Raw genomic sequence first — 72,089 nt, 5'->3', positions numbered from 1 at the left:
AATATAGATTAATGTATTCGCAAAGAAGAAATTAGTTCAAATGAAGACCAGACGAGTGTAAAGTTACCGAGCTCGATAACTGCAGTCGCTTAAGTGCGGCCAGTATCCAATATTCGGGAGATAGTGGATTCGAACCCCACTGTCGGCAGCCGTGAAGATGATTGCCATGCTTCCCATTTTCACATAAGGTAAATGCTGGGGCTGTACCTTAATTAAGGCCATGGCCGTTTCCTTTCCACTTCTAGTCTTCCCAGTCCCATCGTCGCCATAAGACCTATCTGCGACGTAAAGCAACTTGTAACGACGAGTGTAAAGTTGATTAATACATGTGTTCATATTACAATTAATTCCATTTTTGCTATGTTTAATTATATTTTATGTTCTTACTATTTTAAACACAAGGTGAGCTCAGCGAGCGAGAAAAGATAAGACAGTTTTGTTGCCTTGGACAAAAACCGCAAGATCACATGAGCGTATAAAGAGAGCTGGCAACACGGTAGGTGACATGGAACTGACACTAATAACAAGGATAGAGCGCCTCTTAGCCATCGTTCAGCAAAGCGATTGTAGCTCGAGTACGTCCTATGCGGCCATTAAGCCTACTTCTGCACATATGACGGCATGTACTCTTGCTATCACTTCTTCCGCAGTGACACAGACCTAAGTCTCGGAAATGCATACGAAATAATTTTCTTCTCAAAATATAAATTCCGGAAACTTACTTTCGGAATTAGCTTCGTATTTTTCCTTCTTTGACGTTGTGTTCTTGAGTAACCATAGTTCCATTTTTTTTTCTTTTTACAGTTTTCTTTACATCGCACCGACACAGATGGCTTTTAAGGCGCGATGGAATAGGAAAGGCTTAGGAGTGCGAAAATTGCAGCCGTGCCTTAATTAAGGTACATCCCCAACATTTGCCTGGTGTGAAATTGGGAAAAACCGAGCTCGATAGTTGCAGTCGCTTAAGTGCGGCCAGTATCCAGTATTCGGGAGATAGTAGGTTCGAACCCCACTGTCGGCAGCCCTGAAGATGGTATTCCGTGGTCTCCCATTTTCACACCAGGCAAATGCTGGGGCTGTACCTTAATTAAGGCCACGGCCGCTTCCTTCCCACTCCTAGCCCTTCCCTGTCCCATCGTCGCCATAAGACCTATCTGTGTCGGTGCGACGTAAAGCAACTAGCAAAAAAATTGGAAAAACGTAAAACCATTCTCAGGGCTGCCGGCAGTAGGGTTCGAACCCTGTATCTCCTGGATGCAAGCTCACAGCTGCAGGGCGAACTCGCCCGGTGCAGATAGGTCTTATGGCAACGATGGGATAGGAAAGGCCTAGGAGTGGGAAGGAAGCAGCCGTGGATTTAATTAAAGTACAGCCCCAACATTTCCCTGGTGTAAAAAGGGGAAACCGCAGAAAATCATCTTCAGAGCTGCCGACAGTGGAGTTCGAACCCACTATCTCCCGGTCGCAGCTTCGCGCCCCTAACCGCACTGCTAACTCGCCCGGTATAATCATAGTTTAAAGTCAGTTTAAATTTCCTTTCACCTTATGCCTTACCCAGCTACAATAATAGCCCGTAAGAAGTTATTTTCAACTGCGCCAAGTAATCCTCCAGTCTAATTACCGCCCTCACATTGGTTTCATTTTCGGTGCACGAGTTAGCAAATACTGTACTTCGCAGTGGTAATGCTGGGAGGAGAGTTCTATGATCAAATAGAATAAATGCATGACTTTCAACTCGTCATTTTTAATCCAGCCATACTTTAATTCCAAATTACCACATTTTATGGATGTGTACATCAAATATTTCCACGCTGTGGTTTAAATCGCTCCATTTGAAGTTAAAATATAGCATTCTACTGTAAATGCTCTTCGCAAAATATCTATCTCCGCAGTAATAACCTCAGGGCATGGATTAATAAGTCAGACATTCCAAAGGAAGTTCTAGTCGTACTCGCGAACAAAGTGGAAACAGAGAGAAAACACACGGGGATACAACATGATATCCTACAGGTGTATAGAAAGTAGAAGTACCGGGTGATTCACAAGTGAAACTTCCACAAATTGTGGAGGAAGGCATGGCTCCTTGAATCGTTCCTGGAAAGGACAAGAAAAGTAAAACGACTAGAAGGGCGTATTTAATACAATATGGACAATATGTATAGTAGTCAGTAGGTTCGAACTCCGCTGTCGGCAGCTCTGAAGATGGTTTTCCGTGATTTCCCATTTTCTTGCTATTTGCTTTACGCCGCACCGACACAGATAGGTCTTATGGCGACGATGGGACAGGAAAGGCCTAAGAATGGGAAGGAAGCGGCCGTGGCCTTAATTAAGGTTCAGCCCCAGCATTTGCCTGGTGTGGATTTCCCATTTTCATACCAGGTAAATGCTGGGTCTGTACCTTAATTAGCCGGCCCCGTGGTGTAGGGGTAGCGTGCCTGCCTCTTACCTGGAGGCCCCGGGTTCGATTCCCGGCCAGGTGAGGGATTTTTACCTGGACCTGAGGGCTGGTTCGAGGTCCACTCAGCGTACGTGATTAGAATTGAAGAGCTATCTGACGGTGAGAAAGCGGCCCCGATCTAGAAAGCCAAGAATAACGGCCGAGAGGATTCGTCGTGCTGATGACACAATACCTCGTAATCTGCAGGCCTTCGGGCTGAGCAGCGGTCGCTTGGCATGCCAAGACCCTTCAAAGGCTGTAGTGCCATGGGGTTTGGGGGTTTTGTACCTTAATTGAGGCCACGGCCGCTTCCTTTCCACTCCTACCCTTTCCTATCCCATCGTCGCCATAAGACCTATCTGTGTCGGTCCGATGTATAGCACATTGTAATATATATATATATATATATATATATATATACAGGATGGTCGGAAACAATGTGAACCGACTAAATGAGCGTTAGAGCGTTGGTCATACTAACAACTAATTTGAAAAATTACGTCGATATCTCGCGCCGTTGCCATTTTATACGTTACTGAAGTCAGCCAATCAGAACGCTTCGCTGCCGAATTCAAACCGGCCTTACAAGGCAGTGTTGCTAAATCCGCACGTGCCTTTGTCGGGCTTGAGACCCATGCCAAGAAATGAGCATCAAACACTAACACACCGTGGGTTTCAGCCAGTGCCACATTAGCGTGCTTGCGATAAGGCGAGCCTAGCGTGAGGCAGGTCCTTGTTCAAGGGCCTCCCCTGGAGAAGTTTATTTCTTCTATTATCGCTCTCAAGCCGGTCATAAACTACGTGCAAATTCATCAAAACCGGTTCGCATAGCCCATCTGAAGTCCCCCCGTGAAGCGATTTGATTGGCTAACTTTAGTAGCTGTTACGGCGTGAGATATCGACGTTTTTTTTTGTTTTTTTTTTCAAATTACCTTTCAGAATGACCGCCCTGTATATAGTAGTTACGTCAGGTGGCGGTATATTTACATTTCACTGCGTGGAAGGTGATTGAGACATCCTTGTCTGCAGATACATAGTATGGCTGTGTTAAGTCCTGCCTAATTGCCTGTATTGATACTTTTTTTGACACAAAAGATAATGGAGGTTTATCTACACTTTGCCAATAAAGGATGTACTTGTATGTTTTAGATTTTTTTTTTTTTTTTTTGCTGTTTGCTTTACGTCGCACCTACAAAGATAGGTCTTATGGCGACGATGGGATATGAAAGGCCTAGGAGTAGAAAGTAAGCGGCCGTGGCCTTAATTAAGGTACAGCCCCAGCATTTGCCTGGTGTGAAAATGAGAAACCACGGAAAACCATCTTCAGGGCTGCCGAGAGTGGGGCTCGAACCCACTATCCCCCGATTAATGGATACTGGCCGCACTTAAGAAACTGCATAGAATGAGTTTAAACTAGGACATTCACTACAAATTGCCCTAAACGATACTTTTCTAACATAATAGAACTAAGCATGTTTATTGACAAAGTGCGCAGTAGACAATTGTGCATTGAAATGTAACAGTTATTTCATGAGTAGAAGTCATACCGAGCTAGGCGGCTATGCGGTTCGGGGCATGTGGCTGTGAGATTGCATTCCGGGAAAAGTGGGTTAGAATTACAACGTGGACAACCCTGGAAATGATTTTCCATGGTTTCCCACTTTCACACCAGGCAAATTTTGGGGCTGTAACTTAATTGGGGCCACGGACGCTTCCTTCGCAGTCCTAGCCCTGCCCTATCCCGATCCTTGCCATAAGACCTGTCCGAGTCGGTGTGACGTAAAACAAATAGCAATAGAAAATATCATAGCTCTGTACAAGATATACAAAGTTTGATACTGATTCGTCCGTGCAAGAGTGCGCTTACATTTTGTGCCAAGAAGTTGCTCTAAAACAGAATGAGTACACTTTTCTCAGTTGCGGGTGTAAGGTGATTGAGGCATCCTTGTTGCAGATACATGGTATGGCTATGTGTTAAGTCCTGTCTAATTGCCTGTATTGATACCTTTTTGACACAAAAGATGATCGACTAGAAAGTGGTGAATTCACATGGGAGGTGAATTACTGTGTATTTTTATAATAATTAAAGTTGAAATGAAATACGTATGGCTTTTAGTGCCGAGAGTGTCCGAGGACATGTTCGACTCGCCATATGCAGGCCTTTTGATTTGACTCCAATAGGCGACCTGCGCGTCGTGATGAGAATGAAATGATGAACACGACACGTACACCCAGACCCCGTGCCAGCGAAATTAACTAATTATGGTTAAAATTCAGTACCCTGTCGGGAATGGAATCCTGGACCACTGTAAGCAAAGGCTAGCGCGCTGACTATTTCGCTATGGAGCTGGACATAATTAAAATTAAGTCTGATGAAATATTAAACGCGAGGAACATGCAATACCGTGCACCCAATTCTCTTTTGAGTTACTACACATAGTGCTAACCGAGGCCAAGACTGAGAAGAAAATGGCCGTAGCCTGTATTCGATTCTATTCATATGCATCCAAATTGTCGTAGAGCCAGAAATCGGTCTCAATCCAACTGCGTGGAAAACTACAGGTACAACAGAGAATGGGCGGAATGCGAGTTTATGGGACTACTAAGCCCCCAAAACTGAACATGAACAACAGCAACAATGTAAATACTGTTTCATTCTATATGGTGCACATTCATAAAATCTAAGGAAGACGTCTACAACTCTTGTTTATTCATTTGAAGATTGATTCTTTGCACCAGCTACGTCTGGCTCTACATATTTTCTACAACCAAGGATCCTCCTTGATTGAAGACTAAAATCATGCATTATTCTCCTTATTTTCCATAGCTCTCATTTCTTTACACCATCCATACCTTGCCTTCCGTATCATTAAAGACAGACTAAACTAGACGAATATTACGCAATATTTGTATCGTATTTGCTGCAAATATTATGTTATCAGGAAATAAACAAACTGTACTTACTGTACTTCATAATAATTGCTACTGTGAGTAATATTGAGGAAAATGCAGATATGTCAAGACTAGGATCGAGAGTTTTCTCAAAGAAAGTTAGTATACGATCATTCAAAAAAAGAACAGCAAATAAAGTACAACAAACGAAATATAAAACACAGTATTCACGTTATTATTAGAAGACATGTTGTTCTGAGTGGAGATAATCTAAAAATAATAGTACTAAGACCTATCTGTGTCGATTAAACAACGTGTGAAATAAAGAAGTAAAAATGTTAAAACTAATACGTAAGAAGAAAGAAAGAAAGAAAATGAAACAATTATATCATTACATTTCAAGAAAATCTTCAGCATGACTGACAAGAAATAAAAATTGTAGATTTGAAAATTAATTACTTCAAAGGGCAAGAGGTAATATCAAAATAAAACAATTAACAAATAGGCCTAAATTATAAAATTGTGTCTATACTAACTCCACAGGACAATCTCCCATAGATCGACACCAAATGGAGTAAGCGGATAAAAATGGCGTATACCCAAGGGAAAACTATTCGACTGAAATACACATTACCTGAATAGAAAACTCGTAAGATCCATAACTTCCCTAGAACCACTAAACAGCGGCCACTCCACGTCCAACAATCCACTGGATTCGAGAAGAGAGAGATTGGAAGAGTACTGGGTCCAAAGATAAGCGGAAGATGCAAAATAAACAAAACATAAATATATAAATAAATAAATAAAGAATATAAATATAGGGTACATAAACAAGTATAAAATATCTGCATTTCAATATTTTGTCCTTCAGGTATTTCTGTATTGTAACTGAGCATAGGTGTGCATTCCATATTTCGATATGCAAGCTGGAAAATTGATAGCCTTGAGCTAAGGATCAAAGAATGGTGTAGTCAAAGAGCCAAAATACTGAAACGCTGAATAGCGAATAGGTTTCCAGTATCGATCCCTTTTGTTCCAGGGTTTAGTACGAACTATTCTTGGAACTACAATACATGGTCACGTTTGAGGCCAATTCCGATAACGACGTCTGCACAATAGTAACTAGCCTCCTGCACGTGCAACAGTGACGGTGAGGCGTTTCATTTCACATTTACTGTGATCAGTGTAAAGCTTTACATTGCCTCCGCTGCAGCCTCATATATGTTAATGGTAGTTATTGCCTACTTGTGCATGCTAACACACATGTCAGAGAATGTAAGTTGCCTTATGGTACGCATTAGTTTAAAAGGAAGAGGACACGGTTTGAGAGTCCGACTCGTTGGCTGAATGGTCGGCGTACTGGCCTTCGGTTCAGAGGGTCCCGGGTTCGATTTCCGGTCAGATCGGGGATTTTAACCTTAATTGGTTAATTCCAACGGCTCGAAGGCTGGGTGTTTGTGTGGCGTATTCAACATTAGAAATCATCCTAGGTAGGGCCCTCCTCTTCAGAGACATGCAGGTCGCCTCATAGGCCGTCTACTGGAAAAAGACCTGCATCAGGCCTCTCCGGAGGCCATAAGCCAGTATTATTACTACGGTTTGAGAGTATGTACATATGTCTGAGCGTACACTCTCGTACAGTCCAATTAACCCTATTGAGTAAGGGCGTAGAATACACCCACGGTAACCCCTGCCTTTCGTACACCGTGAGCTGGCACTCATGGAACGCACAACATTATTTCCACATAGTTGTGCCAGCCTCTTCGTCTTCACCTTTCCTATCCGACCACCTTTGGTAAATTTGTGCTGTCTGCCGACCTCGACGGTGTTAAGTTTGTTAGATCCATAGATTCTTACATTTTCACACCCTTCCTCGGCCTTTCCTTACTTTCAGAGGATTATACCTTGTATTTTGCTTATGATTAGGGTTGAAGAGAAGATGGTTGTAGTTTACTAGTACTCCCTAATAAAGCAGTGATCATCACGACCCCCAACGCTACACTAAGGAACAATCAATCAATCAATCAATCAATCAATCAATCAATCAATCAATCAATCAATCAATCAATCAAACAATCAATCAATCACCACTGACCTGCATTTATGGCAGTACTTTCTTTTCTTTTCTTAAATAATTGCAAAGAATTTGGAAATTTAAGTTATTAAAAATCTCCCTTGGTAAAGTAATGTAAACTCGTGTCATCCTGAGGTGGTGCAGCTCTTTTCAGGCACACCCCAATGGAGGTGAGGTGGATGTGACTTTTCAATCACATGCCATCCCTCCTGCCATTCTTAAATTTCTGGCAGTACCGGGAATCGAACCCGGGACCCCGAGAGCGGCAGCTAATAGTGCTTTGGTAAATTATTCCTTTCCCTATAAACGAATAGCAAGAGCAACACTGGCAGTTAATTCAAACATGTAGCAGTAACTCTGTGTTATATGGAACAGAATCTCAGTGCAGAAAGAACACGTCTTCGTCTTTTCATTATATTTTCTAAATGTTTTGTAATGTTGGTCAAGTAAATTAATTTTTCCCTATCACAATTTATTATAATAGCCAAACAGATGTTGACTGAAGTCAAATTTTTAAAGTAAACTGCTCGCTAAGCGAGCGTTAAGCGTCTTTTTATTTGTGCCGTCTTTTAGCCGGTTCGTTAACTCGCCAATGAGGTCATATAGCATGAAGTTCTCTCATGGAATATAAACAAGATTACACCTTCTCCATTACATCTAGATTTTGTCACCGGCTTGAGGAACAACATAACTCAGGCTCTTGAAATTCTCTTGTGCTAACAGTGAAATATGCCTGCTCACTGCTCTCTTAAATATATCGAATTATATAGCGCTGGCATGCGGTTAGAATGCTCCCCACCTCTGCAGCGTAACACCACCAACTGGAGGAGTTCTTAGTTTGGTTTGTTAGGTTCAGTTAAAACACAGGGACTTCACGTTTAAATACCCTATGCGTGCAGCGTTACAATTGTATTCTTCGTGTGCATCACGCCTTTCAAGTGTCTGAGTGCTTACTTCAGTTTGTAACCTCACTGAGCCTCGTCAAAGACAAGCTCACTATCGTAATATGAACAATCCCCGTCGATGTGCGGTACTCAGTCTTGCGACTAGTGAGTGATGCATCTTTTAAATGCACAGAACACAAGTATATTGAATAGTGAATAATTGTCATTTGCTAATATTGCTCTCTGTACTGCGAAAACATCAAAAGCAGGCAGCGAGACTTGGTTCAGTCTTAGGACATTAGATGATGTTAATGTTGCTACTCGCTCCAAAATTACAGCCTCACTGCACTGAATGAGAAGCTTCAACGATTTTTTTCTATTAACGCATACAATATGTGAGAATTTCAAAGCGGGGAGTAGAACTTCGTTCACCCTTAAGCCAATAGATGGCATTAATGCGATGTGCAACAAAATGACAATATCACCTCGTTGCTTGAGATGCATTTTTCGAGAAAGCACCAATCATATGAAATTCCATCCCAGCTGAATCGTCTCTTTACCATAGAAATACCTACAATGAAGCAACCAAGATCACAATTTGTTAATATGTTATTCCTCAAACTCAGCGGAATGCGTTCTATCTCGTCGTGAAAAAACGCTATGAAGATTCATCTCACTTCATACCCAACCCTTGTCCCGCTAATCTACGGGATTGGGTATGAAGTGAGATAAATCTTCATAGCGACTTTTTACGACCGGATGCCCTTCTGATGTGAACCCCATCAGGAGAGCTAATGAGATGAAATTAATGGCATGATATACAACCTGTGACAATAAAGTTCGGTGAATAGTCCTTTACTATCAAGATAGATGAACAATGCACGACAGTGACCGTACTGTCTTTCGAAGTAGTCCACTCCCATAACTATGCACTGCTAATAACGGCGATACATGTCCTGGAAACTTTGCAAGAAGGCTTCCTTTGGGATGGTGTTCAAAAGCCTCGTCACGTTTCGTTGGATGTCAGGAATATCGTTAATGTGCAGTTCATCCGCTATCATGCGCACAGTTAATCGCCAATTAATCGTGATTAATGTGCTCACCTTCTCAATGTTTTCGTCACTGACGGCGGTGACCGGTCTTCCGCTTCGGTGTCTTGCCAAGCTTAAAACAAAACTGTACATTGATCTTTTGGTCGTTCATGTTCCTGTTCGCAGTTCAGAACCAACACACTAAACACGCACTGTGTCAAACAGGTCTTACACGGCACACACACGATGCTCAACTGAACATCGTTGGGAGCAGGTGGTCAAAACCTGCTGCTACGCAGGTGGAGGGTTGCGTATCGCCATTGTTGCCGGATCTACCGTTCTGACTTCATTCACAGAACTTTATTGTCACAGGTTGTATAATAGTAGGAAGGGAGAGGGTGAAGACCAGTGCCGGCACATAGCAGCCCCTCTCAGCTCCTCTGGAACAACACAAAGGAGTCTTTTCAATGCTTTATTTTCGCATCCGACAGACGAATCACGATCAACAGCGTCATATGCCCTCACTCCATAGAAGCACGTTTGGAGTTTTGGAATTTAATCCAGGCTTTTGGCACTCATTCTAGTGATTAGAAATGGTATACCACCACCTCCCTACCATGCTGGCCAACATTCTGTATTTTCAATGAATGGGACTCGAACCGACTAACCACGGTGTCAGACCATATAGACTTCACGTGTTAATGACCGTGGCAACCAGGTGGACTATTGTACCTTGTACTTATTGAGAGAGACAAAGTATTTTCATACAAAAGAATGCAACAAATAATTCATTAAATTCACTGAAAATAGTATTTTTTTTTTTCACTGAACAGTATAAGTATGAAGGTCATTGTTCTTGAAGCCTATATCTGGTACACGTTTTAGTCTCTCAAACGTTCCCGTTTTCTCAAAATATCTATGGAAGGCAATGGAAGTTATGATGTACGTATTTCGACCTCATGCCGATAAATATAGCTGTGTATCTACGTAATCATGTCGAATATCAGACAATATCTTCACTGATATAAACGGAGTTTTCCTTTTAAAAAAGTACACAAATCGTCGTCGTGAGATGAACATTGTATTCTTCTTGTAAAGGGGAAATAACAAACTATAACCGTTACCACTTTCAGCTGTTGAAATATTCTCGTGTTTTTCAACATCGCTGTGAATGACAGACAGAATGGGGATTTTGTATACAGACTGGTCGGAAACAACGTGAGCCGGGTATATGAGCCCTAGAGTGTTGGTCATACTGATAAAGAATTTGGAAACAATTCGATATCTCCTGCCGTTATAATTTTATCAGCTGCTGAAGTTAGCCAATCAGAACACTTCGCGGGCGAATTCAAATGGGCTTTGGGGGGCGGTGTTGCCAAATCTGCACGTGGCCTAAGACCGGCTTGAGAGCACCAATCGTAGAAGCATGGCAGGGATCTGAGTACGGACCTCCGAGCTGACAGCACCGCGCCTCAGCCGGTACGCTGTGGTGACAGCGGCTGGAACCCATGGCGTGTCTGTGTTCGGTACTGATTTCCCGGCATGGCTCTCAAGCCCATCTAAGCTGCCTAATTATTTACCAGTATGACCAACTCTGTAACGCTCATGTAAACGGTTCACGTTGCTCCCACCACCCTGTATATAAATTCTACTCTCACAATAATGTGATCGGAAGAGAACAGTGTTTCATTTGTATCAGAGTTTCTTATGCCAGCATTAAAGGTGCATTTATTGGTGAATAGGCTACATTTCATAGGCTTGAATAATCATTTGAGGAAGAGATTTTCTTTCATCACAATCACCTTGGGTGACATGACATTCTATACACCATACTGTTAACATTACTCGTCATAAAAGTAGGCTTAGGAAAAGCAGCAACATCTTTTAATGGGCAAAATGACATAAACGTCGTCTCTTGTAACCTAAAAGAAATGTGTACTGATGTTTTTATCCATCATTCAGTCGTCCGAAAAGCTGGCTTTGGTCCCGTAGATGTGAGCTGCCTGGTATGAAAATGGTAAACCACGCAAAACCATCTTCAGGACTGCCGACAATAGGGTTCGAACCCACTATCTCCCGGATGGAAGCACACAGCTGCGCGCGGCCCTAACCGCACGGTCAACTCGCCCAGTCGCGTGGAATTATTAACAACATCGTTTTTCAGTTTAACTACAGGTTTCATTCATTCATTTAATGGAAAGTGCTCTTGTTTCTAACGGGAGCAAATCAGTATTCCAAACAATACACTTTCGAACTTGTTAAGTATGTTTGAATGTTACGCAGAGCGGAAGCACATAGTGGGTCGGTATGAGGTGGTGATGGTAGCAGTGATAATTGTTTTAAAAGGAAGTGCAAATGAGCAGTCATCCTCTAGGGTCGTTATAAGTCACAACCTCTTGATACACATTATAGAGGAACTAGGATCGGAAAGGTGCTTAATCGATCTCGTCTGGCTTCCAGAGAGGCCTGATGAAAGTTTTTGTAGATGATTCCCATGGGCGACCTGCGCGTCAGAGAGAAAGAGAGAGGGTGGGGAATGAGATAGGGAGATGGGCGAAAATCCAGTGTCGGCACCTAGCTTACTCCTGTCCATTAACACTAAGAGCCTCCTCAAGACGGAATCACTATCAACAGCATCATATGGCCTCAATTAATACAAACTTTAGAACTGAACCCAGCTTCCTGGCACGCAATCTAGTGATTAGAATTTGTTTACCACCACTTCTCATATACTGCTGGCCAACATTTTGATGCTGATAATTGTTTTCATCAACGGGACTCGAACCTGCTATCTATGGTGTCAAATCATAAAAATTTGACTCCTTAGTGATCATGGCCACAAGGTGGACAGGAAAAGGGTGATCATGACATTAGTTAGGAAGTATCTTCCCTACGTTTCGACCTTGCAGGATTTCTCTCTTTCATTCACTTGTACTATTATATAACTAGTCTTTCTAACTAAATCACATTGTAACATTACTGTATATTCTGCGCTGCTCCGCTTCCGTGTAGGTTCTCACATCACCTTTGATTGCAGTCTACCCCGCGAGAGCTCGAATGAAGAACGGTTTAGTTGTAATTACACCCCGAAGGGTCGTTGTAAATGTTCACGTAATTTCATTTAAGATAATATTAGTAACTATAATATTATCGGTGCTAAATTGTGTTATCAATGATACCGTTTAAGTACGGCAATGGGAATGTTTCACATTGGTGTAATTGACTCTGTCCTAAGGGACTGCGACTGTTTTACTGGATATCTATTTTCATTTTATGTTACGGGTGTGGGAAATGTCACCTTTTCAGCAAATGTGTTGAATAGAAACCTAATAATAATAATAATAATAATAATAATAACGGCTGTTGGGTTTGGGTCACGTAGCCATCAGCTTGCATTCGAGAGATAAATGGGTTCGACTCCACTGTCGGCAGCCCTGAAGATGGTTAACTTAATTAAGGCCACGGCCGTTTCCTTCCCAATCCTACCTCTTTCCTGCCCCATCATCGCCATAAGACCTATCTGTGTCGCTCCAAAGTAAAGCAAATAGCAAAAGAATTATAAAAAATACAATCGCATTACCTCCCACTTACAACACTTACGGTTTTCCGAGAAGCCGAAATTTTGTCCCGCCGGGAAATCTACCGACACGGGGCTGGTGATGGGGAAGGTACCTTTCGATGGATCAGTTCCATGTAAGTACCACCGTAGTATCTGCCACAATACTGTATGCGCAGGCGCATTCTTAACTGTAGTCCCTTCCTTTCTTTCCTGTCAGCTGCCATAAGGGAGCTGACGAAGATACGAGTCGAAGTGGATGTTTTCCGAGCTGGGCCGACATGAATGTGTTCTTTCATAGCTCAGTAGCTTTTACGCATTTTCTGTTAAAATCTTAAACGTAGCATATCTCTCACCAGTTTTACTTGTTATTACAGTTACGAAGCTTACTCTTCTTAAATACACAACATGATATTTAGTGGTATATTGTGAGTGATTTAATCTGCATGTCGCAGAGAATCAAAGGCAGAGAAATTGCCATGATTGGACTACTTCATGTTTACATGAATAGGTTGGTTTGTTTCGTGGTCCATTCATGGAATTCCTGTATAATTCATTTTATTGAAGTAGCATATATTAATATTTTATTTAAAACTAACATTTAAATTAATTACATATTACGGTCTCATTGCACAACAAAAGTGCTGAAAGGCGTTAAGTATGATTAGTAGAAGACTGAGAAAATAGAACGCGCTATACAAAATATATATCCTACCTAAATAATATATATATATAAATTAACTTAAATAAGACATTCTTCTAAACTTATTTACAGGGAATGCGTACGGACTACGTGGTTCTATTTCGTTATAAAGCAGATGATGCTACGAGTTTCGTGATGGTACAAACATTTAAATATTACCAGCTAAGTGGCATGTGACTCTTCTCCACTTGACCTCTTAATAATAACTGTAAGTAATTTTAACGACAGGAAAAATTTCTAACGGAGGTGTATAGTAGCCACGGCTGCACGTTTTGACGTAAAATACGTGCCGCATTTTAGATATGGTCGAAACGAAGAACCTAGTCAGTAAGAGTTAGAAATTTTATTTCGTAATATAATTTATATGTTTTTCAGTGTGTCAAAACACGAAATATCACTACAGGTCCCTGATTGATTGATTGATTGATTGATTGATTGATTGATTGATTGATTGATTGATTGATTGATTGATTGATTGATTGATTGATTGATTGATTGATTGATTGATTGATTGATTGATTGATTGATTGATTGATTGATTGATTGATTGATTGATTGATTGATTGATTGATTGATTGATTGATTGATTGATTGATTGATTGATTGATTGATTGATTGATTGATTGATTGATTGATTGATTGATTTATTTATTTATTTATTTATTTATTTATTTATTTCAAATGCCCCGTGTTCATATTCGATCATTATATTTCATGTTGCCATTTCGAAGTTAATCATAGCCGTTACTAAAACACTATTGCATCATCTGCAACAACAAAATTCTAAATTGATTTTATTTCTTAATTCTAAACAAATTTACGCATCTTCATGTCCATGAGTTCCACCACTACGGCATAATGTGTTCGGCTGGGGTTCCAACAGCGCGGGAACTCACCTCAGAATGCTCGGCCGCCTTGACTTCGAACACTAGCGATAATCTTTTTAACGCTCAACTTTCTTAATTTTGGAATTCTGATAAGCCACTCTGTACCCTAGATTTTGTTTTCTATAAATCTGACGTCATTTATTGTCCCTACGTGGTACCACATTTGTCTCCAATGTTCACTAATTGACACTGTTTTTGCAGTAGAGTTGTATAACCTACTGAGACAAATCAAATGACACCTCACACGAAATGCTACCACACTGGAGTCCAGAGCTACACTAACTGTTAGCCAAGTGGCACGGCCTCTTTAGTACCACAAAATGGAAGCCTATTGAATCGTTCGATGACGTACCGCGGTCAGAATTTTGTTGCTAGCTACAAAGGTCATTCTTCTTTAAAATGAAGTATTGAGCACTGGCTTTGCAGTGCTGTCTGGAAATTATTTCGATTTTAATAATTTCATATTTTAGTTACATCACAGGTTCTAGTTTTGTCTCAAAACTATAAAGACGTATTCTGTGCCAAAATACTGTATTCTGTAGGAAGTAATTTTAGAAAAGAACTCTTTTACAACACAATCTAATTAGTCCAGGCAATACGGGATTAAGACAGATAAAATGAACATTACCAGTTCGTGTTCCATTGCTGTTCCATGCAGATAACATTAGAAATACAAAAGCAATATTCCAGCTATCGATAAGTATGCTTGGAAATAAATATTGATTTGACTTGTTTTAATAACCACTCAAATAATGGAGTGCTAGTCCATCATGTAAACAGCAATGGCAGCTAGTCTCTGTAAAACTGATTGCTCGTTATTTCAACTGGAATATGCGGATTCATTTTCAGTTTGATTTATGATGGACTGGTTGAACAAGTGGCCTATTGAGGTCTACATCAGGTATTTTTATGTTTAATGCCATTTATCCGTTAGCTTTCAAAACAGTCCATTGGAAACCCAATTGTTTCCCCGACTGCGACAAAGGAAAATTAGCCCTCAGTATTGTTTGAACATCAATTTGAATGATAAAGATTGATGATGATGATGATGATGATGATGATGATGATGATGATGATGATGATGATGATGATGATGGTATGACCTCGTGAATAGTGTACGAAGGATTTTTGAAATGAAACTTTGCATGAAACCTTGTATGATATCATTGCATTGAAGCCGCTTCAAATTATTTTATTCCGTAATTCCTGCATATGGTCATTCACAGGTAACGATTCTTTTATTATTATTATTATTATTATTATTATTATTATTATTATTATTATTATTATTATTATTCTCTGAGCTGATAACGAGCGGGAGAACTCGCAGATTTAATGCATGAGAACACTGCCTCAAGCGTTTGGCTCAGTTTGCTCTACAGTTTAATTATTGTAAGTAGCTTTCTCGATCTAATTCATTTCAGTTAATTATTGCCGCTGCCTTCGGCGGCTTAGGTACGTACATTAGCCAAATAACTAAGAGTAGCTTTCCCAGTCTTGTGTTTACTCTTTGTCATGATGGTGTTATTGACCACCTAATTGCCGGGTCTGTGCCAGTGAATAATCTTCGTAAAATGACGGATATCCATCAAAACCTTCACTATGCGTAGGGTCCTTTGTTCGTCCTGAGACTTCAAGTGATGTTCTTTGATTAAACGCAAGTGCTCCTTTGTGAACATTAATCTACCACTGATTGTCCAGTAAAACTGCGATATCCTTTAGTGCAAGCCAAATGGTTTTGACAGGTAATTGAATCTAAGTCCAATGTGTCATTCCAGTGTTTCTCAGCAGACAGACTACAGTTGATACCACGGCTTGTCAGTTTACCGAGTGTCAACATATTCCAGAATTTCCGTCATTAATTATTATATTCTTCCTAAGCTGGTAATCTAAAAATTGTTATTCACATATGCAAGAAACGACAGCGGACGATAGCTTTTTAAGGCGGTAAAATGTTTATATCGATGTCTTGTTCGTGACGATAAAAACGGAAATTAATATGAAAAGCACCTATTTTTGACAAATCAAAATATTTAAATTTCTGCCACGGAGGCCTAATGATATTTATTAATTTAGATTTGTTTCCGTCAACAATGGGCTGCGATTACACAACTCCCTTCACACCTTTCTGATTATTTTCCCTTCTCTCTGTATTCTTTTCACTCTCTGGTTCACTGTTGTTAATTTATACTCCGAGGATGGGTATTTGTTCTCCCTAGTTTCACTTCGGACTGATCTTTTGCCTTGTCAATTATCATTCTAAGCATTTCGCTGTTTTCTATGTCTTCTGTCTTGATCCTATTGTATATAGGAAGTCATTCTTCTTCATCGTGGTGGAGATCTTCTCTAAATTTTGATACAATTATTTATTAGGTCCCAAGTGAAAAATGAAATATTGTTTACTAGGCCTATTGCATTTTTGGAACCAAGTACCTTACATAGACAATTTTATTTCCTTTTAATTTTATTTTCACGTCTACCTTTTCGAGTCCGTTCTTGGCTACTATCTCTGCCGTGTTCAGTCATTCTGGTTTTACTACTGTGCTGCACTGTGAGAATTTTGTCTCACAACTGAGTTACCGTATGTGGATTTGAATGCCACATTCATATTTCACACCCTTTCTTCGATTCCTGCCCTTTCGTTAATGTTCGGTATCAGAATCTTATATAGACACTTACATTTCTGTGTTGCAGTGACATCATCGTGTTTGGTATTCATTTCTCAAGCTGAATCTTTCACGTATGTTCTTTCTCAACATTTATTTGTGAAACCTCCTTCTTAGCTATTTGTTTCACGATTTCAACCCGTTTAGTTGCAGTCTACATATAATTTTCAAAGAACACTACATAGTCTGCAAAGGCGTCACATTCAGATATAAGTCCTGCCTTCTGGTTGCCTAATGTGACTCCGTTCAGATTGTTGCACTGGCTCTTTCTTTTCCGCCATCTGCTTGTCACAGCGGTGTTTTAATTTTAAATTGTTCTTTTTATGTTTCTTGTCTTATCGTCTATACCATTCAGCACGTTGATGAGCACGTCACAGTTTATGGAGTCGTATGCCTTCTTAAGGACCACGACTATTATGATCACCTTCCTATATGCTCCTAGGACCTTCAATTTTTCAAGGTATTCAGGATAAGGATCTTTCACTCAAGATCATATTTGCCTAAATCCTGCTTGATGCTCTCTTAGTTGCTTATCTAATAAATTTCTTGTAGATTAATAGATAGATAGACATGATTTATGATGTACATATGATTTTTCATAACTTAAAATTCCTCACTGTAGCGCATCAATTTCAACTCGAATTTTGTTTTCAAGTTTCTCAATGGTTGCCCTTTTGTGATGTTGAAGGTTTCTTTGAGACATATACTCTCCTACCATACCCTCCCCGAATGAGAAATCCAGTACTGTCAAAATAAGTGATAAGTCAGGATAATGGACAGATGATTTCCAAAGTGAAGTTTAATATATTTCGTCCGATGTTCGTTCGTTGTTCAAGTTATCCACATTTGCTTTCCCGTGTGACCTTTAGAAAACAGCGAAAGAAAATGTAAAGTGCCCGTATATGTGAAGAATCGGATGGTGGTCACTGCTTGAAGTAAGCCCAAGTGTGCCCACATTTCACGTGTATGTAATGCTCGTATCAGACACATCGAAATGAAAATAAATAATCCAAATCCATGCGCCATCCTATATATTATAACCCCGTAAAAATCGGAAGTCTTACGATCAGTAGGACGTTACTCCACTGCAACTGTTAAACCAAGGAAATGATTGAACGGTTCACACTTCTCGATGAAAAAATCTTACAAGCGCAGTGAGCTCGCAGAGTATTTGGAACATACTGGGATCAAACCCCAACGTCAGCAGCACTGAAGATAATTTTCTGTGGTTAACCATTTTCACAAATGCCAGGGGTTGTAGCTTAATTAAGATCCCAGATGCTTTCTTCCTAATCCTACCTCTTCCCATCCTATTGTCACCAAAAGTCAGCATGCCTCAGCGGGATGTTAAACCTCTAGGTGGAGAGGGGACGTGATAGGTACACTGTCACTGACGTCTCACTAATGCGGCTCAGGTTTAATTCTTGGTCAATGCATGTGAAATTTTTCAATATGTCGTGTCCCTGTGGCTCGGATTCCACATACAATTGCAGGCCTCATACCTGTGGTCACGATATCAGTCGCGCAAAACTAGAAACTTTCCTTCCAAACCAATAGCAAGAGGAAAAAGGAACGAATCTGAATTTGCTTATACACACAAGCAACAACAACAACAATTTGCTTAACGTCACACCAACACAGATAGATATTATGGCAACGATGGGATGGAGAGGGCTGCGTGAAGGAAGCAGACATGGCCTTAATTAAGGTAGGCCCTACAGGCCAAGTATTTGCCTAGTGTGAAAATGGGAAACAAGGAAAAAACATATTCTGGCCTGCCGACAGTGGTGATCGAACCCACTATCTCCCGAACGCAAATTGATAACTACGTGGCCCAAACCGCAAAGTCACTTGCTCGGTGCACACGGAGAATCATGTTTGACGCTCAACATGCCATCATGAACACGCCGCAAAATGTCAAGCGGTTTTAAACCAGATTAAATAAGAAGTGGGAAGAGGAACTTAGGAAAGAAAATGTTTCTCTAAGTACCATTTGTTTGATTTATACCTTAAATACACAATTCTTCGCCGCTTCCGCTTTAAGCGGGAGTCAACGTTCCGTACTATAACTTTCTTTAGAGATGCTAACAAACTTGTGAGAGTCGCGAGGTAAATCTTACGAAGAACAAGACTAAGTGAATGCGGCATTGCTCGGGTGAGAGATTCTACCGCAGAGGAATAGGTTTTACTGAGGTGAGCCACAGAAACTTATCGAAAATGTTGGTAGTAATAGTAGCATGAAACTAACTCATGCTTCAAAAACTTGTTACACTGAAAACCTATACAATAAGCATAAATATCAAGATCACCAAAATTATGACAAAGAGCAAGGGAAAGAATATAGCAAGCAATATCGAAACTGAAAACACACTAGTTCTTTATCTCACCCCCTCTGGGTGGGGGGGACGCAGACGAAGAGTACACCCACGGTATCTCCTGCCTGTCATAAGAGGCGACTAAAAGGAGAGACCAAGGGACGATTAGAACAATAAGACTACTTGTAATTAGTACACAATAGGTTGCCTTTACTTGCGAGTAGTACCACAATGTTAGGTACACCATAGGTTAGTGAATAGCGGCAACAGAGGGTGGATCAGTCCCCATGACTAGTATTACTATATGCGGAACACCACGGGCTTACGTTGTCTGTGATACGTACCATTGTAAGAAACACTACAGGTCTGGGCATTGCCTGTATGAGCGACACCGTGGGTTAGTACCAGCTATGTGAGGAACACCACGGGATAGTACGAGTACCTGAGATCAGTACACCTAGGTGAGGAACAGCATGGGTTTATGTTGCCAGTGAGTGGCGCCGTAATGTGAGAAACACCATAGGTCTACGTTACCTGTGCGTGTTACATTGCCTCTGAGTAGTACCGCACTGTGTGTCTACGTTACTTATGATTAGTACCACTGCATGAAAAATACCATGGCTCTTACTATCCTAGCGATAAGTACCCTTATGAGGGGCCGTTGGCCTGGATTTTTGACCCGTTTAGACAACACATCATCGATTCTGGGTTGTGCTTTGGAAGCGGCCCCTTGGTCAGTATATACTGTTGTTTTAAGGTAGTTTCTGGGAAGGTGGGGCATTGCTGGTCGGATCCACTGACTGTTGTAAGTTCATAATCATGGTTCATCCTCGTCTTCTGGAATCCTAGTCAGTGGATTTTTTAAAATTATTCTTAACTTTCAATATTGTGAGTAGGATCCGGTGATTATTTTAAATTCATATTCATCCATTTATTCTTCGGCATCACGTTTTGAATTCCGGTCAGTGGACGAATTTGGTACTTTTAAATTCTCATCACATTTCGTACCATTAGGTGCCGATGACCTAGATGTTAGGCCCGTTGAAACAACAAACATCATCATCATCATTTCTCTATCTAGCCTGCACAACCATCAGTGACAAATGAAGTAGGCCTGAAATAAAAACACTTGCACTGGATTAGAAATAAAAAATGTTAAAAGCTTCACAAAATATTCTAGTAAAACAATAATCTAAACCTAGATGCTACAAAAACGTTTATAAGACTTGTGTTTGAAACATAGTTTTCTTCTTCTTCTTTATCTGTGTACCCTCCAGGGTCGGTTTCTCTTTCGGACTCAGCAAGGGATCCCACCTCTACCGCTTCAAGGGCAGTATCCTGGAGCTTCAGAATCTGGGTCGGGGGATACAACTGGGGAGAATGACCAGTAACTCGCCCAGGCGGCGTCACTTGCTATGCTGAACAGAGGCCTTGCCGGGGGATGGAAAGATTGGAAGGGATAGACAAGGAAGAGGGAAGGAGTGGCCGTGGCCTTAGGTTAGGTACCATCCCGGCATTTACCTGGAGGAGAAGTGGGAACCACGGAAAACCACTTCGAGGATGGCTGAGGTGGGAATCGAACCCACCTCCACTCAGTAGACCTCCTGAGGCTGAGCAGACCACTTTTCAAATTTCGTGGCAGAGCCGGGAATCGAACCCGGACTTCCAGGAGTGGCAGCTAATCACACTAACCACTACACCACAGAGGCGGATGAAGCACAGTTTTATATGGCTGTGAAAGTTGAACGACTTTAAGCAGGCTGAATATCATATTCGCTTACACATCCTACCTAAGATAGTTTAATTTGAAACCTCAATACATCCAAATATTCGTAGAAGAATACCAATGATCAAATCCTCCTCCACTTCACATCAGTTCCATAGTAAAGTGCTTGTAACGGCATCTCAATACTCTTTTGACGTGCAGGTTAAGATACTCAGAACTCTGTCAATCCAGCTCCTTATTTGTAGGGCTGAATTCCCGTTTTTAAGCGTACAACCCAGCTATGATACAGGGAGCACTTTTCAAAAAACTGTCCGAATGACCATTATCCTTACTGTTAGATTAGTGCTTGCTTTTCACTTATGGGCGTGATTTGTTTCCCTCATTGTTCTTCATTTAAAAAAGAGGTAAGGGTTATTCTGCCCGAAGGCAGGTCCGAACCTCCGCAGAGGTGTTCCTGAGCCGGAGTTTACGTACGGTAGGGTGGCCAGTTCCTTTCCGCTCCTCCATTCCCTTACCCCCACCAACAGCGCGTGGCAACCCATCCAACTCCTGACCATGCCCAATGTTGCTTAACTTCGGAGATCTCACGGGATCCGGTGTTTCAACACGGCTACGGCCGTTGGCATTTTAAAACATAAAGTTGTCTATAATACGTAGAATATGTTGAAATACTAAGTACTAACGCCACCACCGGAGGCCCGGGTTCGATTCCCAGCTCTGCCACGAAATTTGAAAAGTGGTACGAGGGTTGGAACGGGGTCTACTCAGCCTCGGGAAATCAAATGAGTAGAAGTGGGTTCGATTCCCACCTCAGCCATCCTGGAAGTAGTTTTCCGTGGTTTCCCACTTCTCCTCCAGGCAAATGCCAGGATGGTACCTAACTCAAGGCCACGGCCGCTTCCTTCCCTCTTCCTTGCCAAGACACTTCCCTTGAGGCGGTAGAGGTTGGATCCCTCGCTGATTCCTAGGGAAAAACCAACCCTGAAGGGTAAACAGATTAAGAAGAAGTAAGTCCTAGATTATTTCTATAGAAATATAACACTGTTATATGGAGGCTGTCAATCAGTCATTAGGCATAGGACTATATAAAACAAGAGAACTGAACCTTAATTAAAGACACATTGAAAACCAGGAACACATACTTCAGTTGTCCTGTCCTTGACGCAGAACAGCGTATCTCTACGTACAGATGAATTATCAAAACTGGTCGCATCTCTGGAGACGTGAAATATAAGCAAGTCCAGTTCGGCAATGTTCGGCTTTGTACAGTCAGCTGGATGCGTTTCGCAACACGGCCCGTAGTTCTCACTCGTTGTGTCAGTCGTTCTGACTCTATCCTCTTCTCTGTCTCTTTCACCTCCTTGTGACATGCACTTACATACAGCACTATGGAATTATAAGCACAATGCACGCTTCCACGTAGCGCAGTGGGTCAATGTAGGCTACAAAATTCGTGCCTACAGTAACACCTAAGGCTCGAATCCCGGCGTGAAATAATTTTTTCCTGAATGAATACACCGTGATAACGTCAGGCAAGTTCATCGAGTTAACTTCGATGCTAAATTCTACACTTCATTCTGACGTGGCACATTATTCATAAGCGTCAAGGGAGCAAGTGCTGGCTCTCGTCCGACATGGCAATTTTATATTTTATTAGGCAGTGATTCGATGTGTTGTTTCACCTAGGGTTGCTCGCGGCGGGCGTCAGGAAACATTGGATGTCTACCGGCCACTTGGTTTAAAGCGAGATTCTTCTTGGGAATAAGGCAACAGATTAGTTGAAACTTCAGAGGAGAACCCCTTTTTAAACTCGGGGGAGTTCATGCAGGCGACCACTTTTCCCCGATAGCCATTCACGATCCGTTAACGATTACGATTAAAGAAAAGCTACCGCCTAAGAGTCTCTCTCCGATGAACAGATGGTCGATCGGTGTGCCCTTGCCGAGATGGAATTAAATCGTAATTGGGATTATGCGATCTTTCCTGAGGAGACTTCCTTTAGTTCACGTTTACAGACCACGGGGAACATGAAAATATCCACAGCCTATTTCCAGTCATTCGACCGGGTCAGGAATGGAATGAATGAAGCCACCGTCTAATGGCAAGAATAGGAATTGTGCCGGTTGCCGAACTTGTCGCACTCTTCTGGGGCAATGATTAATGAATGACAGATGAAATGAAATGATATTGGAAGAGTATTGCTGGAATGAAATACGACAGGAAAAACCTGAGTACCCGGAGAAAAACCTGTCCCTCCTCCGCTTTATCCAGCACAAATCTCACACGGAGTGACCGGGATTTGAACCACGGAACCCAAGCGGTGAGAGGCCGACGCGCTGCCGCCTGAGCCACGGAGGCTCTACGGGGAACATAATGTGACAAAAATGTACAGCTAAGTGTTTACGCAGTAGCTGCATATCTGTGTCGTTCTGGGGTTGGATATCATCTGATGGAACTGGAGTGCCTCATCGAATAGATAACCGTCTAACATCAGACCAATATTTGAACATTCTGCAGAATATTAGGGCCACTTCACACTAGGCGACAGGAATCGGTGACCAGAATCGGCTACAGAGTAGCTCAGGTGAATTCCGTGTCGCCGTGCGGTAGCCGGCCGCGCTACTCAGCCGCCTTCCCCGGCCTAGTGCCAGGTTTTATAACGAGTTCTCGGGCAGAGTAGTGTCTTGCTGCTACTCTTATTATTGTCGAAAAGAAAGAATGAAAGCTTCGCAAGTTTCATTCACATATCTATGATGAAAGATCGTTTGGAAAAAGGACTTTTCTATAAACTGAAAGAAAAAAAAAACCTACAACCTGTTATCCAGTCTTTGGCCGGATCAGGGATGTAATTTATTTACTTATTTATTTATTTATTTATTTATTTATTTATTTATTTATTTATTTATTTATTTATTTATTTATTTATTTATTTATTTATTTATTTATTGCACACTACAGGACTTAGTATCCCAATTACAGGGGCAACTACGACAGATAAGCTACAGTTAACACGGTAAAACTTATATCTAAACTATATTCTACAATTTTATCCAATCTCCTATAATATTGATATAAAATATGAAAGTATTTTTCTAAAGACTAAAGAACCTTATGTTAATGAACCATATATGGGCTATTATTACAACGGGGTTGCCACTCGCAAGGTGATTATTAATGACTGATAAATGCTATGAAATGAGAATGGAGAGTGTTGCTGGAATGAAAGATGACAGGGAAAACCGGAGTACCCGGAAAAAAACCTGTCCCGCCTCCGCTTTGTATAGCACAAATCTCACATGGAGGGACCGGAATTTGAACCACGGTATCCAGCGGTGAGAGGCCAACTCGCTGCCGTCTGAGCCACGGAGGCTCTTATCTATAAACTATCCCATGATTTATGTGATAATGATACCATGTTTTTTTTATAGTTACCGGTACTTCACTTTTCTCTGTAGACTACTGAGAAGACGGCACTATAGTTACTCGTACAGCCTCATTTTGAAAACTGTTGGTTGATTCCCTTCAACCTTCATTTTAAAAGTAAAATCAAGAACGCTCGTGACAAGGTGCCTTAAATATTGTTCTCTCCACAACTTAAATAATAATAAAAAATTTCCTGCTTGCCCTTGTATTGGCAAAATCTTCTCCGTTATTTTTCTATACTGCCTGACTTTTCCCAATCAATTGAGATCGGCATCTGACCCAGTTTTACGGAGCGATGTATTTACTATTGCGTGTGGTGTGTGTAGACGAACAAAATCACCCAGTCCCCGAGGCAGTGGTATTAACCATCCGTGGTTTCCCATTTTCACACCAGCCAAGTTCTAGGGATGTACTTTAATTAAGGGTACAGTCGCTTCCTTCCCACTCGTATCCCTTTCCTGTACCCTCGACGTCATTCGACGTATGTGCCGGTGCTACCTAAAGCAAATTGTAAAGAAAATTCCGGGCTCGTTCGGGAATCGAGCCCAGGACCCTCTGTGCTGAGCATACAGCCAAACAAGTCGGACAGAAAAATCTCAGTTATATTGAACATTTAATAAAAGTGTTGTCGCTTATATTTGTAATATTTTAATTCTAAAGCTCGTTCCTTTCCGGGCATGTTCTTTAAAGTCGCTGAAAAACTGTGGCATTTCTTCATAGGCTACTATGCATTTCTCTTCTCAGCTTTATTACTATAGCCTATTCGTCACAGTTTAAGTTCCAGATGGACGCTGCTCAGTTTATATAATTAAATCATTCGTACTGAATGTAATATATTTTTTTAGTACAGTTTGAAATATTCTGAAACGGAAGACGCAACGGGAAGGAACTTGAAATGCACAATGACATTGAAGGGTGTTTTGAATGGAACGCAAAGAGGACGAGTAGCTGGGCTACACAGTCGCCTAGTGTGAAGACTCCAATACAAAACAATGGTTCACCAGCTGTCGCCAGCCAGGGTTGCGGAATCTGCCTCGGCGACCGATAGCGGGAATGAACTACTGCAAGGACGGTCGCCGGACTTCTTTCTGTAGCTCGGCTACTATACTGAGTCGCCCAGTGTTGAGAGCTCTATTTAAAACAATGTTTCACAAGCACGGGCGGCTATTCCAGTCGCCTAGTGTGAAGCGGCCCTTAGAGTTCTCAGTGTGAGAGAGTGGTATCCAGGTGAGGTAACACAGTTCGTGCAAGACAACTCCCCAAACCACACGAGCGTCATGTTCAGGGCTGGTTTCCTTAGGCGCCTAAAATTTAATTTGTAAGTGCCTGTTATTGGTCCTATCGAAAAGTACTACATAACAAAAGTTATAGAGAATACAATTTCCGATCATTTATGTTTTATTGTTTTACCGTACCGACTATGATAGTGGTATTTCAGAGTCGGAAGAAAACTAAATGTTCCTTTTCTCTCATGCTGCGTACTGAGTATAACAGCCTGCCTGAATATTGACGGGATATAGCTGGGGAGTTTAACTTTCTTCTTTAGCATGCCATTCCTCTGGTTCATTCATTTCCTGATATTGCTGGTACGTAACACACTGGTTCATCATAGTATTCCAACTATTCGCTCCCTACTCTAACGCGCTGACTGGAATGATCAGTGTGTACACCTTTTCGGAATAATGGCTGAGGCTCACTTATGAACTGGTCTAGAATTACAATTTCAGCCTATTCCATATTATAGCACCATAATTCACTAAATAACTCGAAATTCACTTTGAAAAGAGCCGTTTCTTAAGAAAAAACTTCTTCCTCTTCACTTGTATTAAATTCTACATTCATTTTATTCCAGATTAGCAGCGAAGAAGGCGTTTCTCCTCTGGCTCTCCTCGAAGTCAGATAGCCCCCTCACCCCCCCACCACCACCACCACCACCACAACCACCACCGCCAAAATGAGGAATTGAGATTATCAGACCAATCGGGTACTCCTTTTAAACAGATGAGAAAGGCATAGTTTTTGCCCTGGAATTCTACATTATTCGTCCCCCACCCCCGAAATTACAGTGTTCACGGCTCACGGCTGTCTGCGGCCTGGTCCAGCTCTGGAACTTTGGGCTGTTAGATCGGCAGCGTAGTACTGTTCGTTAAAAGTGAGAAAGTGTGTGGTTTTTCATTTGATCGAGTGTTTCATATGATAGCATTGCTATTAATCACGAAATTCCTACCGAGCTCGATAGCTGCAATCGCTTAAGTGCGGCCAGTATCCAGTATTCGGGAGATAGTAGGTTCGAACCCCACTGTCGGCAGCCCTGAAGATGGTTTTCCGTGGTTTCCCCACCTTCACACCTGGCAAATGCTGGGGCTGTACCTTAATTAAGGCCACGGCCGTTTCCTTCCCACTCCTAGCCCTTCCCTGTTCCATCGTCGCCATAAGACCTATCTGTGTCTATGCGACGTAAAGCAACTAGCAAAAAAAAAAAAACGAAATTCCTACTGGCGTCATTGTACTGATCTGTGTTGATTTCAGTTCGGAAAACCACTAAGACAGCCTTTCTGAGGATGTAAAGAGGCAGGCAGAGAGTGAGTGTCTGTCATTATAATGAAAACTCCCCAATTTGATTTTGACTGATGGTAGGCAAGAGGGCCTACCATTACAATGAATATTCTCTAACTCAATCTTCACATAAGAAAAGACATTCGGTGACTTCCCCGTCGCTTTTCTAGGGTGCTCACAACGTGTACACTACCTAACCTAGAATTCTGTATACAATGTAGAATTCCGTAGCGAAGCACGGGTACATCAGCTAGTCTATACTATGCAAAGTGCACCCCATTGGGCCCTGTGGGAAGTGGAAGGTAAAGGCTTCCCGTACCCGTAACCTCGGCCCTTGATGGGGTAGTGTGATTAGCTCTACGCCCAGGCGCCTTTTCTCCCAAGAATTAGCCTGGTACTCATTTTTGGTGTATACTGAATAAACCTCAAAACCATATGCACCTCCGGAGGTGGAAACTTCGTTTCTAAAATTTTTCGACTTCCTGATGGGGAATCGAACGCACGTCCTTCCGGGTGCAACATATATGCTATGAGGTTAAGAATTTTTCAGCATAAGTTAATAAGTTATACAAAAAGGTCGCAACAGCATATATCTCTCTTTAATACATAGGCCCTAACCCATGACAACTGTTTTTATGTTACAGTTTGCAGTTAAAATACGGCAAATGTAAAAACAACTTTTTAAATTAATTGGCTAATCCTTATCAAAATAAATTGTTTATTCCCCTCAAGTAAATAATGTAGATTAACATGTAATTTACATTTTTTTCTTCTATAGTTCTACTTTCGGAGATATCGTAGTTTTCTTTTTTTTTCGCGCGATCTCCGTTCTGAAATGTGGAAAGTGTAACCAACCAGCTTCGGAATGCCTGAGTAGATTACGAGCCAGCTTGGAAGCTATCATCGGCTTCGGCCAGCATTTTTGAACATACTGCGATCCAATAATTAATAGTTTAAGAGTTTTCTTCTTCTTTATCTGTTTACCCGCCAGGGTCGGTTTTTCCCTAGGATTCAGCGAGGGATTCCAACTCTACCGCCTCAAGGGCAGTTTCCTGGAGCTTCAGACACTGGGTCAGGGGATACAACTGGGGAAGATGACCAGTACCTCGCCCAGGCGGCCTCACCAGCTATGCTGAACAGGGGCCTTGCGGGGGGGATGGGAATATTGGAAGAGGGAAGGAAGCGGCCGTGGCCTTAAGTTAGGTACCATCCCGGCATTTGCCTGGAGGAGAAGTGGCAAAACACGTAAAACCACTTCCAGGATGGCTGAGGTGGGAATCGAACCCACCTTTACTCAGTTGACCTCCCGAAGCTGAGTGGACTCCGTTCCAGCCCTCGTACCACTTTTCAAATTTCGTGGCAGAGCCGGGAATCTAACGCGGGCCTCAGGGGGTGGCAGCTAATCACACTAACCACAACACCACAGAGTGTTTTTTTCGCTATATATAAAATCTATGACATCGGGCGAGTTAGCCGTGCGGTGAGGGCCGCGCACCTGTGAGCTTGCATCCGGGAGATAGGGGTTTCGAACCCCACTGTCGGCAGCCCTGAAGATGGTTCTCCGTGGTTTCCAATTTTCACAGCAGGCAACCTCTGTACCTTAATTAAGGCCACGGTCGCTTCCTTCCTACTCACATTCCTTTCCTATCCCATCATCGCCGTAAGACCTATCTGTGTCGGTGCGACGTAAAGCCAATCGTAAAAAAAAGTCTATGATAATTGATAAACCATCATGCCGGAAAGGAAAGCTAATATAGGTCGTAGTACATTGCATTAGAGAAAAGTGCCTCTATCATGCAACAATGAACCTGACCAACAAAGTGATTCTCGAATGTGACAGGACAGAAGGAGAGACTTCGGAAAGACGAAGGCAGTCATCCTTCTCCAAATTCAGTCCCCAGGTTCAAGTATATTACTCAGTACACTCAACAGTCGATACTGAAGAAGCTGTTCCTTACCCCACATAATCTAAATTCTGTACATCCTTCCATCTTGCCACCACACAAGTTGATTTTGTAAGTGGGGTGTCTATTATGTTGTTCCATAATCTATACCCGCCGAAGTTATACAGTGGGACGTGAATGGTAGTGTATTTATTGAAGAACATTACAAGCTTTCGGCCCAAATAATGTTTCCGTTCCAAAAAGAAAAAGAAAAAGAAAAAGAAATCTGAACTAAATCTATCATGTGGACGCAAAATAAAAATAAACTTAATTTACAATGTGGACGATCACATGGGCGCACAACCGGGCCACAAGCAAGCGCCACCCTTAAAACATAAAACTAAATTAAATCCACAATGTGGACGCTCACACAGGCGGGAAACATATCCACATGTGAGCGCCACTCTTATAGTGAATGGTAGTGAAAAGTTAGAAAAACTATTTCATTGAACTTAACTGGCTGTGGCACAGGAGAAACGGTCTTGATACCGACAATCCATACAATTCCTTCGTATTTGAAACGAGTCCAATTCCCGGCAAGAGTCTGCTTTGGTATGACAATAAACAAAGCACAGGGTCAGACACTCAGCGCGGCTGGATTTGATCTCAGTGGAGAATGTTTTTCTCATAGATAGCTTTCGTGTCCTTGTCGCTTATTGCATCAAAACGAAATCTTTTCGTGTTCATTACTGGAAGAAAAACTATTATGTCGTATACAAAGAAATCTTATAAGTCCTCAGCTAAAAGTAGCCTATCTCCTAAAGTTCATAACTGCTCCCCTGCGAAGCCGGGGTAGGTAGTTAGTCTTATCATATTATTCACTCTAGTGTTCGACTCTATGGGTAAATGGTTAGCGACCGAGCTCGATAGCTGCAGTCGCTTAAGTGCGGCCAGTATCCAGTATTCTGGAGATAGTGGGTTCGAACCCCACTGTCGGCAGCCCTGAAGATGGTTTTCCGTGGTTTCCCATTTTCACACCAGGCAAATGCTGGGGCTGTACCTTAATTAAGGCCACGGTCGCTTCCTTCCCAGTCCTAGCCCTTTCCTGTCCCATCGTCGCCGTAAGACCTATTTGTGTCGGTGCGACGTAAAGCCAATAATTGAAAAAAATGGTTAGCGTGCTGGCCTTTTGTCACAGGGGTCCCGGCTTTCTATTCGCGGCAGGGTCGGGATTTTTAACCATAATTGGTTAATTCCGCTGGCACGGGGGCTGGGTGTATGTGCTGTTTCACCGTCATTTCATCCTCATCACGACGCACAGGTCGCCTACGGGTGTCAAATCAAAAGACCTGCATCTGGAGAGCCGGTGTGGACTGAAACCATTATTTCCTGAATGGCCTGCACCGCAAAGTCTACGTGCTCGGTCTAAGGAAAACTACTAGAGTGAGTAATGAAATGAAATGGAGTATGACTTTTAGTGCCGGCTCTCCAGATGGAGGTCTTTTGATTTGACACCCGTAGGCGACCTGTGCGTCGTGATGAGGATGAAATGGCGGTGAAACAGCACATACACCCAGCCCCCGTGCCAGCGGAGTTCAAAAGCGTTCTTAACTGAAATAGATATCACCATATTGTCCGACTGTTGGCTGAATGGTCAGCGTATTGGCCTTCGGTTCAGGGGGTCCCGGGTTCGATTCCCGGCCTGGTCTGGGATTTTAATCGCTTCTGATTTATTCTCCTGGTTCGGGGACTAGATGTTTGTGTCCGTCGCAACACTCTCCTCTTCATATTCACACAACACACTACACTACGAACCACCACAGAAATACGCGCAATAGTGATTACATCCCTCCAGATAGGATTGGCGCCAGGAAGGACACCCGGCCGTAAAATAGAGCCAAATGCACATGTGCGACGCATTTCGCGCCCGCGACCCCACAGGTATGGGAAAAGCGGTAGGAAATGAAGAAGAAGAATAATATATCCGCATATGTTTAACAAAATAAGTGTTATTAAGATTTTATGTAACATAAATAGAGTCGTATTTCTCCGGGAGGTCTGTCATTGGTGTCAGTTACTCCGTCGTATGTGTGTATTAGCCACGAGCCCTATAACTTAGAGAGAATTGATAATTATAGCCACTACAAGGAGATTAAAGGACGATATTATCCTCTACCATAGACTTAAGCACCACTCTGAGTTACAGATGGACTACACCAGTGATCAAACGACGCGTGACATGCAAACGGAATATACCAAGTGAATCAGCTGCCCCTACCAATATTGCTCTATGCAAACCGTAGCGTTATGTACGTTCTGGAGACATCTATGCTTCCGGTACGCACAGTAGGTACAGTAAAACCCATATACTTGTATTTAAGGGCCTACACAAAAATAAGTACCTGTTATGCCATAATATCATTATTGTTATTATATAATAGCAACCACGAGTGGCCTCTCTAAATGATCTGATATATGGCTGAAACGTCTGCAGAAGACGGAGTGGATATTGCGACCGTATTAAAACTATCTAATGAGCTGTGCCGCGGTGAAGTACAGCAAAAATTGTAAGAGCAAGACAAACGGTACGGTGCGCCAGTCTTACATGTGAAAAGTCCGAGTCCGGGATAAGGATACTCTTTTATTTTTTATTTTTTAGTTTTTTCCGTCTTTTAATGTGTGTGAAATATCCTCTTGTATGCGCAGTTTCAGCGAATTTAGCGGCCGATATCTCATCAGGGTCGTACGAAGACTGGAATGGTAGTGGTGCAGTGACAATGGTTATTTACGTTATCAAGTACTCAAAGTGATGACCTGCATGGCTTATGCACATCTGGCCTCGTCGCTAAATAGATATTCTAGTGCGCTGTAGCATAGCTGATGTAATTGACTTGCGGGTTTCGGCCATGAATTGTCGAAGACGCTCTGGATTTTCTGGCTCCTGGGTATAAACTGTTTGTATAAAATTCCTGCACAGAAAGAAGTCTAATGTCGTTAAATCAGGTAACCTACAGGACCCAAGGCAGATTCACCTATCCCTACTCATATTCCTGGATGTGTCTAATTCATATGGTTACGGACGGCTAACGTTCAAGTGGTTCAATCTGGCGAAACTCCATGCTGTTGAAATCACACCGTTAAACGTTCAGAGAGAGGGACATCTTCCAGCGGAAGTCGGAGTTAATGGAGTAGAACGTGCAGGTAGTATGCGCCTGTTAATTGGCTCCCAAAGAATGAGGCGATCGCCCAAGATTCCACACTATACGTTCACTCGCAGTTGCACGTGATATAATGCCTTTCGCATCCAGTGAGGATTGTTAGCGCTGCAATTGTGCATGTTGTGGCGTTTGAAGTTTCCATTTGATTCGTCCTCGAGCAGGATCTTTGATAGGAATGTTGCATCATTCTCCAGATTTTCTAACAGACACTGGCATAAATTCATTCGAACTTTGAAATGTAACTCTCGATTTAGCTGTAGATGGCAGGGGTATTATTTATGCGAATGAAGTATTCGCAGTTTGGAGACCTGGCTGAGTACATCTTGTGCAATTGCCCATATACTCGTGTCTGAGTTATTTCAAGCTCTGTCCAGAAAGCCTTATCATTTGCACCAGAAGTAACCATGGTCTGAAGTAACCATGGTGTTCGTAAACTTCTTTTAACACTGCGTAAAATCTTTGCAGTTCGATGCCGCTTGTCCAGATACTTTCCTGACACAGATGTAGTGCCTGCAATGAATTCTCTCTTGCCTCCTCGTAGAAAAGAAGCATTTCATCGTATTCATGCGTGGAATACATGGCGAATGGCTGAAGCGACTTTATTCCGGCCGTAAAGCAGTGCAATATAAACATCGGACAAAAGCAATAATAGCGGCGTTTTATTGCATCCGTGTGGCACACACTGGCCTGTATTTAAGCACTGAAGCTTCATATCGATGTCAAATTGTTGTACGATGAAGGATTAAAACTATCAATACTAACATTCCGTTAATTGACAGGCCAGCGTTTGACCACAGGTGTTACACCGCAGCTGTGAGTGAAACGTCTATTAAGAATGCCTTAGAGTACGTTACTCTTCAAGTTCGCTTCGTACGCTCTCCACATCACTATATCACACTTTCAAGCATTAATTTCGCTTTTTGCTATTCGCGGTCATTTGGAACGGCATCATAACACCGTTAGACTGTAGACTAGCGTACATAAATGAGTAAAAAGGCAAACTCGTGTCTTCATACCGAGATGGTACAGCTCTTTTCAGTCACACCCCAAATGGAGGTGAGCACATAAATGAGTGAAAGGATATCTTACTTTTCGAACGATCTATAGTCACATGACGGGGACAATAACAGTGTTCAGAATCGTTCGCACGATGTGCCGACAGTGCGTTAGTACCATACGGAATGCTAGCGGAGAAATGCCGACCTCACAACGATCTTAGACGTTCGTTGGGCTGCATCATATATATATGAAATAAGAGTTTTGTCTGTACATTTCTCAGATTTTAAAAAGGATGGCATTTCTGTATCGGTCATGTCCATAGTAGCAAGGAAATGCACTTTTTAATTTTCCGTAATTTCTGTCTGTCGGTCTGTATGTATGTATGTATGTATGTATGTATGTATGTATGTATGTATGTATGTATGTACACGCATCACGAGAAAACGCCTGGATAATTTAATGAAAATCGGTATGTAAAGTCGGGAAATAAGTCGCTACAATCTAGGCCATAAATAATTTTATTCACGCTGAGTAAAATGGTATTTTAGGGGAAGGACCAAAATTTAATTATCAAATATTTGTGTTATTAGTGGTCCTATCGACAAATACTAAATTATTAAAGTTATAAAGTATAAAATTTCCGATCATTTATGTCTTATAGATTTTTACAGTACCTGCTGTCGACAGATAACAGAGATATTCATTAATTTGGATTTTTGTTGCTAAGTCCATATCAGCGCCAAGTCACGAGAAAATGAGTAGATAGAAATTAATGAAAATCGTTACGTAAACTTGGGGAATAAGGAACTACAGTCTACGCTATAAGTAATTTCGTAAGACGCCCTAATATCACAGAGTCGAAAGAAAACTAAATGTGAAGGTTTACAATACAGAAAGCTCAACATTGATCAACAATAACATTACACTGACCATTGTTTGTTGTGATGTGCTTCGTGTCTTCTGTTGCTAGACATGTCCGATAGATTGGATTAATGCTGTATACCGAGTATTTTTTATTTGTTTTACGTCGCACCGACACATATAGGTATTATGGCGACGATGGGATGGCAAAGGGCTAGAAGAGGAAAGGAAGCGACCCTGGCGTTAATTACGGCACAGCCCCAGCATTTACCTGGTGTGAAAATAGGAGACCACGAAAAACCATCTTCAGGGCTGTTGACAGTGGTTTTTGAACCCACTACCTCCCGAATGCCAACTCACAGCTGCGCGCCCCTAACCGCACGGCCAACACGCCCGGTCGTACCGAGTATAGCAGCCTACCTGAATATTGGCGGGAAGTAGCTGGGGAGTTAGATAACTTTCTTCTTATGCATGCCAATCCTCTGCTTCATAAATTTTGTGATACTACTGGTACGTAACAAACTGATTTATCATAGCATTCGAGCTGTTCAGTCCCTACCCTGAGGCACTGATTGGAATCCGCAGTGTGTATATTTAACGGAACAATGGCAGAGGAGTGTTCACGGCTGTCTGCGGCCTGGTCATACCACCTCTGAAACTTTCGACTGTTAGATCGGCACTGTAGTACTGTTCGTAAAAAGTGAGAAAATGTGTCGTTTTCATTTGAGCGAGTATTGTATATTGCACCCATAAGCGAATTCACCTAATTAATTTACAAATTAAAAGTTGAATATTTCGCATATGGGATACTGCAGTAGGCTGGGAATCCAGCAGTCACAAAGGAACTTTCTGGCGCCAGTGTGACGGCGAGTAAAATCCACAAAACTCTCCTTAGAGCACGACCAACTTGTAAACCACCCTGAGTACTCCTTCCAATAAATTTTATGACACCGCCTAGGAGTGGCGACTTTCTGTTGGTTCTCACGAGAAAATCACGCGTTGAGGCCTGACCTACTTAGCTAGGACAAAAGGGACAACGACAATACCCGCCAATCCTTGGGAGGAAATGGAAGCATCCACGCTACGAAGAGCGCGAAAGTCTCAGCCAATCACAAAATTCTAAATTTGAATGAACTGTCACAGCGGGAATCTACAGGCAGTATTTCGCTATCTGAAGCCCGGTGTGGTGGTGAAAAACAGTGTCCTGATTTATTTATAATATTTGGAAAATTATCAGTGCGAATCTGTGGTTAATTAGTGCCTAATTAATAAAATTTAACTTCACACGGAGGGGTAAGTGTGCCCAGAAGAATGAACTGTCATGGCAGGATGGAGCCATTCACCGGAAGAAAATAACACCAGTGACGCGCGCCGTCGTGTGGATTATCCTGTGATCATTTCCCACGACGCAATATTACATGTAAGTCAGACCGAAATTAGGGAGTATTGTACATAAATTTTGAAAACCTTAACCTACGGATGTACGATAAAGTGCTCCCGAGGGCTAGATCATTACGCCACATCCCTTCCACGGAACTATTTTCTAGGTGGGGGGAGAACTCTTTACAAAACCCAGCGACCAGGGGGTAGAATTCTCAGTGTTTCTTGAGTTTCTCAGTGTCTCTTCAGAATTCTCAGTGTTTCTTGAGTTTTCGCAGTGGTTCTTTAGTATTCTCAGTGATTCTTCAGAATTCTCAGTTTGACAGTGCGAATCAGAGCGACAGTGTGACAGAGAGTGACAGCTAATTTAGTTAGTCAGCTTTACTTTTGGCTGGTAAGAAAGTGATTAGAGACACTTGTAGGCATTCTGAGAAGGCCTTGTATTATTTCACTTGGGAGAGTAACATTTCAGAAATGAACACTTTAACAAACTTTTGCTATTTATGCAGAGACAACAGACAAGAGCTACACTTTCTACACTTGGCTTAAATAAACTCACATTACGAGTCGAGAGGAACAAGTCCATGTTTTCAGCATAATTACATAAAACCTCTCTAACCCACGGGTAGTTTCACATTTGTTATAAGCATAAATTTCTCCACAACATTGGAACTGTATTTAGCTTGCTTTTACCATTTAATAAACTGTTTGGCAAGCGAGATGTTTACGGGGAGAAACTTGTAAAGCCAGACGGGGAGGAGAATGACTTTTCTTTAATGAAGGCCGCAGTGGCAGACCTTGAACAAACAGCTATGTCCCGTTGGGGTTAATGTTCGATAAGCTGTGTGTGTAAACAAAAGCTGAGAGACCGGTGTGTAGACCAACAGGTGATTTCCAGGCAGGTAGCGAGACGACCGTCTAACTTCACGACAGGAGTCTGCAGTGGCATCGTCTAACCTTCACTGGAGTGCGAGAAATGCGAGTATTTTATGTCAACGTAAGCGTGTGTTACGCCATGGCAAATATGTGTCAAATTTGCGTGTGTAAAAATTTGGAATACCACATCAGCTTGAAGATGGAATTCTAAATTCACCATGACCGAGGCCGGAGGGTGAGACAGCATGCCTCCATCACACAGGTATGAGCATCAATAAATAATGTAAATAAATATGTAGGACCGTGACTAATCGATGATCAATGTAGCTTAGAGTATTAGGTAGGATTGTAAATAGTTCACATTTTTTTAAATAATTATAATAATAATCATAATTATAATAATAATAATAATAATAATAATAATAATAATAATAATAGGGTTATGTGTGCACTTCGTTTAGGTAGATGTTGTTTGCGTGTTCTGTGTATGTCACTTTGACAGTTTAGGAAGCTATGATATTTGATCTATGAGTGTAATGCCGATTTATAATTAATTATAATATTCATCATGTTATTATATCGTTGGTTTTGAGTCATATTTGTTGGAGTTTTGATCTTGTAAACGCCGCCTAGATGTTTTTAATATTTATTTTTGCTATTTTGCGCTTACAGCTTGTTTTATGTTGTGTATTTTGCGACGATTTTTGGTAGACGCGAGTATTTACTTCCGTGTAGTTGCGGTTACACATCTTTCAACATCTGTGTTTTGAGAGGCAATCTCGCCATTTTTTTTAATATAGAAACAGTGAGTGCTAGGAAGCCATTGATGAGTCAGATCTGATATTTTGTGATATGTGAAGCAGAGAATGATCAAGAGATCGAGCTAGATGATTAATATCCCTGATGATCTACGTTGATAATGGAAATATGATATTTGGACCATGTCATGAACTGTCGTAAGAAGTCGTAATATGCACGACAGATATTTTGCCCGCCGGATACGAGCGAGGCCGTGTTGTGAGAATAATGAATAATAAAGACGTCGAGAATTAATGAGCAAAGAGAATTATGAAATGAATAATTTAACCAAGAGTGTTAAATGTGTTACGACATGGGTTATGATTGTAGGCAGAAGCCTGTATTTGTTTAAATAATTCCAGGGAAAGTAGATGCTCGGCAAATATGCTAGCCATTGTACAATGTGAGCAGAGCGACGAGTCAATGTGTTTTTTTTTAATAATCAGGTAGAGTCATGGATGGCATGAAATAACAGTAATTATTGTCCACAAAGGTTAAATAGTATCATGGCCAGACATTTATCGTCTGAGGCTAGAGATTGCCGTCAAATTCACAATATTTATATTTTGCTACTCGCAGCGGGGTATATTTTTATGGAGACTCCGATTTTATTTTGCGCATTCCATCCTTATTAATTTCCAATAGGCCGCGATGGTGGGATCTAGTTTTGCTTATTTTATTTCTTTCTGAGTGTACTTTATCACCGTTTATTTGTAGGACGTAAGCGTATGTGAATTATTTATATTTGATTTGATGTAAATAGATAGGTGTAGACAGGCTAGTTTTGTTTTCTGTATTTTCTTTATCGGAGCAGTGTTTCTCCATTTAACAGATTTAATGATGTAAATTAGATTTCAGATGTTAGGTTAATGGATCGTCGATTAGGTCACAGTCGAAACGATAGTAGTGGTATGCTCATACCAGGCATTTAAGTAATTACCAAACTTTTTAAAATCCACTACATTTTATTTAGAAATGAAGCGATCTTTAATAAACCAATTGTATAAAACTGCCGCAATGAATGAGGTAAACAAGATGGCATCTGCCTCCATCTAGTGGTGGTACCACAAATAATGAGTTGATAATGAAATGCAGTTAGCGGCAAATTCAATAGAAATTTTAATGTACAAGGATCGCTGTCATTTGAAATGTTAACATCAGGCACTTGGCCTAATCTTTTGGATTATTTTTAAGCAGTCCAGTCTATCACAGGTATGCAAGTGAAGTTTAAAAATTAGATGAGTGGTTGTAACACTCAGACTGATGTTTCAATAATTTATTTGTTTAATCATGAGGTGTTTGAATAAGACAATGGTTATGTAGGAAATGAAGGGTGATGTTCATGGTTGTTTTCTTCGAATTTTTCCTTATGTAATACACTTGGTTAGTGCAGTCCATGATTATTTTAAAGTTGGGTATTTTTACCAAATGAGCCACATGTGATAAATATTTGATAACTCCTATGAGTCAGTGGATTGATGACGTAACTAATTATTTTATTTATGATTCAACTATTTTAATTTAGTCTGAGAGATATTTTCTCCGTAATATAATTCTGTATTTCAAGAAGGTGGTCTTTCTGACCAGAGTTTTAAATTGATTCACGTTATCACCTTGAAGACAGTGTCAACATAGTCTGGAATATATTATTTTAATTGAGGTGATTGACCTTCAGTCAGTTTATTAGGCAGATTATGGTGTTTTGTAAGGCAGATCCTCAATCTTTAATTTTCTTAGTCTCATTTATTTCATTTGTTTACATTTTTCACTAGTTCAGTTTGCGTTCACTTTTTGGCATTTTGCATTTTTATTCAATAAATCAGTCTTTTATTTAAATTTTAATTCATTCTTTGGGTACCATCATTTTTAGTTAGTTTACCCCTCTTTTCATTTCCTCACTCCTTGATTGACGGGTGGCCTCTCTTCGGGGATAGCGGACGGTCACGACTGAGGAAGAAGAGTCTACATGCAGCGGTGAGTATTATTTACATGTCATTTATTACAGAAGCAGCCGGCGCACAGAAAAAGGAAGAGTTCACCGCAGTTGTTGCCTTGAAAAGGGCACAATATGATAACATTGCTTTCAATCCCTACATTCCTACTGACGTTTTTGTAATGGCCTAAGTTAACTAACTGTAGTTAAGAAAACCACGAAGACAATCTTTCTTAGAACCCCGTAGCGAAGCACGGGTACATCAGCTAGTTTGTCGATAAAGTACCCTTTCCAGCTATGTACGTCATTATTAGAACGGCCAGAGCGGTCATATTGACCGTTTGCGAATTTCAAGGTATTTCCACACTCGTACTTTTTACGCACGTGGTTGTGCTTTTGTGACTTTTAATCTTTTATGGTTATGTACATTCACGCCAAAAATTACATCCGTAGATAAGGGAACACCGATATTGTCCGTTATACTTAGGAAGGCCATAAGCGGTCATTTTGACCGCTTCACTTCCTTGATACGGAGAGCTCTGTTCTGCTCACCGCTTCCTTCCTGTGATATATTTTCAAGTGGCGCCTTAGAGGTGTATGATGTAACTAAGTAGTATGTCTCCAGCAGTGGTAGCCAGTGGACGAGTCAGTGCCTGCCCCTTGTGTAGTATAGTGCGTAATAATGCCTCGGCGGCAAAAACTTACTCCTGTTCAGTTATTAGCAGAACTTGAAAAGCTGGGAGAAGACGAATCAGGTGACGAAGATACATTGTCAGATATAGACGTAATGAGTGACGATGAGGATTTTATACCTCAACAGTGTGATAATATGTCGGATAGTGGTAGTGATTTGGCTAATGAAAATATGCAAACCGTGGACTTCGTACCTACAATAGACGCAGTTACTCCCTCAAGCAGCCATGATCAATCTTGCAGCAGAAGGTGGTCTCTTAGCAGCGGGCCACCTATTCGATGAGGAAGGGGACGAGGGGGGATAGGTCGTGAACTTGTAAAATCTTCTTCATTTGCACCAGGGGATCAGTTATGTGGTAAGGATGGAACAACTATTTGGATTGTAATCGACAGTAGTGCCCCCCCCCCCGGAAGGACGGCTGATCAGAATGTACTAAAAGAGGCAGCAGGGCCTACTTCTTACACTAAGCATAATGTGAAGACTAATAGCAAGGTTAGTGCCTGGCGTTTATCCATTGACACATCTTTGTTGAAGCATATAAAGATGTGCAGAGAGACTGAAGCTCGTAGACAGACAATGGATAATAATTGGTCTGTTTCTTTGGAAGAATTAGATGCTTGTATTGCTTTGACTTTCAATAGTTCTTCATCCTATCACTTTGCTGTTTCCTCCTCTCTTGTGTCCAGATGTTATTATTACCATTTCTATTATTATTATTATTATTATTATTATTATTATTATTATTATTATTGTTACCGTGTTTTGGTGGTAGTTATGCATGAAAGAAGGTGCTGGGTGGTGAAGGGGTCTCAAGCTACTAAAGTGAAATTAATTTTAAAATTTAACAAGGTTATATTTTCTTTTCAAAATTAGGTAACAACAAATAGAACAGGTACTTAGTAGCCGAAACACGATTGACAATTACATTTACATAGGTACCCCATTTGGGGCTTCAAAAAGTCAGAAACATAATTCTTGAGCCATGAGCCCAACCTTACAATGAACACCATACAACAAAGGGGCCGAAAACCCCCAAACATGCCAGAAACACCGGCTTCCAATTACATCCAAAAGCCTCCTTGAGGCAGAAACACAATTTTCAAAAAGGGCAACTTCCCCTTAAAATACAAGCCTATCATAGGCCACTCCGAACTCCACCTTTAAGCCGTCCTCAAAGGACATATACACAGGAGCAAAATACCCAATCTACTGAGGTCTGTTAAATGACAAGAAAGTTAATACATGACCTCTAAAATCACAATTTGAGAGGAGGCGAACTAGCACTCCTAATACACTTTGTCTTTAAGACCTATTTTGGCTCTAAGGCCACTGATGCAAGGGCTAATCCCATACTACAGAGGTGACTTAAGAAACTACTAACTTACATTACTGAAGAATAGGTTGCGAAAAATAAGTTCACCTCAAACAATGTGAGTGGGAGCTCGAGAGGGTTAACACTCTCTATCCCAGTATGTCGCTTTACAAGAGAATAGAAGAAAAGAGAAGTTACATTATAGGAAAAGGTTACATAGGGGAACGCTTAGAACCTGCCCCGAAAGTTAAACTGCTGAGCTGGCAAAGAAAAAATTTATTAATCGGCCATTACCTTATTGTTGACCGCTGCCGAGGAAAGAGGCGCTTCCCGCCTCCTGCTATGTACTTAATACACTGAAAGATGGAACAGAAGTGGCTCGGAGACCCTAAAATCAGCAGTTTAAATACTCTCGCAGAAAGTTCTAGGCGTTAGGGGAAAGAAAACACCCTCCCACAAAGATTTTATTGGGTAGGACCCCGCAACAGATTCAAGTTGGGGAAAGATACACCAGATTGGTCAAAAATTAATTGAAAAAATTCGTGATTGGATACCTTCAAAACAAGGGGAAGAAAGGGGTAAATATTGCCAACTTAAACAATGACAGAAAGAAATTTAACAAAGAACAAACTCCTGAAATTAAATTTTCTCCACCAAAATAGTTCTTTGACTCCGCACTAGGGTGCACTATTGTTGATCTTCAGTAGTGTCCTCTAGAAGAGAAAGTTCACACTTCTTAATACAAGCAAGACAAAAGTACGTCGAAAATGACACAGTTCACAAACTCAAAATTTTTCAGGTAGTGACATCTTCTGAGAAATTTGGAAATTAAGACCGTAGATAAAGTTCAGACTTCCTCCAGAAGAGGAGTTTCAACTGGCGCAACTTTTAAATAAACGGTGTGGAGGTGTACCGCCCGGTACAGACCTCCCCCCCCCCCCAAAAGTTCCTCCACGGGGTAACACAGAAGAACATAAACTTTTGTTTGAAAATAAGTTCCAAGTTTTGATGTTGATATTAAGATAACTTGCAGAAGTATTTGAGAAATTTCTTAATTCGGTTCCAAAATTTTGTTGTTGGAGGTGAAGTGAAGTCTTTAGGTATATAGAAGTAGATTTTCTGAAGATAAGCTTTTACTACTTAAAAGTGAAGGAAAAATTTGCAATGTCCATCAGATATTGCTGTTGAATTCCCAAATGTAGTTATCTCTTATAGTAACTGTCCATGTAGTTGATGTTGATGAAGTTGGATGGCCGGACCGGCCGTTGCAGCTTGCGTCCAAAAGGAGGCCGCTCGGACCCCTTAAGTACCCTGAGATACCGCTCGCCCGCACTATGAGGGGAGCAGAGTGTTGAAACACGCCGCGCCCGCGGTGAACATATACAGGCTGCGGGCCAGAAGCAGGTCGTGCGCCGCACATCAGCCTTGGCCGGGAGGAGAACTCCGGCTCGCCGTGCACATGTCGTCCTCGCTGGAGAGGAGGGGGCCCATCCCCCTCCCCAGTTGCTGCACGGCGCTGCGCGGCTGCGGGGGCACTGAAACATTAAGGCTAGGCGGCAGAATTGTGTTGGACCATCGTCTTTTTGAAGGCACAGGCATTATGGAGAGGTTGAGGGGCCAGCGGCGTGTAGATATCCGTGGCATTTAATCTAATGAAGCCACAGTGTAAGGTGGAGCAGGAGACGGGAGCGTGGTAATGGCCGTGGCAAGAACAGGATGGCAGTTTAACGGATCGGGGCGGGTTTTACAAAAGGCTTACATCTAAAACCAAAATATTATAGAAGGGGCAGAATGCCTTAAAAGTGAAACTCAAAAAAAAAATATAACCTTCATATCCTTTCAAAATAATATGAAGCAAGTTAACACAAAATTACACCGGTTTCACCTGGGACAGGTGAACCCTAAATATCCTCTCGGTGGCTGGATTACTTAACAATAAGGTAACCGGCGTAAGAAAATCGAGAATGATACAAGGCCCATGAAATCTGGGGGCAAGCTTGCCCGCGGGAACAAAATTTTTGACCATAACCTGGTCACCTACCTTCAAAGGGGTTGGTCTCCGTCCACGATCATACCTTTCCCTAACCTTTTCATGAGACACTTTAAGATTGGCTTTAGCCTTCTTCCAAAGATCTTTAATGTTGTCCGGATCTATTATCTCGGGTAGAATGTCATTCAGAGACCAGAGGTTAGAGAGCGGCGAGTTGGGAACAAACTTGAACATTAAAGAAGCTGGAGTGAACTTGTGAGATTCATGAGCCGCTGAATTCAAAGCAAAAGCTATCCAATGCAGGGACGTGTCCCACCTGGAAGGATCTTCATGATGATAGGCAATGAGTGCGGACCTGAGATTACGGTTAACCCGTTCAGCCAGAGATGGTTGAGGGTAATAAGCAGAAGTAGTTACATGAGAGATGGATAAGTCAAAACAGAATTTACGAAATAAATTAGATGTAAAAGCCTTAGCATTATCGGAAACTATGTATTGACAAGGACCAAAAGAAGCAAAGATAGTATTAAGACAAGAAATGGTAGACTGAGCGGTAGCCAGCTTAGTCGAAAATAACCAGGAAAATCTAGTAAAACCATCTACACATACAAAGATGAACTTGTTGGCATTCCCCTTTGACTGGGGGAAGGGTCCCACATAATCAATATACAGGCGCTCCATGGGGCGCGACGCTTGATGAGAAGACAAAAGACCTACCTTAGTGGACATGGTCGGTTTACTAAGCAAACAGGATTTACATGCCTTTACTAATTCACGGATTTCACCGTCCATACCTTTCCAGATGAACATATCACGAATCTTTTCACGAGTTTTAAAGATACCAAGATGCCCTCCTAATGGGGTCTCATGATAATACTTGAAGATCATAGGTACAAGAACCGCTGGAACAACAACTTTCATCATCTTATCATGCCTCGAAGGGCAACATAGAACTCCATTCCTCAGAACATAAGGGACAACATGTTCCCCAGAAGAAAGGGTTTCCATTATCGGAGCCAGCGTCGGATCTTCACGTTGGTATTTCTCGATATCCCTAAACAGCATGGGAACATCTGTTAGGATGGCATTAACCTCAGATAGCATGGACTCGGGAGGTGATGGACTGTCGACCTGTTCATGCTTCTCAACGTCGTCTGAAAACATACGGCTGAGTCCATCAGCGACAACATTTTCGGTACCTCGGATATGCCTGACATTGAACTGGAAGGCAGAAATACGGATGGCCCAACGGGCTATACGACCAGTACGACGCGGCCTACCTAAGACCCAGCTTAATGCTTGATTATCTGTCTCCAGGTCGAATTTGACATGTTCCAGATAGAGACGGAACTTTTCTAAGGCAAATAAGACTGCCAACCCTTCGAGCTCATAGATGGAATACTTGGCTTCTTGAGCCGATAGAGTCCTAGATGCATAGGCGATGGGTCGCCTCCCTAGTTCAGTCTCTTGAAGAAGGACTGCCGCTACCGCCGACGACGACGCGTCCGTTTGGACGATGAATTTCTTTGAGAAATCAGGCATGGCAAGGACAGGGGCATTACAGAGAGCTAATTTCAGATCTTCAAAAGCGGCTTGTTGAGAAGGTCCCCACTCGAATTTGATGCCTTTCCTACGAAGAAGGTTCAATGGCGCCGCTCTATTAGCAAAGTTAGGAATGAACTTTCTGAAGAAATTCACCATACCAATGAACCTGGCGATACCTTTAATGTCCTTGGGAGGTTTAAAATCACGGATGGCCTGTGTTCTAGAATGATCGACTGCTACACCATCAGGTGACACAATATGCCCTAGGAATGACATAGAGGGCTTAGCAAAAGCGACCTTGGACAACTTGACAGTTAACCCAGCCTTACGAAGGCGATTCAGAACTTCTCGCAGATGATCTAGATGTTCTTCGAAGGTCTCCGAAAACACGACGACATCATCCAAGTAGTGATATAAGTACTCAAATTTGATGTCGGAGAAGACCCTATCTAGTAGCCTAGTGAGTACAGCTGCTCCCGTGGGGAGCCCGAAAGGTACGCGGTTGTATTCATATAAATTCCAGTCCGTGGCAAACGCTGTAAGGTGTTTAGACTCTTCAGCAAGGGGAATTTGATTATAGGCCTGATTCAAGTCCAAGATAGTAAAGAACTTGGCCTTACGAAACCATGAAAAGCAAGAATGAAGGTCGGGAAGGGGCACAGATTGTAACACCACCTTCCGATTGAGAGCCCTGTAGTCAATTACAGGCCTGAAGCCCCCTTGGGGTTTCGGGACTAGAAAAATAGGCGAAGAATACGCTGACTGAGAGGGCCTAATAATACCATCCTTCAACATCTGATCGATGATTCCTTTCAGAGCCTTCATTTTAGGTGGAGATAGCCTATACGGTGGAAAACGGACAGGAATCGAATCCGTGACCTCAATTTTGTATTCGATCAGGTCAGTAACGCCAAGAGTATCAGAGAATACCTCGGGAAACGACTGACACAGTTTGCGAATACTATCAGCCTACTCCTCAGGTAGATGTCTAAGGTCTAACAACATCTCATCCTGGGTAGGCGAAATAGAAGAACATGACACAGAATTACACTTTAATAGTGGAATTTTACAACTAGGAGCAAATTTGAATGTGCACGACCTAGACTGGAGATCGAGCACAAGACCAGTGTGAGAAATAAAGTCAGCTCCCAATATAATGGGGCAAGACAATTGCTTGGCCACAAACAATTTAATTTTCCATGTAAATTTAAAAATACGAATTTTGACCAGTAAGGAACCTAGAATTTCTAATGGAGATGTATTAGCAGAAACACATTTCACAGGAGAAGAGTCATAGACAGGTAGGTTACAAACAGACTTCAATTTCGAGTACCATTCAGCCGAAATAATGGAACAAACACTGCCTGAATCTAATAGAGCTGTTATAGGTTCGTTATTTACCTCAATCTTAAGGAAAGGAACAGGTGCGGGGGTATCCGCCGCAATCTTAAGACACTCTTTGGGGCATTCAAAGGACAGATTAGCAGATTTAACGTTCCCAGGATTTTCGATCTGCTTACCAGGGGCTGAGCCTCGGGAAGATGAATTAGTTGACTCAGCCGAAGCCACTAGTCACTTTTGATTGTTGTTGGAAGTTACCCCAGAAGTTGAGCAGGAGGGGGTGCTATTCGAATTGGGACAATTCTTGGCGATATGTGAGAAAGCCCCACATTTAAAACAGCCTTGTGATGAACCAGCTCCATTATTTGCCCTACTAGACTTGATCAGAGGACACTTATTGCGCAGGTGGTCAGGCGCCCCGCACGCATAACATTTACGGGGATTGACTGGTCGACGAGGTGGAGGCCGAGTGTTACTAAAGGAAGGCGGGGGTTCTTTCGCGACACGCAAAGAATCGGCGTATCTAACTCCTTCCGCCGAGACGGCCAACGCTTCAAGTTCCGAGAAGGTTTGCGGGCACGCCGCGAAACACAAATATGACCTATAGGGAGGTGAAATTCCCTCTACAATAGCCTGCACAATCTGATCTTCAGGAAAATGAAGGGCAAACACCCTAGTATAAAACTTAATGTCCTGTATGAAATCAGCCAAGTTTTCATCCAAGTGCTGTACCCGATAATAGTATTTCTGAATCAGAGATGACCTCGCGCGGGCAGGAATGAAATTTGCAAGCAAGTGTGCGTGAAAATCTTCAATAGATGGCTGTTCAGCAATAGCTCTTACTATTTTATCTGAGAGAACACCAATAGCATAAGGATAGATTATTTGTAAAATTTGACAAGGGGAAAGAGAAAACACAAGGGCGTGATCCTGAAATTCAACTAAAAATCTTAAAAATGAAATAACTTCACTGGTGGTGTTGACAGAAAACTTAGAGATACCTCTTAGCAACATTGCCAATGGATGAGGCAAGCTGCTAAACCCGGGTGACATAGTAGGTAGAGGTTTCAGGGGCAAAGAAGTTAATTCAGCACGGATGTTACTCAACGATGCACGGCGTTCAGACTCGTTGTCCAATGGGGCAGAAATAGTTTGAGCAGTGGGGGTTTTCCTATTTACTTCTCCCTTAGGAGACTCTTCCTCACTACCTACATTCACTATGGTGGGTTGATCAGATTTGGGAGGAATTTCCCCAGTTAACAATTGAGTGACTTTACTAGACAATTCAGAAATAGTTTCAAGGAGCGTATTAGCTTCCTTCCTCTGAACGTCATTCACCTTTAGAGACAACAGATCATTAACTCTATTTGAAAAATGATATAGCCTGCCTTGCACACGCTTAATTTGATTAGGAGACGGATCATTTTCATCAAAAAAACTAACGACCGATGCTAGCCCAGTAATGTTCTCGACGATCGTGGAAAGAGAGTCATCAATTTCTTTCTCTCCAAAATTGGGGATGGAAATGGGCAAATCAAGGGAGTCTCTAAGCTTGTTAGTGTCGATAGCAACCGTGCCTCCAGATTGCACGTTTCTAATAGTTAATTCGTAGATCAACTCCTCTTTGCGCAAGTAGTTAAGGAGGAGAACATCGCGAGGGCCGGGCATGATAACAGAAAAATTTTGAAAAACCTCAATAAAAAATTTCCAGCAACTGAGAAAATGGTTAGAGTTCGGATCAAAACAGAGCTTAGCCGTCAAAAGGGGCTAAATTGAGACCCATTCAACCACGCTCTGCTACCACTTGTTACCGTGTTTTGGTGGTAGTTATGCATGAAAGAAGGTGCTGGGTGGTGAAGGGGTCTCAAGCTACTAAAGTGAAATTAATTTTAAAATTTAACAAGGTTATATTTTCTTTTCAAAATTAGGTAACAACAAATAGAACAGGTACTTAGTAGCCGAAACACGATTGACAATTACATTTACATAGGTACCCCATTTGGGGCTTCAAAAAGTCAGAAACATAATTCTTGAGCCATGAGCCCAACCTTACAATGAACACCATACAACAAAGGGGCCGAAAACCCCCAAACATGCCAGAAACACCGGCTTCCAATTACATCCAAAAGCCTCCTTGAGGCAGAAACACAATTTTCAAAAAGGGCAACTTCCCCTTAAAATACAAGCCTATCATAGGCCACTCCGAACTCCACCTTTAAGCCGTCCTCAAAGGACATATACACAGGAGCAAAATACCCAATCTACTGAGGTCTGTTAAATGACAAGAAAGTTAATACATGACCTCTAAAATCACAATTTGAGAGGAGGCGAACTAGCACTCCTAATACACTTTGTCTTTAAGACCTATTTTGGCTCTAAGGCCACTGATGCAAGGGCTAATCCCATACTACAGAGGTGACTTAAGAAACTACTAACTTACATTACTGAAGAATAGGTTGCGAAAAATAAGTTCACCTCAAACAATGTGAGTGGGAGCTCGAGAGGGTTAACACTCTCTATCCCAGTATGTCGCTTTACAAGAGAATAGAAGAAAAGAGAAGTTACATTATAGGAAAAGGTTACATAGGGGAACGCTTAGAACCTGCCCCGAAAGTTAAACTGCTGAGCTGGCAAAGAAAAAATTTATTAATCGGCCATTACCTTATTGTTGACCGCTGCCGAGGAAAGAGGCGCTTCCCGCCTCCTGCTATGTACTTAATACACTGAAAGATGGAACAGAAGTGGCTCGGAGACCCTAAAATCAGCAGTTTAAATACTCTCGCAGAAAGTTCTAGGCGTTAGGGGAAAGAAAACACCCTCCCACAAAGATTTTATTGGGTAGGACCCCGCAACAGATTCAAGTTGGGGAAAGATACACCAGATTGGTCAAAAATTAATTGAAAAAATTCGTGATTGGATACCTTCAAAACAAGGGGAAGAAAGGGGTAAATATTGCCAACTTAAACAATGACAGAAAGAAATTTAACAAAGAACAAACTCCTGAAATTAAATTTTCTCCACCAAAATAGTTCTTTGACTCCGCACTAGGGTGCACTATTGTTGATCTTCAGTAGTGTCCTCTAGAAGAGAAAGTTCACACTTCTTAATACAAGCAAGACAAAAGTACGTCGAAAATGACACAGTTCACAAACTCAAAATTTTCCAGGTAGTGACATCTTCTGAGAAATTTGGAAATTAAGACCGTAGATAAAGTTCAGACTTCCTCCAGAAGAGGAGTTTCAACTGGCGCAACTTTTAAATAAACGGTGTGGAGGTGTACCGCCCGGTACAGACCTCCCCCCCCCCAAAAGTTCCTCCACGGGGTAACACAGAAGAACATAAACTTTTGTTTGAAAATAAGTTCCAAGTTTTGATGTTGATATTAAGATAACTTGCAGAAGTATTTGAGAAATTTCTTAATTCGGTTCCAAAATTTTGTTGTTGGAGGTGAAGTGAAGTCTTTAGGTATATAGAAGTAGATTTTCTGAAGATAAGCTTTTACTACTTAAAAGTGAAGGAAAAATTTGCAATGTCCATCAGATATTGCTGTTGAATTCCCAAATGTAGTTATCTCTTATAGTAACTGTCCATGTAGTTGATGTTGATGAAGTTGGATGGCCGGACCGGCCGTTGCAGCTTGCGTCCAAAAGGAGGCCGCTCGGACCCCTTAAGTACCCTGAGATACCGCTCGCCCGCACTATGAGGGGAGCAGAGTGTTGAAACACGCCGCGCCCGCGGTGAACATATACAGGCTGCGGGCCAGAAGCAGGTCGTGCGCCGCACATCAGCCTTGGCCGGGAGGAGAACTCCGGCTCGCCGTGCACATGTCGTCCTCGCTGGAGAGGAGGGGGCCCATCCCCCTCCCCAGTTGCTGCACGGCGCTGCGCGGCTGCGGGGGCACTGAAACATTAAGGCTAGGCGGCAGAATTGTGTTGGACCATCGTCTTTTTGAAGGCACAGGCATTATGGAGAGGTTGAGGGGCCAGCGGCGTGTAGATATCCGTGGCATTTAATCTAATGAAGCCACAGTGTAAGGTGGAGCAGGAGACGGGAGCGTGGTAATGGCCGTGGCAAGAACAGGATGGCAGTTTAACGGATCGGGGCGGGTTTTACAAAAGGCTTACATCTAAAACCAAAATATTATAGAAGGGGCAGAATGCCTTAAAAGTGAAACTCAAAAAAAAAATATAACCTTCATATCCTTTCAAAATAATATGAAGCAAGTTAACACAAAATTACACCGGTTTCACCTGGGACAGGTGAACCCTAAATATCCTCTCGGTGGCTGGATTACTTAACAATAAGGTAACCGGCGTAAGAAAATCGAGAATGATACAAGGCCCATGAAATCTGGGGGCAAGCTTGCCCGCGGGAACAAAATTTTTGACCATAACCTGGTCACCTACCTTCAAAGGGGTTGGTCTCCGTCCACGATCATACCTTTCCCTAACCTTTTCATGAGACACTTTAAGATTGGCTTTAGCCTTCTTCCAAAGATCTTTAATGTTGTCCGGATCTATTATCTCGGGTAGAATGTCATTCAGAGACCAGAGGTTAGAGAGCGGCGAGTTGGGAACAAACTTGAACATTAAAGAAGCTGGAGTGAACTTGTGAGATTCATGAGCCGCTGAATTCAAAGCAAAAGCTATCCAATGCAGGGACGTGTCCCACCTGGAAGGATCTTCATGATGATAGGCAATGAGTGCGGACCTGAGATTACGGTTAACCCGTTCAGCCAGAGATGGTTGAGGGTAATAAGCAGAAGTAGTTACATGAGAGATGGATAAGTCAAAACAGAATTTACGAAATAAATTAGATGTAAAAGCCTTAGCATTATCGGAAACTATGTATTGACAAGGACCAAAAGAAGCAAAGATAGTATTAAGACAAGAAATGGTAGACTGAGCGGTAGCCAGCTTAGTCGAAAATAACCAGGAAAATCTAGTAAAACCATCTACACATACAAAGATGAACTTGTTGGCATTCCCCTTTGACTGGGGGAAGGGTCCCACATAATCAATATACAGGCGCTCCATGGGGCGCGACGCTTGATGAGAAGACAAAAGACCTACCTTAGTGGACATGGTCGGTTTACTAAGCAAACAGGATTTACATGCCTTTACTAATTCACGGATTTCACCGTCCATACCTTTCCAGATGAACATATCACGAATCTTTTCACGAGTTTTAAAGATACCAAGATGCCCTCCTAATGGGGTCTCATGATAATACTTGAAGATCATAGGTACAAGAACCGCTGGAACAACAACTTTCATCATCTTATCATGCCTCGAAGGGCAACATAGAACTCCATTCCTCAGAACATAAGGGACAACATGTTCCCCAGAAGAAAGGGTTTCCATTATCGGAGCCAGCGTCGGATCTTCACGTTGGTATTTCTCGATATCCCTAAACAGCATGGGAACATCTGTTAGGATGGCATTAACCTCAGATAGCATGGACTCGGGAGGTGATGGACTGTCGACCTGTTCATGCTTCTCAACGTCGTCTGAAAACATACGGCTGAGTCCATCAGCGACAACATTTTCGGTACCTCGGATATGCCTGACATTGAATTGGAAGGCAGAAATACGGATGGCCCAACGGGCTATACGACCAGTACGACGCGGCCTACCTAAGACCCAGCTTAATGCTTGATTATCTGTCTCCAGGTCGAATTTGACATGTTCCAGATAGAGACGGAACTTTTCTAAGGCAAATAAGACTGCCAACCCTTCGAGCTCATAGATGGAATACTTGGCTTCTTGAGCCGATAGAGTCCTAGATGCATAGGCGATGGGTCGCCTCCCTAGTTCAGTCTCTTGAAGAAGGACTGCCGCTACCGCCGACGACGACGCGTCCGTTTGGACGATGAATTTCTTTGAGAAATCAGGCATGGCAAGGACAGGGGCATTACAGAGAGCTAATTTCAGATCTTCAAAAGCGGCTTGTTGAGAAGGTCCCCACTCGAATTTGATGCCTTTCCTACGAAGAAGGTTCAATGGCGCCGCTCTATTAGCAAAGTTAGGAATGAACTTTCTGAAGAAATTCACCATACCAATGAACCTGGCGATACCTTTAATGTCCTTGGGAGGTTTAAAATCACGGATGGCCTGTGTTCTAGAATGATCGACTGCTACACCATCAGGTGACACAATATGCCCTAGGAATGACATAGAGGGCTTAGCAAAAGCGACCTTGGACAACTTGACAGTTAACCCAGCCTTACGAAGGCGATTCAGAACTTCTCGCAGATGATCTAGATGTTCTTCGAAGGTCTCCGAAAACACGACGACATCATCCAAGTAGTGATATAAGTACTCAAATTTGATGTCGGAGAAGACCCTATCTAGTAGCCTAGTGAGTACAGCTGCTCCCGTGGGGAGCCCGAAAGGTACGCGGTTGTATTCATATAAATTCCAGTCCGTGGCAAACGCTGTAAGGTGTTTAGACTCTTCAGCAAGGGGAATTTGATTATAGGCCTGATTCAAGTCCAAGATAGTAAAGAACTTGGCCTTACGAAACCATGAAAAGCAAGAATGAAGGTCGGGAAGGGGCACAGATTGTAACACCACCTTCCGATTGAGAGCCCTGTAGTCAATTACAGGCCTGAAGCCCCCTTGGGGTTTCGGGACTAGAAAAATAGGCGAAGAATACGCTGACTGAGAGGGCCTAATAATACCATCCTTCAACATCTGATCGATGATTCCTTTCAGAGCCTTCATTTTAGGTGGAGATAGCCTATACGGTGGAAAACGGACAGGAATCGAATCCGTGACCTCAATTTTGTATTCGATCAGGTCAGTAACGCCAAGAGTATCAGAGAATACCTCGGGAAACGACTGACACAGTTTGCGAATACTATCAGCCTACTCCTCAGGTAGATGTCTAAGGTCTAACAACATCTCATCCTGGGTAGGCGAAATAGAAGAACATGACACAGAATTACACTTTAATAGTGGAATTTTACAACTAGGAGCAAATTTGAATGTGCACGACCTAGACTGGAGATCGAGCACAAGACCAGTGTGAGAAATAAAGTCAGCTCCCAATATAATGGGGCAAGACAATTGCTTGGCCACAAACAATTTAATTTTCCATGTAAATTTAAAAATACGAATTTTGACCAGTAAGGAACCTAGAATTTCTAATGGAGATGTATTAGCAGAAACACATTTCACAGGAGAAGAGTCATAGACAGGTAGGTTACAAACAGACTTCAATTTCGAGTACCATTCAGCCGAAATAATGGAACAAACACTGCCTGAATCTAATAGAGCTGTTATAGGTTCGTTATTTACCTCAATCTTAAGGAAAGGAACAGGTGCGGGGGTATCCGCCGCAATCTTAAGACACTCTTTGGGGCATTCAAAGGACAGATTAGCAGATTTAACGTTCCCAGGATTTTCGATCTGCTTACCAGGGGCTGAGCCTCGGGAAGATGAATTAGTTGACTCAGCCGAAGCCACTAGTCACTTTTGATTGTTGTTGGAAGTTACCCCAGAAGTTGAGCAGGAGGGGGTGCTATTCGAATTGGGACAATTCTTGGCGATATGTGAGAAAGCCCCACATTTAAAACAGCCTTGTGATGAACCAGCTCCATTATTTGCCCTACTAGACTTGATCAGAGGACACTTATTGCGCAGGTGGTCAGGCGCCCCGCACGCATAACATTTACGGGGATTGACTGGTCGACGAGGTGGAGGCCGAGTGTTACTAAAGGAAGGCGGGGGTTCTTTCGCGACACGCAAAGAATCGGCGTATCTAACTCCTTCCGCCGAGACGGCCAACGCTTCAAGTTCCGAGAAGGTTTGCGGGCACGCCGCGAAACACAAATATGACCTATAGGGAGGTGAAATTCCCTCTACAATAGCCTGCACAATCTGATCTTCAGGAAAATGAAGGGCAAACACCCTAGTATAAAACTTAATGTCCTGTATGAAATCAGCCAAGTTTTCATCCAAGTGCTGTACCCGATAATAGTATTTCTGAATCAGAGATGACCTCGCGCGGGCAGGAATGAAATTTGCAAGCAAGTGTGCGTGAAAATCTTCAATAGATGGCTGTTCAGCAATAGCTCTTACTATTTTATCTGAGAGAACACCAATAGCATAAGGATAGATTATTTGTAAAATTTGACAAGGGGAAAGAGAAAACACAAGGGCGTGATCCTGAAATTCAACTAAAAATCTTAAAAATGAAATAACTTCACTGGTGGTGTTGACAGAAAACTTAGAGATACCTCTTAGCAACATTGCCAATGGATGAGGCAAGCTGCTAAACCCGGGTGACATAGTAGGTAGAGGTTTCAGGGGCAAAGAAGTTAATTCAGCACGGATGTTACTCAACGATGCACGGCGTTCAGACTCGTTGTCCAATGGGGCAGAAATAGTTTGAGCAGTGGGGGTTTTCCTATTTACTTCTCCCTTAGGAGACTCTTCCTCACTACCTACATTCACTATGGTGGGTTGATCAGATTTGGGAGGAATTTCCCCAGTTAACAATTGAGTGACTTTACTAGACAATTCAGAAATAGTTTCAAGGAGCGTATTAGCTTCCTTCCTCTGAACGTCATTCACCTTTAGAGACAACAGATCATTAACTCTATTTGAAAAATGATATAGCCTGCCTTGCACACGCTTAATTTGATTAGGAGACGGATCATTTTCATCAAAAAAACTAACGACCGATGCTAGCCCAGTAATGTTCTCGACGATCGTGGAAAGAGAGTCATCAATTTCTTTCTCTCCAAAATTGGGGATGGAAATGGGCAAATCAAGGGAGTCTCTAAGCTTGTTAGTGTCGATAGCAACCGTGCCTCCAGATTGCACGTTTCTAATAGTTAATTCGTAGATCAACTCCTCTTTGCGCAAGTAGTTAAGGAGGAGAACATCGCGAGGGCCGGGCATGATAACAGAAAAATTTTGAAAAACCTCAATAAAAAATTTCCAGCAACTGAGAAAATGGTTAGAGTTCGGATCAAAACAGAGCTTAGCCGTCAAAAGGGGCTAAATTGAGACCCATTCAACCACGCTCTGCTACCACTTGTTACCGTGTTTTGGTGGTAGTTATGCATGAAAGAAGGTGCTGGGTGGTGAAGGGGTCTCAAGCTACTAAAGTGAAATTAATTTTAAAATTTAACAAGGTTATATTTTCTTTTCAAAATTAGGTAACAACAAATAGAACAGGTACTTAGTAGCCGAAACACGATTGACAATTACATTTACATAGGTACCCCATTTGGGGCTTCAAAAAGTCAGAAACATAATTCTTGAGCCATGAGCCCAACCTTACAATGAACACCATACAACAAAGGGGCCGAAAACCCCCAAACATGCCAGAAACACCGGCTTCCAATTACATCCAAAAGCCTCCTTGAGGCAGAAACACAATTTTCAAAAAGGGCAACTTCCCCTTAAAATACAAGCCTATCATAGGCCACTCCGAACTCCACCTTTAAGCCGTCCTCAAAGGACATATACACAGGAGCAAAATACCCAATCTACTGAGGTCTGTTAAATGACAAGAAAGTTAATACATGACCTCTAAAATCACAATTTGAGAGGAGGCGAACTAGCACTCCTAATACACTTTGTCTTTAAGACCTATTTTGGCTCTAAGGCCACTGATGCAAGGGCTAATCCCATACTACAGAGGTGACTTAAGAAACTACTAACTTACATTACTGAAGAATAGGTTGCGAAAAATAAGTTCACCTCAAACAATGTGAGTGGGAGCTCGAGAGGGTTAACACTCTCTATCCCAGTATGTCGCTTTACAAGAGAATAGAAGAAAAGAGAAGTTACATTATAGGAAAAGGTTACATAGGGGAACGCTTAGAACCTGCCCCGAAAGTTAAACTGCTGAGCTGGCAAAGAAAAAATTTATTAATCGGCCATTACCTTATTGTTGACCGCTGCCGAGGAAAGAGGCGCTTCCCGCCTCCTGCTATGTACTTAATACACTGAAAGATGGAACAGAAGTGGCTCGGAGACCCTAAAATCAGCAGTTTAAATACTCTCGCAGAAAGTTCTAGGCGTTAGGGGAAAGAAAACACCCTCCCACAAAGATTTTATTGGGTAGGACCCCGCAACAGATTCAAGTTGGGGAAAGATACACCAGATTGGTCAAAAATTAATTGAAAAAATTCGTGATTGGATACCTTCAAAACAAGGGGAAGAAAGGGGTAAATATTGCCAACTTAAACAATGACAGAAAGAAATTTAACAAAGAACAAACTCCTGAAATTAAATTTTCTCCACCAAAATAGTTCTTTGACTCCGCACTAGGGTGCACTATTGTTGATCTTCAGTAGTGTCCTCTAGAAGAGAAAGTTCACACTTCTTAATACAAGCAAGACAAAAGTACGTCGAAAATGACACAGTTCACAAACTCAAAATTTTCCAGGTAGTGACATCTTCTGAGAAATTTGGAAATTAAGACCGTAGATAAAGTTCAGACTTCCTCCAGAAGAGGAGTTTCAACTGGCGCAACTTTTAAATAAACGGTGTGGAGGTGTACCGCCCGCTACAATTATTATTATTATTATTATTATTATTATTATTATTATTATTATTATTATTATTATTATTATTATTATTATTATTATTATTATTATTATTATTATTATTATTATTATTATTATTATTATTATTATTATTATTATTATTATTATTATTATTATTATATGCGCCATGCTCAGTCTTTCGGAAGTTGGCGATCTCCTCACCTAACTCTTTCACGGTCCTATGCAACACATCATTCTTCTTTTTCCTCTTCTTGTTCTTACTCCTCTTCCTCTACACTCCGGTGGAGTCGCGGGTGCGAAATGTGTGACACATGAGGGAATGATCCCTTTTCACTGCCGGCTACCCTTACTGACGCCTACATTGTATGCGTGTTTTTGTGGCGATTGGTAATGTGGTGTGTTTAGAGACGGGTGCATTGGGAAAAATCCAGAAACCCAGTCCCCGGGTCAAAAGAATTAATCATTAACGGTTAAAATCCCCGACATGGCCAAGAATCAAATCCAGGATCCTGTGAACCTAAGACATCGACACTGACCATTCAGCCAAGGAGCTCGATAAGCCTCTTAATACAATATAAATTATAATTCGATATCAGTGACTTTTAGCGATTTTACCTCCTGACATAACAATTTTCAGTCCTAGGTATTAACAGTGTTGTGGTATATTGTAGAACAAACATATCGTTATTATTTACAGTACTACTTGCCATATGCCATATAAAAAAATGTCTTTGTCTTTCCCGGTTCGATAAAGTTTAGTAGTATGATAATTATATGACTTTTTTATTTTTATTATTCCAGTTTGCTATTTGTCGCCCCGACACGAATAGGTCTTATGTCGATAGTGGGATAGGAAAGGGCTGGGAGTAGGTAGGAAGCGCGCGCAACCTTGATTAACGTGTAGCCCCAGCATATGCCTGGTGTGAAAACGGGAAACCACGGAAAGCCATCTTCAGGGCTTCCGACAATTTTCGAACACTTTATATCCAGAATGTAGGCTGACAGCTACGTAAACCAAACCGCGCAGCCACTCGCTCGGGTCTTTGTGTTTTAACTTTAGGCTCGCCTTCTAGATATTTGATTAACGGGCAAGTTGGCCATTCGGTTAGGGGCGCGCAGTTGTGAGCTTGCATCCGGGAGATAGTGGGTTCGTTTCCCACTGTCGGCAGCCCTGAAGATGTTTTTCCGTGATTTCCCATTTTCACACAAGGAAAATCCGGGGGCTGTACCTTAATTAAGGCCACGGCCGTTTCCTCTCCTCTCCTAGTCATTTCGTATCGCATCGTCGCCGTAAGACCTATATGTGTCGGTGCGACGTAAAGCAAATTGTAGATATTTGATTCTAAGTGATGTTGTCCTTCTACAAATTCTTAACAGATGTGCTGCTTTCACTTTCTTTTCTCCATATAACAACTAGCGATTCTCGTCATCTTTCCCTCTTTCACCTTTAATCATGTTTCCTTATTTCTTTCCTTCTTTCTGTTGTGTCACCTTTAGGCTAACTTCGTAGAATTCTAGTAATGTTCTTTTAACCTTAGCTGGACTGAGTGGCTCAGGTGGTTGAGGCGCTGGCCTCCAGAACCCAACTTGGCAGGTTCGATCCTGACTCAGTCCGGTGGTAATTGAAGGTGACCAAATACGTCAGCCTCGTGTGAGTAGATTTACCGGCGCGTAAAGGAACTCATCCTGGACTAAATTCCGGCACCTCGACGTCTCCGAAAACCGTAACTTAGTGGAACATAAGAACTTTTTTTTTTTTTTTTTGCTAGGGGCTTTACGTCGCACCGACACAGATAGGTCTTATGGCGACGATGGGAAAGGCCTAGGAGTTGGAAGGAAGCGGCCGTGGCCTTAATTAAGGTACAGCCCCAGCATTTGCCTGGTGTGAAAATGGGAAACCACGGAAAACCATCTTCAGGGCTGCCGATAGTGGGATTCGAACCTACTATCTCCCGGATGCAAGCTCACAGCCGCGCGCCTGAACATACGAACTACAACATTATTATTATTATTATTATTATTATTATTATTATTATTATTATTATTATTATTATTATTATTATTATTAGATGCGAAAAAGACCAGAAAACTGATCACGCAAAGCTCACTTAGAAGTTGTGCATTTCCTTCTTTGCCAGGCAGCCTTCAGTTTTTCTCTCATCGTGGTTCTTCGTTCTTCTGTCCACTTAGCTCCTGTCTTCTTCTTGTGGTTTCTCTCTGACTCTACTTCCCACTTGTTGATTTTCGTTCTGTAGCAGGTTAGGTTAGCAATGTCGGGCACTTTGATTCCTGATTTTTCCAGGTCTTGGTGGATTTCCGTTGTCCACCTATTTGTTTTGATGTTTTCTGTTGCCTCAAGTAAGATTCTTGTCAGTCTGTTTTCTGGAAGGCGTTTGATGTGTCCATAAAATTTCAGGCGTCTTTTTCTGATGTTGGCCGCAAGGTTTGAGAGCTCCTCAGTTTTTGTACGAGATTTCAGTCTGTATCCTTCGTCAGTCAGTTTTGGGCCGAGAATTTTTCTGATGATTTTACGTTCCTCTTTCAGGATGTCTTCGAGTACTGTTTTCCTGTGGAGATCCAGTGTTTCACTCGCGTATAGTATTTCAGATTTGATCACAGTGTTGTAATGTCGAATTTTGGTGAAGATTGAAAGGCATTTTTGGTTGTAAATGTTTTGCGTTCGGCCGAGGGCTCTCTTCATTTTCTGGATGCGGACCTCGAGGGCCTTCTGTTCTTTTCCTGTTGGTACTATAATTTCGAGATATCGCAACTCAGTTACTTTTTCGATTGTGCCAAATTTCGTGTTCAAATTCTGGAGGCTGCAGTGGTTGCACATGACCTTGGTTTTTGAGAAGGAGATTTGTAGGCCGAATTTTTCTGAGCATTTCTTGAGGGTTTCAATTTGACTGATTGCCTGTTGTTCGTTTGTTGCAAGGATCGCGAGATCATCTGCGAAAGCGAGACAGGAGATTTTTACATGTCTTCTTGTCATACTTAATGGTTGCCAATTTCCTTGAGCTTTTAGAGCTTGTTCCCATTCTCTCATGATTTTGTCCAGGGCTATGTTAAAGAGTAGTGGGGAAAGTCCATCTCCTTGTCGGACACCGGTTTTTATCTGAAATTTTTCAGATATATTTCCCATGAATTTTACTTTGGAGGTTGTGTTGGTGAGAGTTAGTCTGATGATTTTTTGAGTCTTGTTGTCCAGTCCATACTCACTCAGTGTTTGGAAGAGAGATTGCCGGTCAATGGAGTCGTATGCTTTCTGGAAGTCCACGAAGGTGCAGATTGTGGGTTGTTTTCTTGTGTGTCGTAGTTTCAAGATGGTCTTCAGGTTGAGTATCTGTGCTGCACAGGATCTGTGGGGCCTGAAGCCCGCTTGGTATTCGCCTATGAGTGGTTCTAGTTGATCCTGTGTTCTTTGGAGGAGGACTGCAGAGAGGATTTTGTATGTGACTTGCACCAGGGTAATTCCCCTGTAATTGTTCACATCTGTTCGGTCACCTTTTTTGTGAAGTGGAACGAGGAGGGCGTTTGTCCAATTTTCTGGTAGTGTTTCCATTGTCCAAGTTTCTTGTATGATTTGTGTAAGTTCTTGGAGAGAATTCTTTCCTAGATGTTTAAGAAGCTCTGCTATGATGCCGTCGTCTCTGGATGCCTTGTTGTTTTTCAGTCGTTGTATGTGTCGGTGTATTTCCTCTTGTGTAGGTGGGGATGAGTGTGGGTTTGGGTTCGGGTGGGGTTTAAGTGGAAACCTCTCCGTTGGTTCTGGGCAGTTGAGTAGTGACTCAAAGTATCTCGCGAGTTCCTTGGTGTTTTCGTCATCTGTGAGTGCCAATTTTCCGTTTTGTTTTCTGAAGCAGAGGTTCTTGGTCGTGTACCCATTTAATCTGTTGCGGAAGACGCTGTAAAAATCTCTGGTGTTGTAGTTGCGGAAGTCCTGTTCGGCCGACTTCAGTTGGTCCTCCAGGTATTTCCTCTTGGTTTGTCTGATGAGTTTAGTCTGCGGACTTTGCGGAATTTTTCTTCGTTTTCAGGTGTACGGTTTGCTGATGAACTTCTGGTATGCGTTTTTTCTATTCAATATGGCTTGGTCACATTCGGTGTTCCAAAACGGGTGTCTGCTCTTTTTCTGTAGTGGGAGTTGCTCTGATGCACTCTTCATGATTTTGTTGTGGAATTCGTTCCAAGTTTTGGCTGGGATTTTTCCCATGTTTCCCTGAGATTTGATGTTTTTATTTGTGCTGTGTCCAATTTTTTGTTTGCCTTGGATTTCTGATAGAAGCGTTTTGGGGTAAATTTCACTTTGATTCTTGTTAGATGATGGTCCGAGTCAATGTTGGCTCCTCTGCGGACTTGAACGTTGTGTACTTCTTTTTGTGCTGGGAAGGAGATGGCGACATGATCGATCTGGTGTTTGCCGCAGCAGGTGTTGGGTGATTCCCATGTGAAGAGCTTATTGGGGTTTTTCCGTAGGGATGTTGACATGATTTTTAGGTCGTGTTGTTGACAGAGCTCGATGAGGCATTTGCCATTTTTGTTGGTGTTTTTGTGTGCTGAGAATCTTCCTGCGGTTTTTCTGTAGCACTTTTCTTTACCAATTTTACCGTTGAAATCGCCGAGGAGAATGATGGTGTCTTTTTCATGTATTTTGATGAGTGTGGTTTCAAGTTTGTTCCAGAAGTTTTCTGTTTGTTTCTGATCTTTGCAGTCGTTGGTGGGTGCGTGGGCATTTACAAAGGTGCAGTGGCGATTTGCACAGCGAAGTCGTAAGGTCATTAGTCTGTTGTTTATAGGTATGATCTCTTCTACGGAATTCACAATGTTTTTGTGTACGAAAAAGGCCATGCCTAACATTAGTGTGGCTTTTCCTACTGTTCGTGTAGTTTTGCTCTTGAAAATGCGGTAGTTACCATATTCTGACGTCTCCGGCTCAGTGAGTCTGGTCTCTTGTACGGCGAGTAGCTGGATGTTTAGCTGATCTAATTCTGATGTTAATCTGAGAAGTTTTCCTACTTGTAGGAGTGTGTTTACGTTTAGCGTGCCGATGTAGAAGGGCGTTTTAGTGGGAAGTTTGCCAGAGAGCTCCGACTCTCTCTTTCGTGTCAGCCCGGCTCCTCCTGAATCCGAGTGGCCGGTTGCCGCCTTCGATTTCAGTTGGCGGATGGATCGGTTACCACCTGGAGTAATGTTGTTCTTACTTGCACGAATCATGGTGTGCTTGTTCTCAAGCGATTGGGTTGATCCCGAGGGATCGGAGTACAATCAGGTGGGTGAGTTCCTGAAGGTTTTCTGAGGCAGCCGCTCCAACTCGGAGTACAGACGCTGACCAGTTACCGCACCAAATAGGTGAACAGACGCTACTGGTTTTATTATTATCCTATGCCGTTGGCCATCTAGTGGCTCTTCCGCCTTTAGGGGCAGTTTCCCACCCCAAGGGCAAGAGAGTGCCCTGAAACTCTACCCGCTCATCCACCCTCCGAAGAGGCCGTTGGCACTTGGTAGAAGAGGACCACTTATACCGGTGGTCACTCGGTTTGTGGACGCAGTTTAACGTCATGCCCGGGACGCACTACAACATTATTATTATTATTATTATTATTATTATTATTATTATTATTATTATTATTATTATTATTAACTTTTAACCTTACACTCGGACATGCCTTTGCCGGTGAGACCTAGTGTTCACAGTGCACTTTGTTTTCTGATGTGGGCTAGAGCAATTTTGTTAATTTCATTGACCTGTCTGTCTTATCCTTGGCTTTGATAATATGAAAGTGACCAAGGTATCAGCGATGCTAGTAAGGCCATTCCTTACGTAGCCAGTCTCTGCTATGAATGATGTCAAAAGTTTGCTAATAGGGTAGGTTGTTGCATGCATTTCAGTGGGCTTCGCAGACTGATATGTAATAACAACTTCTGGCTCAATGAGGAAAGCAACGGTAAACTACCTAACTCCTCATTTCCCTAGTACGCCTCTTCAGTGATGTCTAGGCTATCTATGACAGGTAATGGTGAAGCGGTTGAGGATCCAACCTGCCCTCGGTCTGAGATCTGAACATACATGCATTATTTTAATGATTTTCTACAAAATGGTGTTATTTTATATGAATCACTTTCTTTCGCGTAAAATTTACTTTAATTTAACTTAAAATCTCAAGCACTTTCACAGAATTTCGTCAGAGATTTCTCTGCGCGTACGCATCATTACGTAATATCTGTCGCATGGGCTCCACAAAGTTTGCATACACATAGTTCGTCCGGTTGATGGTAGATGTCTCTCGTGATGAAAACCATGAACAGCAAAGCACGTCATGCTGCATCACAATGCATAACTGGCTTTTATCCATTCTCTATTGATCATAGCATCTGTAGCGTAAAAATGTGACCATCTTGCAGACTACGATATCGTTCAAGTCTCAGAAACGTACCAAAACCTCTTTGTTTAGATTTGTAACTGTGTTGCCGGCCTACACTTTATTTCACTTCTCTTATCATTCTCCCTGCAGTACATTCAGACACTTCATTTTTCTTTGCTACATGTTTTCCAGGGTTCTTCAACTTAATCATGAAACTTCCTTCCGCTCTCCTGTGAACATTACTCATGACTTCGCATGCTCGTGAATGCATCACTTAGCCGCTAACTTTCTTTGAATACGCAACATTGCTATTTGAATCTAAAACAGCACTACATTAGCATTACTATTTCATCGACTTGCGGCAACTAAATGGCATATTTCGAACCACCACTCTGCCATAATGGAACGAGTACTATTTACAGCTAAAAACACAAGTAAAGCCATCTCCAAGCAAACCTTTTTATTCTTTTGCTTTACGTCGCACTGACACAGATATGTTTTACGGCGACGATGGGATAGGAAAGGCCTAGGAATTGGAAAGAAGTGGCCCTGGCCTTAATTAAGGTACAGCCCCGGTATTTGTCCAGTGTGAAAATGGGAAACCACGGAAAACCATTTTCACGGCTGCCGACAGTGGGGCTCGAACCCACTATCTCCCGATTACTGGATACTGGCCGCACTTAAGCGACTGCAGCTATCGATCTCGGTCCCATGCCAATCATAAAGGCCCTTGGACGAATGAAGATAAAGGTTTACACCGTCCGTAATCTCGACAGTGGGACAGAGTGGTTAGCTGTATGTCCGGTCACAGTTGGCGCAAGAAATTAATCATTCAGCTAATCTAACCATTAAATTTACGTCCAAGAAGTATTTATGGGATATACAGCATATTAGTAAATTATGCTTAAAATAGGGGCTCCCTAGCTGAGGTGGTAAAAGCGTGCTCGGTTCGCCCAGAAGGACGTGGGTTCGAATCCCCGTCAGGAAGTCGTAAAATTTAAGAAACGATATTTCCACCTCCGGAGGTGCACATGGACCTGAGGTTCACTCACCCTACACCAAAAATGGGTACCAGGTTAATTCCTGGGGGCAAAGGCGGCCGGGCGTAGAGCTAACCACTCTACCCCATCAAGTGCCGAGCTTACGAATAGTGGAAGCCTTTACCTTCCACCACTCCAAGGGCCTTCATGGTCTATTTTTTTACTTAAAATAATTTTGTAACATTTTCCTGATTGAATTATTTTTAATAGATCAATATGGATCATTTCTGTCCGAGTTTGGATCGATTGGTTAGGAGTTCTTGGCTGTTATTAAAACTATTTAACGTGCTCTCAATGATCGGTTACATATCCATCAAGTGTTTCTTTTAGCTTCCCTAATCGAGCAGGATAATTTGTTATCAAAGGTAATTAAAGAACGGTTTCATTGCCATTTATATTCAACATCGTGTGTTGAATTGCATTAAAAGGAATTATTATTTCAACTTTCCTAAGAAGGCACAAATAACGCTGTGTGCTGTGGGGATTGGGAATGGGACTTGCCTCCTTTCTCCCTTGTAGGAAGATGATGAACCTGCGCCATAGTAACCACTTAACTGGCTTTGCGCCAGAATTTGTTTGACTGATTTTTCCCCGAAACTACGGATATTTATCACGCTTTTACTCTGAAATTGAGAATAGTGAGCGTTTAGCAGCCTACTAGCTACCTTGTTATCACTATAAAAATACATCCCAAAATACGAATAGCACATGCAAAAATGTATGTGAATTCCTTGACGTGTTCCTATGGGTGGAAGAATCCGTACACTCTTGGAAGTTATTCGCCAAATATAACGCCATGAGTCCGGTCTGACAGTTTTTCTAACAGTAAAGTTTGTGATTTTACATTACATAGGGAAGGAGGACACAACTTCATGCCCTGAACGTGGTTTTCCATGGTTTCCCATTTTAACACCAGGCGATTGCTGGGGACTGTGCGTTAAGTAAGGCCACAGCCACTTCCTTCCCGTCCCTAGGTCTTTCCCATCCCATCTACTCCATAAGACCTATCTGTGTCGGTGTGACGTAAAACAAACACAACGTTAGTGTTTGGCCATTGCTTCGTCTTATACTCTATGAACAAAGTTTAAACTCATGGATTACGTTGCGAATAGGCGCAAGACGAGGTAGTTGTGTTACCGAGAACGACTTACAGTGCAGTAATAGTTTCAGGGAATCCCGAGTTGGCCTGAACCCAGCTAATTGTTATAAATCCCGCCCGTACTCTTATCGATCCCGTTGGCATGTGTACGCGATGGCATCACAGGCCGTAATGAGCGTCTGTAGAGAAGAGAACCTCCCTTGCCTTAAACTTGCACATTGTACAGCGTTAGTGCGATTACTTAAGAGTACAACTAGTCTTGGAACAAATAAACAACATGAGTACAGGGTACAGGGAATCTCTTCACAATCTTTCGATGGAACTAAGTAGAAAATGCTTGAAATCCATTAATTTTTTAAAAGCCACGGTAAAAATACAAACATTTGAATAAAATAAGCTAAAACTATTCCGAATTTCTAAAAATAAATCAAGTTATTTAATGCTTTACACATTCGCGGAATTTTGAATGAATATGATTGATTCTATGTTTTTAAATGGCAATAAAATACAACCCTGCCTTCACGTACCTCATATACTGCATAAAAGTTTCAAGAACTTATTGGCTTATTTTTACAAATATTCCCGATGTTTTTTACCATTATTTCATTATTTAAATTTTCATACGACTGAATAATGAAGACACACGAAAATAAATTCAAAACAATGTCTGTCTCTCTACAGTACGGACAACACGAGTACGGCAAGGCAGTTAGCAGTGAAGATCAGATTTCCTTCTTTCCTTTACTACTTGTTGTACGTCGCACCGACACAGATAGGTCTTATGACGACGAAGGGATAGGAAGGGCCTGGGAGTGCGAAAGAAGCGGCCGTCGCCATGATCAGTATTCCATCACAGGTGAAATTCAAAATATTGTTGTATTTTGAGATGGCTATACTAATTAACAGGGGTTTATGACAGAATCCCCTAGAAAAGGAAAGATGATACAATTTACAAAGTATATTTTATGAAAACTGGTATTTACATTCAGAACTGTATACGAATCTCATCACTCCATCATTCACTAGAGATGGTGTTCGAGCGAAGTAAATTCCAGGAAATACTGGCTTCCATAGCTTAGCATGGTTTGGACTAAAAATGGCCTACCATTTCACTATCCCATGATTGTGATGATAAACTATAACGAGATAATGATCCCCTCTACTCCTGAAATCCAGTGACTACCCTCACATTACTATGTACTGTTCATTTGGAAAGTTAATACTGGGCACATGTTGTGTATTCTTCACCTTCAGGTAGGGTCGGTAGAGTAATTTAGGGCATCTGCAGTAATTTTCTTGTTGCGATTTCTACACAAGTTACAAGAAATTTATCATTAATTTACTTCGTGTAGATAATCAGACTTTTACCCAAATGTACTGTACCGGGCGGTACACCTTTACGACGCAAGTTCAAATCTTGTGCCAATTGAAACTCCTCTACAGGAGAAGCTCTGAACTTTACAGCTGAACTAATTCTACGGTTTATCAGAAGATGTCACTGAGTGTTTTTGATTTGCTTTTGTTTTTCATGGATCAAGAAGTGTGGACATTCTCTAACAGATGTCTCTACCAAAAACTATGATAACGCACTCTGGTGTAAAGGAATGTACCTTCTTGAAGAAATTTTGTATTCATAAGTTTTGTCTTTACTAAATTTTGTTCTGTGGTTTGTGGGTTGGCAACATTAATCCTTTCTATCCGCCTGTTTTGAATTTAGCCAATCATGTATGTCTTCTTCGATATGGATATGTAGCTCTAAGCTATCCAATAAAGTTGAGGGGGTGTGTCTACACATTCTTGAAAGGTCTCGAATTTTCCACAAGGGTATAAAAACTGCTGATTTTCTTGTCTCCGGGCCACTTCACTAACATCTAGCTTGGTGTGTGGATATGTAGCAGGGGGGGGGGGCGGGAAGCGCCTCGTTCTTCAGACTGCAGATCTTCAACAAGGTAATGGCATTTTAGCATCCTTATTTCTTGCTAGCTCAGCAGTCTAACTCTCGGAGAGGGTTCGAAACCTTTAATATGTAACCTATTAAACATGTAAACCCTTTTCCTGGTAAACTTCAGTTTTCTTGAACTTTAATTCGGGGATAGATGGTGCTTCACCCTCTCGAGCTCCTCTTCATTTTGAATTTGAGGTGACTATGTTTTCATAACCGTTTTTCTCTTCCTTCTTAATGTGTTAAATTTATCTTGTATACTAGTCACCTCCATAGATTGGATTAGCCCCTGTGTGATCGGCCTAGCGCCACTTAGGTTTTAAAATGTGTATTTAGGAGTGCAAGTTCACGCCTCCAGTCCTCTCCGTACCTTGGGCCAGTAACTTAACCTATTGTTTTTTTCTTTTTCTTCATGCGAAGGCCCTGTAGGTTGGGTACAAGATACCCCTGTTTCACTGTCAGTGTGCCTTGAGGGCAGTTAGTGTAAAGTTAGCGTTTGGCCTCTTAAATAGGTTTGAAAGATCGAGAGCGGGTCAGCTCTTTATGGTGTTGTGGTAAAAGTGCCTTAGCGAGGCTTGAGATGTAAAGTCGGGAGCTAATGCTCCATGTAATTAAGGGTTTTCTGCCCTTTGGGATTTTGTGATTGTGAGCTGAGAGCTCAGAAATTATACTTGGGGCTCGAAGCCCAGATCTTGTAATAACACCCTAAATAGTGTGATTTCTTTGTACCTGATTTTGGCTTGTTGTTGGCTTCTTAAGTTTTCAAATTCTATGTAAACTTTTGTTAACTCTTGTTGTCTATTGAAAATATAACCTTTATTTAACTTTTAAATTCATCTTTCGGACTTGTAGTTAGACCCATTCCAGCCCGCACCTTCTTTCACCTCTGCTGTTCCACAGATACCTCGGAACATGTACTATGACAATTTTTTCTAAAAATGATTAGTACAAAATCACTTCAAATGAATTACACTTTAAGTAATTTTCTAACATATCTGGGCATGAAATCATTTTCTTGCAATAATTTGTATACAGCCGTCTATAAACAGATTGTATGAACACACTTCTTCTTTCATATATATATATATATATATATATATATATATCAAAACATTGAAAAACCCGTTGAATATACATTTGTTACTGGTACTTCTGTAACAGCGATTATTTGGATTGAATTTCAAACTTTTAGTAACAGTTTCAAATTTATTCACAGTATTTTTATTCATCTTCTATCTTCTATATATATATATATATATATACACAATTGGATGTTGGTATGTTTGAAGCTAATAGACTCAAAAACTACTGGACCGATTACGCTGAAATTTTCACAGTTTGTTCTTATTACATTTGAGAGGGATTATGAAGTGATTTGAATGAAATCTGATTGGTAGTTCGGCACTACGGGGTAAAAAATGAAACAGGGGAAGATAAGCACACCGCAAGACATGTCCGATCAGCGGGTTGCCTACCCAAAACTATGTGAAGATTATGTGGTGTTCCTTAAAACTTATTTCTGCTATTATCTAGAAAAATTACTGTAGAGGCAAGAAAGGAAGGGGGTGAAACTTAAAAATCTAAAAATGACAATATTAGTGACGAATTCATAGTCTTTGGGGTAGCTGAGATGAACTGTGACACTCTGAATGCCGTTTAAGTCAAAGTTCGTTCCCAATCGGTATGGTAAACATATTATGACTTACTATTTGGGAGAGAAAACTGTGGGGTAAGACACACGTACGGGCGGGATCGTACAACTGAAGGTGTTAAAGACGTTAAAAGTAGTATTTCGAATCTTCTTTAAAAATAAACACATTTTTATTTTTGGAAAATCCATAAACTATATTATCGGTATTAAATGTTCATAAAAGTAATGAATTGGGCAGGAAAAACAATATGACTACAACAGGCATATCAAGATGAGTTATCTGTAAGGAATGTTGTGGAGCAGCGCACGGGTCCACTAGTATAAATATAAAATAAAGATGTCGATTGTTATACTAAGAAATCACGAAAACTTTAGAAATAGCTTATTTTATCTCCAATACTGAATCTACGAAAGGACATTACTTAGAAATATTTTGACTTTGGAGTGCAAAAATGTTATACCGTACTCTTTAAATAATTGAAACATGGCGCTGGCATATAATCTAATTATTGTGTGAAAATATCAGTCAGCAAAACTTCCATTAGAGTTCACAGTAGATGACTTTTAAAGATTTTTCTTTAGAAAACATTAACTATCTCAAGAAAAACATTCTTACTTAAAGTTTGTTTCTAGTTTTATAAGCGCGTATTTTTATACTTTGTATGCCTAATTTACATTCCAAGTAGAAAATAATTTTATACGCGTAATTCCACAACCCTGCCTTCACGTGCTCTGTCATACAGCGTCTAGTTCGTAAAGTTGTGACTACATTTTAATTAGTCATTTGATAAGCCCTGTATTACTAAGTAGTAACTTATGAGAAATTAAACCGTCTACTCACCATCAGATAAGGAAGAGAATTAAGCTAAAATGTAAAATTGATATTGAATACTGGACTGATATGTTACATTTCTCCACGTCCTGCTCTGTCTTTCCTCATATTACAACTATCCAACGACAACTCAATTTCCACCTAAAATGACGTAGAAATGGCCATTAAATAAGAAAGAGAATTAAATCGAATTGTAAAATCAATTGTTTGTACGAATGGACATGTACGTTTCTTCGCATTCTGTCCTGTCTTCTCCAATAGTACTAGTATCCAGTGTCAATACAATTTCTACAAAAAATGTACATGCAGAGTTTTCTAAATGTCCGATTCATTTCATATCACTATACGTTTATTTCCCTCAGTATTCTCCAAACCTCTGCATAAAGTAACTGATCTTCAGTTTCATTTCGATTATTTGATCATTTCATCGATATAAAACTGGCTTCGATATTACTATTGTGATAATGCAGGAGAACGTGTGCATTATGATATTGCCTTCCTGGAATATCCGGTCGTGTTTACGGTTGATGTGATGATATACTGTAGTGTTGCTTAGTAACGTCGTCGATTTTGTTTTTAATACTGTAGAGTTACCTTTAATCCAATAATGAATGTAATGTTCATGACTGAATACAAAGCATTCTCCTAAAGACGCTTCCACTGTGTTAGCGCTTTATAACAATTGCGAATTTACGCACTATTATCGAAGTTTGTCAATGCTGTGTGGCCTCCGGTGAGGCCTGGTCAGGGCTTTCTAGTGATCTGCGCGTCTGACTGTGTGGGGATAGTGGTTGGCGGTTGTGTTTGAGGGAGAAGGTGAAACATAGTGTCGACACATAGCCTTCTCCTGTCGGATAACACCCAGAGGTCTGCTCGAAACTTAATATCGCCATCCGACGATTGAATCCACATTAATAGCGTCCTATGTGCTATGGAATTGAGCTCAGGTTTTTGGCCCGCAATCTAGTGATTATAAATTGTATACCACCACCTGTCTGACTCTTGCCGACCAATTCGGATGGTGAAATACATTTTAACCAACGGGTCACGAACCGTCTAACCATGGAGTCGGACAGTCAAGACTTGACCCCCTTACCGATCACGACGATCGGGTGGGTTATTTTCGAAGTTATTTATGGACATTTAACCTAGCGTGAACATGGCTTTACGCTCTGCTATTGCAATACTGATATTGGTTGGTGGGTTTTCTTCTTATTCTTCTGATTCCATCTCCTCATATAAGATTGCAGATTTTCTTGTTTCACATATCAGAGTTGCCGTACTGTGGATGTCAAACCACTTTTGAAAGTTTCGCGTCCTGGTTGTTGTTCTCCACCCATGGCCTCGTTTCCCTTCTACCTTCTGTGATCAGTTCCATCAAACTGCATTTGTCATTTCAGAAGATGTCACTGAAATTGGCTGTTTCCTTCCCTTTGAAAGGTTTAAGATTTAACATGATTTCCTGGTATGATGAAGTACCTCCTCCTTATATTTTATTAACTGTATGAATTAATTCCGGAGTTCAAACAGCTACGATTTCAGATACTTTTGTTTCGCAAAGTATCACAAGGCCATTGATTGGTATTGATCTTCGATTTCATTCCTTCTTTCATTGGCATTCATATGTTTCTTAGAGAGTGATCAGAATTGAAAAAGGTTTGTTTATGAACCTCAGAATTATTCTACGAACATTGTATATTCGGGTGCAGTTATATCATTTCTAAAAAGTAGTAAAAGTCATTTCTGAAGCCCACCTGATGGCCATACTCGTTAAGGCTTCAATCCTATGTGGTCTGACACTGAGGTTAGCCGCTTCAAGTCCCGTTGGTCGAAAAATATTCTCCATTGGAATGTTGGCTGGTAAGAAAGGAAAGGTGGTGGTAAACCATTCCTAATCACTCGATTGTGTGCCAAAAGCCTGGATTCAGTCCCAAATATCTCCTCGTCGTTCATATGCAGTGAGGGCTTACGACGCTGTTGATGGTGATTCTTCCGTCGAATGGAGACGTCAAGCTTTGAGCAGACCCCTCGACAGGAGTGGGCTATGTGCCGGAAATGGGTTTCACCCTCTCCCTTCTTTATATCATACAACGCGTCATTCATTTCATCGCATTAACTCCTCTGATGAGGTTGACGTCCGGAAGGTCATCAGGTCGTATAAGCTCACTGCCAAGATTCATCTCACTTCATGCTGACCCACTAAAGAAGCATAACAAGGGTTGGACAACAACAGTAAAACGTATTCATGATTTTCCTCCTAGAAGAGATAACATGCACTGCTAAAACCATAATCAGTGGCATTTCCAACCCATCAGCACTGCATGGTCAAAGCGAAGGACGGGTAACTGGTGTCCTCTGCGATAAAATGATGCCCAAATACGTAAAGGCTAAACTTTTTAAGACAGTGATAAGATCAGTTGCATTCTGTGGATTAAAATGTCGCCTTTTGACGAGGCTCTCCATGCTATGGAGATGAGGATGTTGAGATGGTCACTGGAGCTGACTTTCTTCGACCATATGAGAAGTGAAGAAGTGTGATGCAGAGTTGGCGTGGCCGCAGTAGTGGAGAACGTGAGAGACGCTCGACTCCCGAGGTATGGTCATGTCATGTGAAGCAACGATGATTTAGTTATTAAAATGTCCCTCCAGTTTGAC

Source organism: Anabrus simplex, chromosome 1 (genome assembly GCF_040414725.1).
Source record: "Anabrus simplex isolate iqAnaSimp1 chromosome 1, ASM4041472v1, whole genome shotgun sequence".
NCBI classification, from domain to species: Eukaryota; Metazoa; Arthropoda; class Insecta; order Orthoptera; family Tettigoniidae; genus Anabrus; species Anabrus simplex.
Note: the sequence above shows the minus strand (reverse complement) of the source record.